Source organism: Lepisma saccharinum, chromosome 5, assembly GCF_977018435.1.
Source record: "Lepisma saccharinum chromosome 5, izLepSacc3.1, whole genome shotgun sequence".
Classification (NCBI taxonomy): Eukaryota; Metazoa; Arthropoda; class Insecta; order Zygentoma; family Lepismatidae; genus Lepisma; species Lepisma saccharinum.
The window spans coordinates 12238959-12311047 of NC_139233.1; the positions used below are offsets into that span (position 1 = coordinate 12238959).

At 39.6% G+C, this 72089-nt stretch overlaps 2 protein-coding genes across 3 annotated transcripts in view; both read left to right on the plus strand.

Annotated features, from left to right (window-relative positions):
* The first annotated feature begins 13219 nt into the window (after positions 1-13219).
* Cdk9 (Cyclin-dependent kinase 9) lies at positions 13220-33341 on the plus strand. The gene is made up of 7 exons (XM_083123068.1): positions 13220-13492; positions 19518-19599; positions 20181-20271; positions 21136-21302; positions 23583-23701; positions 29466-29604; positions 32754-33341. The coding sequence occupies exons 1-7, from the start codon at positions 13386-13388 to the stop codon at positions 33186-33188; spliced, it is 1140 nt and encodes a 379-aa protein (XP_082979194.1). The 5' UTR covers positions 13220-13385; the 3' UTR covers positions 33189-33341.
* Positions 33342-65888: 32547 nt separating this feature from the next.
* The window catches only part of LOC145987661 (uncharacterized), a 457555-nt gene continuing 451354 nt past the window's right edge, over positions 65889-72089 (plus strand). For both annotated transcript variants that reach the window (XM_083122178.1, XM_083122179.1), the window contains exon 1: positions 65889-66140. In XM_083122178.1, coding sequence (XP_082978304.1) covers positions 65972-66140 — 169 coding nt within the window. In that variant the 5' untranslated portion in view covers positions 65889-65971. The remainder of the gene's footprint in view (positions 66141-72089) is intronic.

Below are 72089 nucleotides of genomic sequence, written 5' to 3' on the forward strand. Positions count from 1 at the left end.
AAGAAGAGTTGGTGACGCTAACTGGCAATAGTGGTGGTGGTGCTCTTGTAACCCCCCTCTTTCTCCCCCCGCACTATTTTTTTCTAGCATACTGATCTATTGCATGCTAACCAAACCTCTTAAGCAATATTGGGAGGCAGGGCTTTTGTAACGCCACGGGTTCTCCACATGTATGTATGTATGTAATGCGAATTGGGGGAAGGGGGTCAATTTTAAACTTACAGCTTAATTAATCTGCATGCATGCTTAATGTTTGACTTCTTTATTTCTAGTTCGACATGAGATACACACAATTTTACTTTTTGAAGTACAGTTAATATTTCTGATTAATTTTACTGACCAAATGTGAGCGTGATCTTTCATGAACTAAACTAACCTCACTCACCCACCCACATATAGCCTTACAGGTGACTCAAAAGCAGAAAGTGGTGCATAGCTTTGATTGGTCGAGACAGGTCGATCTATCGTGAACTAAACTAACCTTACCCGCTCACACACACACACACATACTATGCCTTACAGAGTAAGGTAGCTATATCACTTGTAAGGGCTGACGGTTGCCAACACACAAGATCTATTGCAAACTAAATTAACCTACGACATAAGGCATGGACACACACACACCAAGCTTTCCAGATAGGGTATAAGCAACCCACTTCTTGCAATTGTTTTTATATTTTATGACGGGGAAAATTAACCTACAGTTAGCAACACTGTTTGAGGTGCTTTCGACGAGCAGTGGTACCAAACTTACCTTTTTGCAAATATGCTCTACAGCTGGAGGCTTGAAACATATACACACAAAACACCAGTGGCGTAGCGTTATAGTACGCCCGTACGCCCGGCGTTCCCAGATTTAAAATTTCAAAAATGCTTAAATGCTGTGATTATAAAGTAAAACGTGACTAATTTCATATATGTTTGACCTTCATGGCATTATAATGGCTATTTTTCTCATTCCGCTTGCAACGCTCCACTCTCAACACTCGTTCTAGCATCTCTTTTCAATGCCTTTCCCGGCTGGACGCCGAGCAGGTTCGGCGTACAGGACTCCTATATTCCTTGCTGCCTTTATGATGGGAAAGCTTCCATTTCTACAGCACGCGCGTAAATAGGCTCTCTTACGCCGGCGTACGAGAGGTCTACCGTGATTGGTTCATGTGACCCTTCCTGCCTTCTGAAGCAGACCACAGCGGCAGAATTCCTACCCGGTTCTTCGCTCTTCGCGCTCATGCAACTCGTGCTGTGTGATGCTACAATACGCAATATTGACTGACGTAACTTTACCAATCTCAAATATACTGCTTCTTAATGGCCACTGCATTGTATAATTTATCGCACGAACAGCGATGTGTATTAGAAACTAAAAGATCAACACAGTTTTTGTCAAATAAGTTGGTGAAGTCCTCGTGATAGAAATTCAGCCTGTGGCTGCTCTACCACTTAACCCGCAAAACTATTATTTTCTTATTGTATTTTTTCGTTATTATCTAACTACTTAATATTGTGTGAATGGAAATGTTTAGCATTCATTTGAAAACTCTTAACATCGAATGGTCTCTGGAGAAAATTATTTTAAAATGTTTATCAGCATTCTCAAGATGTAATAAACAGTGGTCTGAATTACTAATCGGCACTGTTACGTCAGTAGAGTGTACGATATTTGGATCATCCACTCTGCTTTTCACAGTGCGCCAAGACGACAGAGGTCCCTGGTTCGAATCCCGGCGTGAGCACGGGTGTTCTTTGTCAGTGTCCCTTCATCAATATCATCACTCATATTCATATTCGCAATTAACCAAAAGTGGTAGAAAAGCGAAGTAAAATAAACCAAATCAATGACGTCTACAGTTGTGCAGAGGCGCTTGTGATTCAGGTAGGTATTTAATGACTTGCGTCATGCAGAGAGATATAAAAAAAGGTATAGAACACCAGAGTTCAAATGTTTAAAAAATCAAAAGGTTGTGAAGCAACTAGTCAGTGTTGCCAATTCCTATTTGTAGGTTAGCGTCACCTGTAAAATATCATATGGTGAAATTTAATTGGGTGGGTTGGCAACACTGCGGCTCACTCGAAGTTGGTCAAGCGGCTGATTATATCTACTTTCTTTATTCCATATTAAAGAAATTAGTTTATGAATTTGACATAGTAACGAATACCCACCATATGTGATTAACTCAGCTGGTATTAAATCAATGCCAGGTGCTTTGTTATTCTTTAGCCTTTTAATAGCATCTTTAACTTCAGTCAAGTTCGGTTCTGGAACCAAAGGTTCTGTTGTGTGTACTTCATTTACTTCTGATTTATCTCCTACGTGAACATTTAAAAGGTCATTAAAGTAGTTATTCCATCTATTTAAAATATTGCTTGATTCAGCCAAATAATTGCCGTTTTTATCTTTTATCAAGTTTACTTTAGTTTGCCACCCCTTTCTAAATTCATTTACACCTTTATATAAATCCCTGATATTTTTATTTTTGCTGTTTGATTCAATTTCGTTAATTTTACTTTTCAAGTAATCTCTTTTTTTTTTACTTCTAAACGTGCGGTTAACTTCTCGCTTTAGTCTATTATAAATGCTTGAATTTGTATCATCAGAGTTATTTAACCAACAGATGTAAAGGGACTACAAACAAATGACCCTTCGGCCGGCAACTTTCGCCAAATAGTATAAAACTCTGTGCTTTCGCGTTTGCGTAACTTCCCTCTGCCACGGTGAAGTCCGCTCCACCCAGGGTTGGCAATTTTTTTATTTTTTTTAATGTTTTTAAAAAACTGGTCTTTTTGTTTAAAACATGTTTTTTTTGGTTTAAACATAGTTTTTTTGAGTTGCTGTTTTAAGTCCACTTTATGCACAGTAAGGCTAATCGGGACTGGACCTACAGTTTAAAGTGGGATCCGAACCACTTGTGCCTCCACCGGGTATCGAACCCGGTACCCCTGGATTACAAGGCAATGACGCTACCACTGCGCCATGGTGGAGGCCCATATAGTTTTAAACATGAGTTAAAAAACATGTTTAACATGTTTTAAACAAAAGAAAGTCAACCTTTTGCCAGTAAATTATAGTTAAAGTCGTTACAGAAAAAGTACTCATTTTTATGAGTACACTGGCGGCAAGGACAGTTTATTTCCCTTTGGAGATAAGGTTTACCATACTGCAGGGTAGGGATATGCGGGACAGAATTTCTTGGGTCGGGACGGGAAATTCTTTAAATCCCAACATTCGAGACGGGGAAAATTCTGAATTTCACGACGAAGTCGGGAAATTTTCGGCACGGGATATGTTCGAAATTTCCCAAAGCTCTTGAAATATCGAATTGTAGCCTACATGTAATTTCCATCTTAAGTGCTTGTTTTTGCACTTCTGGTACAAATACTAACAATTTCCGATAAGTTCCAGACATTTACAATGAAGAAAACATCGAGAATTGACGACTTATTAAAATGACCAATCGGCATTTCCCGACTGCTTGGGATCCCGAAAAGTCGGGAAGTCATTTCCCGAAGTCGGGATCGGGACGGGAATTTTTTTCCCCGATCCCAGTCCGGACTTTTCGAGATCCCGCACACCTCTACTGCAGGGACAAAAGTTGGGGGTAATAGCCCCACCCTTTCCGCCACTGCTGAAGTAGGTTAGGATTCATATTCATCTAAATTTCAAGAAACTAAATATTACTATCCTCGTCCTGGAAAAATCAGGGTGAAATATTTCCTGCTGCCTGAACAGTTTATATAGCAGAAAACAACCTGAAGTGTCATAATAGAATCTCCAGATCAATTTATATTTCCAAGTACAAAATTATGTTACCAAAAATAAGCATCTGCGCTTCATTCAGTTATAGAAACCAATGAATCGTATCGCAAGAGAAAAAAAAATCACGCATTGTGTATTCAGATATTAGTTTCCAACTTCCACCAGTCTCATATTTATAGGACGGATACGAAACAAAGAACTGAGAAGTTTCAAAATCTACAGCAAAGCACGGGTCTTTCTTGTCGCACAACAGTTTTGCTAGCTATCTTGTGTATACATAGATAGCCTACCTAACTTAACAACGTAGGCATTTATCCTAAATTTAAAAAGCCTTCTCCTGTGATGTCAAAACATAAGGTTGCTCAAGTATTGTGCGATAAGTGAAACACGTAAAGCACTGATTAATTGACACAGATTCAATGAAAAGACAGGGTTGCCAAACAAAAATATTATCACAGACTATAAAATATCAAGTACCAAAATGTGTTTTAAACACTTCTAAAAAAACATGTTTAAAACACATTGTTTTAAACGTTTAATGGCCGTGTGCACGAACGAAGATCAAATTTTAAACTCGGATCGGGAAAGGATCACTGGAAAATTCCATTGCACGAAGACGGTTCAACACTTGATCGCGATCTAGGAACATCAAAACGAGTTTATCTTCTGATCGGCCATTCGTGACCGTTTTGGTGTCTGATTCTGGTTCACGATACTGACGCTTCGACTGCAGGTAGTTGTTTTTTAATATAAAAAGAGCGGAAAGTGATATCAAGGGCGTTCAAACGCTAGTAATGTTGGATGTACAATGCTGATAATTCGAGAAATGTGTAAACTAAAAACTGCCAAAATAATAATAATAATTTGTGGTTCTGTGGTGCAAAGTCGAAATGTTTCTAAATACTGTACTTTCTATCACAGACACAAAACATGTGCAAGTGCAAGGTAAATTAGAACAGAGCATTGTAAATATGATTGTACAAATTTACGAAAATACATGTTACTGGCTATTTACACGATACGACAATATAAATATATAAGAATTAAGAAATGAAAAATTCAAATACTTACCATAATACAGTAATAATAATAATAAAATATCTTTATTGAGCGGGCGAGGTTCAGCGTACGCTGTTCTCTCGCGAATGCATTTTGTAAGGCATTGAAGTCCCGTAGAAGAAGGTTCCATGCTTTCTCCTTATTCGTTTGTCTTGTGCCGTCAGTTCTTTTTTAAGATTATTATTTTTTTATCATATCGTCTTCGCGATTATCCAAATATGGCGGAAAGCGAAGTAAAATAAACCAAATCAAACAATCAATCAATGAATGATTTTATTTGATTCGCTTTTTTATACATTAGGTTAATCGCGAAGATGATACGACAAAATAAATGAAGGGACAAACACAAAGAACACCCATGTCCAGGTAGGGGTTCGAACCAGGAACTCCTGGTGTTGTAGCGCGCTGTGGTAACCACTCCCCCACGGTTGGTTGATTTGATGGTTGATTTGACGTTTTAAGTCCACTTTATACACAGAAAGGCTAATTGGGACTAGACCTATAGTTTAATGTGGGATCCGAACCACTATATGCCTCTATCGGGTACAGATCCGGGACCACTTGCACTCCCCCACGGAGGTCGGCCGACAACAAACATGAGAGGAAGGCGCTAACCATTCGGATACGTGGGTATCGGTAAAGCAAACTGCATTTTTCCTGAGTAGTAATTTTCAATTGAATTTTTTAAATACCATCTTTATATATGATTAAGGTTTTTTCAAAAATTTTGCATTGCTTGATTTCCATAATTTCCCCATCTCACGATCTCGTTACTGAAGGATCTGGGCTCGAGCCTTGGCCTTTGCTTGAGTGTTTATTTGCAACCACTCTTCACACGTTTAATTTAATCAACGTTCATCGTCATGGCAGAAATTAGGTAAAGCGATGGAAGAGAGAAGAAAATACAAATAATTTCCTCCCAGTGCATCTGCAGGGCATTGTGAAATCAGGAGCCTAGAATTCTCTGTTTATGATTGTCCCTCACGACTTTCCAAGCTCTTAGATACTTATTCCGATTAAATCTATACAGCTAGAAAAAGCGATGGGTAACAAAACACAACTTTAAACAAACCATTTTTCTACTTTCTTCAATGATATTCATTTGGCTTTTTGAGTTCTGGGATACATTTTTCATTTCCAATTTTCTCATTATTCACTGCAGGCAGAGTACAACACATAAGAACAAGAATGCACGCTCGTCACGAATCCCGGCCTGAATTGTTCTTTGCGAGGTCCCTTCATCAATTTCATCACATCATCACTCATCCTCATTTTCGCGATAACCAAATGTGGCAGAAAAGCGAAGTAAAATAAACCAAACCAACAACAAGAATTAGAACGCGCGTTTTCTTGCCCAAATTAATACATCCGTACTTATGAGTGTTTAGCTTACCCATTTTTTATTGGAGGCCAAGAGATTAGTATATTTAAATAAAACACTACTAAAACGAGAGCAAGAGAGAGAGCGTGAGCAAATATTTGTTATTAATCATTATATATTCCATATTTTTTAAAAAATCATAAAATTTTTGTCTGCACATAAGACGTTCCAATTGCATAAATAATAAAAGTACATCCCATATTATACATACATATTGTACAACGTGTAAAAACTAGTGTAAATACAGAGGACAGAAGTACTGCAGAAAAATTTCCCCTTAGTTCTTTAGAGGATTTACAAAGGAAGCGAAGGGAATCCAATCCCCTATCTGTCCTATAGGAGATAGACTGGAGGACCTGAAAGCATGGGCTTTCAACTATTGGAGCGGGGTAAGAGGGGGCAAGGGAGGTAGAGGCAGAAATCTTCCTTTTCCCTTCGAAAACCCGTTTCTACCTGGAACTGTGAGGCAGAGAAAGAGCGAGCTAGGCCGCTGAACGCACCGAGGGTCGAGAAGCGTGTGATAAAAAGTGTTGCATATGAACTGTGGCTTCAACAAAACAATAAATATTGTGATTTGAAAATAATTAGAGATTTGAGATTGATTGATCTAACTCTGCTAGACTAGCTACTCCTCAGTGCACGTCACTGGGAAAACCTATGATATGGCATGCCACTTTCACTTGCACGAATATACTTCAAACAAGAAGGGAGTTTTCAGACTGAAGCGACAAGCGATATCGGGATTTCGCACAGAAGCATTGGATCTAAAGCAAACCATTCACCAGCCACGCTTGCGCAAATAACAGGCCGGGGCAACACAATGCACGGTATTGATAAAAAGGCCCAGTCCGAGCGACAAGCGACACCTCCAATTTGTCGTGTCGCTTTAATTCGGAAGGTGTTTTTTTTTTTTCCTTCCCCAAGAAACACGTATCGCTGCAGTCTGAAAGCTTCCTTTCGAACCAATTCATCACGAGAAAATGCACGTGTCTCTTGGACTGGACTGTTGTTTTGTCAGCACCATGCATCGTGTCGCCTCGGTCTGTTGTACTCGTATGCAAGGTGAATTGTTTCCTTTATGGGCTTCGGGGTGTAATCTCCGTACCACTTAAAAGTGAATCCTCAGTGATCAATGAAATTTCTCGAACCGAAGCGACACAACAAGCTGCACGTGTCGCTCAGATTCCCAATGGCGTGTATTGTGCCGCCTGAGACTTGATTTCCCATGAGCGGTAAATGCTTATTTATAGACTAAATGGGCCTGTGTCGCTTGTCACTTCGGTACGAACCACTGCTGTCGCGTGTCTGTTTGAAACCTCACTAAGAGGCGTGCTTTTCACCACAACACAATACGCAGATAAACGATCAACATGCTTAACAAAATGCAAGTCGTACAAATACTGTCCGGGTACCAATCCTTTCTTCGTTCTGCTTGTATCAACAGGTTTCGTCTCTCTACGTCCTTCGGAAACCTACGAAGTGATACTTGACTCAATAAATTTGTTCCCCATCGAACTGCTGCCTGGTTGTTGAGAAGGCGACCGCGGCTTCACTCAAAATAAAATTCCCTCGCTACCTGCGGTCAACAGTCTGCAAGTCTGTGGTCGTCTGCTAGTTGCATTGCAACATGGCGCGGCGGAGATGCGTGGAGTAAAAAATATATACTTGCAAGTTTGATTACGTAGGCAAAGCGCACTATTAGGTCGCGCATCCGATAGACTTAAATAGTAATAACTTTTTCGCCACTATATTATCGGAGAATGAGTCATCTGTCAACGGATAATTATGACTGGCTTCAACTGAGGTATATTTAAAAATACCAACCAAATAACGTGTCCAGCTTATTTTTGCAAGAAATATTGGCATCAAGTATCGAGGCTATTTCCTGTGCGAAATACATACTTTTCAAGGGAGCGTAATATCAAGAAATGCACCGTTTAAGAACTGTGATATTTGAAAATCCATTGCAAGGAGGGTGGTATTACAATAACTTAACGATGTTCATGCAAAGTTAATCATAAAGACAACTAACAATATTGTGGCATATTCATGTATAAACACCAGTTCGTACGTATTTATTTATATTGCTTTAATTTACATTTTTTCCGCAGCTACGCAACGCAAGCATAATCAGTAATTCAGAATTTAAACTATATCAAACAATTGCGTGAAAACAACGCGATTTGTTATGGACACAACACCGTTATTCAATTTTGCACACACCTTGCAGCTTATAATCACTGTTTAACATTTCTGTTCGTAAACCGACCTCCGTGACTAAGACGCCAGGGTCACGGGTTTGAATCCCAGCCTGGGCGTTCTTTGTGAGTTTCCTTTCATCAATTTCATCATATCATCACTCATCCTCACCCTCGTGATTAGCCTCCCCGATGGCGTAGTGTATGTTCGTCGCCTTGTAAACAAGGGGTCCCGGGTTCGATACCCGGTGAAGGAACATAGTAGCTCGGATCCCACTTTAAGCTGTAGGTTCAGTCCCGATTAGCCTTACTGTGCATAAAGTGGACTTAAAACAACAACTCAAACAAACAAACTCTTCGCCATTAGCCAAAAGTGGCAGAAAAGCGACGATAAAAAAATTCATATCAAATTACTGTTCTCAAATCGTATTTATTATTGTCCTATTAACAATGGTTGATTGATTGATTTGTTTAATTTTACTTCGCTTTCGTGCCACTTTTGGCTAATTTGCGAAGATGGGAATGAGTGATGATATGATGAAATCGATGAATGAACACTCGCAAACATTCATGCCCAGGCCGGGATTCGAACCCGGGACCCCTGGTGTCGTAGCGCGGGATGCCACCACGGGGCTCCCGGCCTATTAACAATGGCATGAAACTATTGAGGAATAATGATCACATCCCAAAGCATATTCTAGAGATTAGTCTTTCTTTCACTTACAGTGTAACATATGTTATAAGTGTTTTAACAAAGATTTACAACCAATAACAATAAGGTCACACACACACAAAAGCAGAGTGTTGCGTCGAACTTGCGCTCCTATACGAAAATATTTTATTTAAACATATATATCCTTAAATAAAACTGGCCACAACCTTTCTACACTCAACGTCACTCCTCCATGGTTATTACGTATTATTTTGGAGAAAGAAATTTGAAACCACAGAGAAATTGTTGTAACCAAAGCTATCAAATTAGAAATATAACATTTCCCCCCAATTGTATCTCTAGACACCAGTGGCGAAGCTCCTATGAGGCTTAGCCTACCCAAACAATGTTGAAATTAAAATGTTCTTGTACCCTGTAACAATCAAAGTTCGTTCAAACGAATTAAACTATGTAATCCGAACATTTGGTTCCGCCGATCCTTCCAGATATCTCTTCAGTCAGGCCAGAAAGAGAGAGCGCGTTCGGCCCGAACTGTGAGGCTTTTGGCAAAATTTGTGTTTTTTTTAAAAAGAACAAAACAAACTGTTTTTTATGTTTAAAACATGTTTTTTTTGTTTTAAACATGAGTTAAAAAAACATGTTTTAAACATGTTTTAAACAAAACAAATTCAACCTTTTCCCAGTAAATTATAGTTAAAGTCGTTAAACAGAAAAAATACTCATTTTTATGAGTACATTGGCGACAAGGACAGTTTATTTCCCTTTGGAGATAAGGTTTACCATACTGCTGGGTAGGGGTGTGCGGGACAGAATTTTTTGGGTCGGGACGGGAAATTCTTTAAATCCCGACATTCGGGACGGGGAAAATTCTCAATTTCCCGAAAAAGTCGGAAAATTTTCGGGACGGGATGTGTTTGAAATTTCCCAAAGCTCTTGAAATCTCGAATTCTACCCGTAATTTCCATCTTAAGTGCTTGTTTTTGCACTTCTGGTACAAAACAACAATGCAGAGAACGTCTAGAATTGACGACGTTTTAAAATGACCATTCGGAATTTCCAGACTGCTTGGGATTCCAAAAAGTAGGGAAGTCATTTCCGGAAGTCGGGATCGGGACGGAAATTTTCTTTCCCGATCCCGGTCCCGACTTTTCGGGATCCCGCACACCTCTAATGCAGGCATAGGCGCCGACTCCATGGGGCTTGGGGGGCTCGAGCCCCCCAATATTAACAATGTGGGCGCAGAGCCCCACCAATAATTTTGCTTAAGAGGATCTAATGTATTATTTTGCTTCTCTTGTAAAGTTTACTCTGAATTGTACCACATGAAGTTAACTTTTAATAAACATGTAAAATTTTCTAGACCATCAACTTTCGGGGACTGAAACCGCTAAACCATCAACTTTAGGGAGGCTATGACCAGAGACAGCAAAACGCATGATTTATTACTAGTATATACTAAGTATGTAATTATGAGTATTGTTAAAATTTTTACTAAAAAAAAGTTTCAAAAGACGATGTGCATGAACTAGGGTAGTGGATGGGACGTTCGGGCTACAAATGGCTCTCGCATGACATTCAGAACGAGATCATTGATATATTAGGGAGATCTGTTTCGCGCTCCGTTGTAGCAGAGAATAAAAGTCGGGAATATTTTGCTATTATGGTTGACGAAACTTGTGACACATCCATCCGTGGACAATTAATATTCTGCATTCGAACTGTGAATAAAAAAATGATATTTTTGAAGAATTCATGGGCTTTTATTAGGGGTGTGCGGGACGGGATCTGGACGGGAAAAATTTTCAATTTCCCTACTGAGTCAGGAAATGTTCAAAATTTCCCGAAGCTCTGAAAATCTCGAATTATACACGTCATTTTCACTTTAAGTGATTTCTGGATTAAAAACTAACAATTTACGGTAAGTTCCAGAAATTGACAATGCAGAAAACGTCGAGAAATAACGACATTTTCAAATGAGCATTCGGTATTTCCCGACTGCACGGGATCCCGAAAATTCGGGAAATCATTTCCCGAAGTCCGGATCGGAACGGGAATTTTTTTTTCCCGATCCCGGTCCTGACTTTTCGGGGTCCCGCACACCCCTAGCTTTTATGAGATTCCGAACACTGCGGCCAAAACTTAAAAAAAGGAGAGAGTGAGTCATTAATTTATTCAGTGATCAGAGCCCCCTCCCAATAATTTTGACAAGTCGGCGCCCGTGACTGCAGGGACAAAAGTTGTTGGTAATAGATCCCCTTTTTCCGCCACTACTGAAGTAGGTTAGGATTTATATTAATCTAAATTTCAAGAAACTAAATATTATAGAATTCCTATCCTTATCTTGAAAAAATCACGGTTAAATTTTTCCTGCTGCCTGAACAGTTTATATAGCAGAAAAAAAACCGCAGTGTCATAATAGATTCTCCAGATGAATTTTTTCAAAGTACAAAATTATGTTACCAAAAGTAAGCATCTGCGCTTCATTCAGTTATACAGACCAATGAATCGTATCGCAAAAGAAAAAGAAATCAGGTCATGATCAAAATCACGCATTGTGTATTAAGATATTAGTTTCCATTTCAAGCTTCCACCAGTCTCAAACTTACAGGACGATACGAAACAAGGAACTGAGAGGTTTCGATTTCTACAGTAAAGCACGGGTCTTTCTTGTCGCACAACAATTTTGCTACCTTGTGCATACATAGCTAGTCTGCCTAACCTAACAACATAGGCATTTAGCCTAAAATTAAAATGCTTTCTCCCGTGACGTCAGAACATTAGGTTGCTCAAGTGTTGTGCGATGAGTGAGACCTGTAAAGCACGGATTAATTGACACAGATTCAATGAAAAACAGGGTTGCCAAACAAAAAAATTATCACAGACTATAAAATATCTACCACCAAAATGTGTTTTAAACACTTGTAAAAAAAACATGTTTAAAACACATTGTTTTAAACGTTTAAAACATTTATAAAAAAAACAAAGCCGTGTGTTTTAAACGTTTAAAACAAAGTGTTTTAAACACTTTTGTTTTAAACATGCCAACCCTGCTTAACCTACGAAATCTTGGACACACTGACTGTACAAATGGAAATACGTTATGGAGATCTTGAAAAGGTAAAATTTGTTGAATTGGTAGACCAAAATAGCTTTGGGGGATATAAACTACATTTTCCTGTGATGAAATTAAATACTTTCTGTCCACATATCCATTTTTCAACAAAGAACGATTAGAAAATGATTTAAAGAATATCTATGCTGATGAAGAAAACCATTTACCTCCTGCAGACCTTCTAAAATTCAATTAGCAATGATCTTCAAACAATCTACAAAGAAGTAACACAACTTATCAAGTTGGTCTTGACATTCCCTGTTACAACAGCTTCCTCCGAAAGAAGTATGAGCACCCTTAAAAAAAAAAAAAATATCTCTGTAATTCAATGAAAAATGAAAAATTAAGTTCTCTCAGTACAATAGCCATTGAAAAAAAAAACTGATTAAAGAACTTTCTATTGATCAAGGCTTCAAGGAAAGAGTAATTGATACTTTTGCGACCAACAAGAAACAACGCATGGACCTGCTGTATAAAAAAAATATAAGCAGATTTTTCAGCCTAACCAGTATTTACGCCTTAGCTTCGCCACTGCTAGACACAGATCTAGATCTACTCATGTTTTACTTTGAGATTTAGCACACACTTTCTTTTTGAAAATAACATCCATATACGTATATGTCATCACATCGATTCATAATCCATGAATAGTACCACCGTATTCAACAGCCCAACACGCCCTGTCATTTTCGCTGCAGACGCCACAAGGCAACGCAAAGCGATTTTCAATTGTTATCGGGTGGAAGGTCGCTACTTCTCAACTCTTGCATCCAGGAAAGGCAATAAAACTGTGTGACGTAGCAGGTCAACGTTTGCTACTATGTTGAGCGATCCTGGAGGCCCCCATTATGTTCGAGCGTATTTGGCTTTGGAGTCGATGTGCAATTCGCAAGATTTCCGCTTCCAGTTCCAATCCAAGACCCTGCGAGGCCATTCTTGAAGTTGCACCTTTCGGACACGGTCTCTTGACGAAAACGACAAGAGGAGAAATTCTTATTACTGTTACTTTTGCTACAGTAGAGTAATCTGTGCTGTGGTGTTTACATCATATTGTGCAATGTCTTTTTAATGGAGAGTGTATTTGTTATTTATGGCAAGAAAACAAAATAATTAAATACTTTTTAAATAATTTTATGTATCATGCTTTAAGAACTTATAAGTCGTTGTTGCGCTCCATCCTTGACGCAGGTCTACTTTCATAAAACATGAATAGCAAAGAGAAGGAAAAGTACATAGAAGAATATGAATTTCCTTATTGTGACGAAGTTTCTAAATACGAAAAATTAGCAAAAATAGGACAAGGCACTTTCGGGTAAGTAGGAGCACAAAACTAAAATATCATTTCTGTATGGGAAATAACCCTGTAAAAGTATGTACTATAAAACCTTAAAAACTCTTGACAGTTAAATTCGAATGGTGAGTTTTGTTGGAACAAATTTTATTCTTCCATATGAAATGTCTATTCGTTTACATACGCACCACTGCCTCAGTTACTTTTCTTGTGCCCTTTGTTATATTCCCTTCAGGGTACTACTTGCGTATAGTGGAAACACCTGGAAATAATTTCTTTCCCACTTTTTAACATTGCGGAACATTTCTTTAGGTGTAATAATAAATTTCTAACGAAAATAATTTTTATTTTTTTAAATTTACAGGTACTGAATGTTTTTCGTTTTTCCGGTTCTGTAACACACAATGTGGCGATAGCGTACTGGTTCATCGCGCGTTGTGACAGTGTTTTGTCGATTTGGAGTGTGTATGCAGTGTTTCCAACCTTCTTCACCGAAAAATACCTAATTTCGTGGCCGGATTTGAAATTATGCTAATACCTTGTTAGCCTCACAAACCATTGCCGTTAGCCCCACAAAGCATCGACGTTAGCCCCATGAACCATTGACGTTAGCCCCACAAACCATTCACGATATAGTTTTTCTTGTATGTACGCATTGCTTGCATCATTGTAGAATTATTTGGTAAATGTTACTATCCTTCGGACACCTATAACTTCTGAGGTTCGTCAATTATTGACATTTCTACTTATCTATCTGCTTCGCGGATCATTTTTTAACGTGTATTCACGTTTTTTTGATAATTTTTTTTTAAAAAAAGTGTTTTTGTAACTGAAGAACGTACGTTTCTGCAAATGGTTTGTGGGGCTATGTGTCAATGGTTTGTGGGGCTATGCGAGAATGGTGTGTGGGGCTATGCAAGAATGGTGTGTGGGGCTACGCATATTTTTTTCGAAACCAATTTTTAACTATTGTAACCTATTGTGACCCTACCTAACCTTACCGGAAATGGTTCGTGGGGCTATGCGTGAATGGTTGAATTTCCGCTATGAAACATTCCCACATCACACAAAACACCTTCCAGATGTTAGACAATACTACAGGAACTTATTACGGTAAGTAGTTTCTTCTGTAGAAATGAAGAAATCTGTCCGAAGGATAGTAAACTAGTACCCTTGTGTTTTGTCGATTTTCAGTGCGCAATCAGTGTTTCAAACCTTCATGATGGAAAAGTACGTACTATTTCGATTTTTTTTTCATGTTTACCTCCACAAACCATGCACGATAAGGTTGGGTTAGGTTTTGACCACGCTAGCAGACAGCCGGCGCTCCGGCATCCGTAGGGTAAGTAAGTTTTTCTTTTTACACTTTCTGTCACTAACCATTCACGGGAACGAGGTATGCCTACGATGTTAGGTTAGGCCTGTCAGGTTAGGTTCCATTAGCACTCATTTCACCCCTAAATATGTGCTTCATCATCGAGAAATGTCCTCAGTACGTTCAATCACACATATCCAGACAACATCGGTTTTTCTCGATTTTCTCCTCCAGGTGATTTTTCCTCGCCTTGGGATTTAGTTTGTTGAATTCCTTATACAATAACCTTTCCAACGATATATGACACGTATTCCTTATAAAAAGGACGTAAACTAGACTCTTACCAAATATCCTGTGAAGTGATATTTTCTTCTTCCAAACACTGGAATTGAATGCCGGACATTACGCCAAACCCTCTCGATGTTTTCTGAATGGATTGGAATTTCTTCACCCATGAGTCGTTACACGTTCTGCTGATGATCATCTTCTTGAAACACAACAACGTGTTTACGACAAAGAAAGCGCAGCGAACATAGTTAAAAATAGAAATTTCCGTAAAAAGAAGGCACGTTTGGAAACACTGCAGAGATCTCGTGACTCTCAACGCTCTCGCCATCTGCACGCACACAATGGAAACAACGGCATAATGTGGCAGGCAATGCCAATTTCTTACGTAAAAAGTGATTAATTATTGTTCGGCAGCATTCAAATACGAAGTTTTTACTTTCCGTGAAAGAAAATACCTCCAAGAACGTCCAGAATGATAAAGAAACTCATTTCAATAAGTACTTTCTCCTGTAAATTTGAAGAAATCCGTCTGGGCGATATTGCATATTTACCCCGTAAACTAAAGTAAGAATCACGAACCTTCCGACCCTCTGTAAACAACCGTCTCACTTCGATTGATTGGATTGATTTGTTGTTTTAAGTCCACTTTATGCACAGTAAGGCTAATCGGGACTGGACCTACAGTTTAAAGTGGGATCCGAACCACTATGTGCCTCCACCGGGAATCGAACCCGGGACCCCTCGTCTCACTTCGAGTAATGTGAATGGTGCGGCCATCATATGCTGCTCACTCGCAACCTTTAATTTTACGTAACATGAAAAAAACGTATTCGTATTTTAACTGATAATCTTCACATTGAAGTATAATACATTTTCTACAAGTGATTAAAAACGTGTTCTTGTTCAAGAATGAACATATTTTTCTATGCCAAAAGTCCCATTTATCTGACATTGGGTTAACGGACCCCCCTTCCCCCCTCCTCTCTCAGTATTACAGCCCCAAAGTTATACAAGAGAGAGAGAGATTTGTTTCAGTAAATTCAAGCCTTTTGGTTTTATTTCCACCAAATTATTGCCCAACATTGTTGACATGTAGTATTGTTTTCTCCTTTGTGCACAAATATACTGCCAGTTTTAGCAGAAGCTAAACAAAGATAAGCCGGGGAATAAAAAGAGATTGTTTATCTTTCTCTCGGTTTCTCGTGCACTAGAGAACAAGAAAACTATAATAATCACATTATTTACCCACGTCTCATGCAAGTAATGTATTTTCTTACCTTGATTCAGCAGTTCCTTTTTGAACTTGAGGCATTTTCGGCGCTAGACATCATCCTGTCAAGAGTACTGTCTGTCAAATTTGCTTCCCAAAAAGGAACTCAATGTGGCGCAAGAGGCGATTTAACGTCGACTGCTATAATTGGGGAGATTGTCGTCAATCCTCACTATCAACATCTTCCCCACAGTGGACAGGACGGCTCTTTGATTGAAAGAATACGAAAGCACCTCGCGTTGTATTGCGCTTATCTCAAAATCAGTGTACTTGTTTATACGAGCAACGAAGTGGTTTTTTTCGCAGGACTCACAACTTGACCGGTCGTTTTCCTTTCTTTCACCACACCGAAAACACAAAAGCCGCAGACACGCAATTACACTTGGACACGAACTTCACTGCTTGCTCAGGATAGCACCGACACAACGTCACATAAACATTAAGAACAACCTGCTTCTTGCTACTTTTCAAACGGCTGTATTTCTGAAAGACTACTCTGAAAACACGGGAGACCTTCCTGCATGCATGGAAGTCGCCATGTTCGAAACTGGCGCTATTTTCTTGCTGTTCACGTGATCGATTGTATTTTATACAATAATCACATATTATTATTATAAACAGAAACCTTTAATGAAAATATATTTTAAAATGTATAATCCAATGTAATTTACACATTTTTCTTCCATTAGCGTACTTTCATAAAACGGACTACATGATGCGGAAGAAATCCGTTATTAGGCTGTTGCCAACCTCAATACTTCTCACTAAGTCAAGTACAGAAACAGAAGTGGTATGTCGAATGTCGGCATATGATAGTGTGATTTCACATTGTCAGTGACGATCCTCCTGGGATGGGCGAGGGGGTGGAACGCAGGAGTCGATCTATAATCCAGAGGTGTTCACCATCCGGATGGTGACATCCTCACACTCTGGAATAGGGCAGGTAGGCCGTAGGGTGAGGGAGGTTGATTTAAATTGAACACATCTCAACAAGAGAAAAGAAAAATGTGACAATATTTAAAAATTCATCCCCAAATATGCATTTTATTTTATATGTAACTTTCAATAAAATGTGACTGCCTCAAAATATTTCTGCATTCTACAGTCTTCCTTCCCCACTTTTATGCTTCTCTAAGTTGCCGTTTTAGTTTCCCTTGGTGTGTTTGCTGCATAATCCAGCATTTTTGAACGGGATGAAAAGGACATACGAGTGTGTTTTTGGATGAAGTAACTTTCGAGATGTTGAAGTACACTCTGGAGGATACTGGAATGTGTGACATTGAGGTGTAGATCGACCACATTGTGACACGTACATTTGTCATTAGTTACGAGACGAAGAATGATATGTGATATTTGAATTCCAAATTAGTTAGCCGCCCCCGTGATGGAGTGGTTAGCATATCGTGCTACGATGCCAGGGGTCCCGGGTTCGAATCGTGGCCTGGGAATGGATGTTTGTGAATGTCCATTCATCGATTTCATCATATCAACATCATTCATCCCCATCTTCGTAAATTAGCCATAAGTGGCACAAGAGGGGAATTAAAATAAAGCAAATCAATCAAACCAAATGAGTTATTCCCATTATTTTCATCTAAATAATAATTATTAATTTAGTCAATCAAATTATATGTATTAGCTTACTTTCATTATCTACGAGGCGCATCCAGAAAGTAAGATTCCCTATTTTTTTTAAAAAAAAACCAACACAGTTTCAGGAAACCATTTATTGGCAACAGGTACAGCAAAGGTTCAGCTATTTTTCAACATAGCAACCACCAGAATTGATACACTTGTCGTATCGTGGTATCAACTTTTGGATCCCACTGTTGTAGAACTCGGCCGCCTGTGAATGGAACCAGCGTGTGACAGATGTCTTCAGCTCTTCGTCGTTGCCAAAACGCTCACCGGAGGACAGGAATTTCTTGAGGTGCAAGAAAACGTGAAAATCGGTGGGAGCCAGATCAGGACTGTAAGGTGGATGATCAAACAACTCCCAGCCAAATTCCGTCAAAACAGCTGCTGTGCGCCGAGCCGTATGTGGACGAGCATTGTCATGGAGGAGCACAACACCTGCAGTAAGCATGCCATGCCTCTTGTTTTGAATGGCACGTCACAATTTCCTTAGTGTTTCACAGTAATGGTCAGCGTTCACCGTTTCACCTCTGGGGAGGAAGTCAATGAGCAAAATGCCCTTCCTGTCCCAAAACACGGTGCACATCACTTTCTGTACCGACAGCGTCTGTTTGAATTTCTTCTTGACCGGAGATCCACTATGCCGCCAATGCATTGACTGCTGCTTGGTTTCCGGGGTGAAGTGCGAAATCCACGTCTCATCACCCGTGATGATCCTGTCGAGGAAATCATCGCCGTCATCATGGTACCATTGCAGGAATGTCAGTGCTGCTCCTGAACGTTTCATTTTGTGTTCGGATGTTAGAAAAAATCTCGATGGCGCAACCTGTACCGTAAACCCCCCTGTGGGCACCCCTGCCAGGATTTATCAACAAAAAAGTCACACTAAAGCAACAGGTTAAACTTGGCAAATTTATCAACAAAAAATATCACCCGAGGAAAGGATTTCTGTTTGTTGCTTTAATTTTGGTCTAGTGTGCATATACATATAGAACATAAAAATTGTTTTACAAGTACACATTGAGTATTCATCATGCCTCTTTGCAGCCAATTCATATGATGCCGAATAGGCACATAATAAAAAGATTAGCATAGCAATTGGAGGTTCCTGTAGAAAATGTGTGTGTATAATGGTGGTGTTAAAACTTGACCTGGATGTTTTTTATTGCAATTTTTAATAACTATTTTTTTTGCTCATTTGTACTCTATTTGTAGAAACAAGCAATCCAATATTATTATTCATACGAAGCCATTTCTTTTGTTTCTCCTTTGGTTATTTTACATTATGTTTCTACTCTTTGTGTTGTGATAATGAAGGTACATGGACTAATTAAATAGATAATGTGTCAAACAATGATACAGTGTTCACACTTGTGAGGCCTGGCTTTGTAGCACATTGCACTGATCACTCCACCACGGGGGTTGGCTATTTTAAGATATAAGTAAGCATACTTCTAAACCATGAAGAATATAATTTTTAATGATTTCTTTGTTACTATAAGAACAAATCAACAATCTATGTATATTTTTCATTTTAGGGAAGTATTTAAGGCACGTGAGAAGAAGACGAAGAAGGTAGTAGCATTGAAGAAAGTGTTGATGGAAAATGAAAAGGAAGGAGTAAGTATAGTATTTCAGAATAATTTTCTAGATTTTATATTATTGGAAAGCAATCGATAAATTGTAGGATTCGTGCAAACTATGCTTCATCATGAAGGCAAATAAAGTAAGTTTAGTGTGGCATTTAGAGATTCTTATGTTTATAGATGTGTAAACAGTAATGTACCCTACCATTTTCTAGGGCAAACCTCCAGTGTCATTTGCAGGATTTTTAGAGAGATGTGGATATGTCCGAGAGGGAAGATATGTGTGAAATAGACCAGGAATATTGTGAAAATCTATTGATTTCACTCTTTCTTCTCCAAATTAGTCACCTTATTGTACATTCACAGCCACTTTTAGGTTGTTACAAACCCAATCACTTTCAATGAAATCATTCCAATCCAGAAGTGTCCTTGACGGCTTCTACACATCTCTACACTAAAGAATTTCAAAATATTTCAGACCACCTATTTTTTTCAAAAATATTGAATAGGTAGAAAAACAAAGATTGACATGTGCCATGGATCTGAAGAATTTTTATTATCTTATTATTGTTAAGAAACTGTTTCTATTCATGTGAATTTATATCTCTATTACAGTTTCCTATAACAGCATTACGAGAGATTAGAATACTGCAACTACTCAAACATGAGAATGTTGTCAACCTTATTGAAATATGCAGGACCAAAGGTATGACCAATACACTTAGTAACACTATCTTGTATTAATTTCTCTTGCCTGCTGTCGTATCATAAGTTATGTATCCTGGAAGCTTATGTAAAATATGATTGATTGATTGATTGATTTGTTGTTTTAAGTCCACTTTATGCACAGCAAGGCTAATCGGGGCTGGACCTACAGTTTAAAGTGGGATCCGAACCACTTGTGCCTCCACCGGGTATCGAACCCGGGACCCCTTGATTACAAGGCAACAACGCTACCACTGCGCCATCGGGGAAGCCATATGTAAAATATGATGTTTCCATACATGATAAACAAGTAACAAAATCTTAAGTTTTAAAGTAAATGGTGTTAACTATTATCTTTTTTCTGGTAGACATTATTTCATAATTTTATTCATTGTTTTTAACGTATGTAATTGCAAGGCATTACAGTTGTTAGGGTGGTTCTATACTTACGGCATATCAGTAACAAAACAAAAATTTGCATAATCATTCTCTGCACTACTATCAGCAGCTAGTTGATAATAGTCTACTGTCAACAGAAAAGATATTGTTCTTAGATATATGATATTTCTCACAATCAGTGTTAGCAATATATCTGTAGATGTTAATAAATGTGCTGGTAAAATTATTTTGCACTTTGCTTGCAAGAAAACACTATTTTTTTAAATCAGATATTCTAGCTGGACAGCTGTTATTAGTAAACATCATTTGCAATTTGAATTTTTTAGAATTTCATATCCATGAAAAATGAAATTATATTTGTATGTGTGTGTGTCTGCATGCCTGCTTGTGCATATTTGCATTTAGGCTTATTTTGTAAGTTAACAGTCCCTCTTCAGTTAATAATTTTCACTACTTTTTATTTCAGCCACACAGTACAATAGATTCAGATCTACTTTTTACTTGGTATTTGACTTCTGTGAGCATGACCTGGCTGGTCTCCTGTCTAACGTGAATGTAAAATTCAACCTTGGCGAGATTAAAAAAGTCATGCAGCAGTTACTGAATGGCTTGTATTATATTCACAGCAACAAGGTAAAATATTGTGTGGTAAAAGTGAATTTTATGATTAAATTATGGTTACCTCACATGTGAATCTGAATATTTTGAAACAAATTTTTGATGTATTGTATAGAGGAATGTATTTTAAAGTGTATTATTATTAACATTTGTACAATTCTTTAGGTTTTAGGTGTGTTCCATTTACAATCAGCTGTTTGTGTATGGTTTATATCTGTACCCCTTCCAACCTTACACATGTTGAAATTCTTTCACTTGCCTGGTACAGAATCTTTATTTGTAGTAATCTCTTGGCCACCATTTCTAATACAATTGCATGTGCTTGGTGCTTGCATGTTAAATTTTTAAAAATTCTTGGAGGCAGCCCCCAGTACAATATATTTATAAGCTAATCCTTGTAGACTTAACATACCAATTCCTTTGATCTTACCAAGAACTGCTATTACTTCCAGAGGGAGTTTAAGGAGTCGTACAGAGACCTGCAACAGAGTAGCCTCGTCCAGTGTGCTGCATTTTTTAACACACTGTGTAGTGCAGGTGTACCCCGGTGTCAGGTGTTCATTTGATTATTTATCACGCACCATGTGACTGTACACCAGTGCTCGAAAAATTTTCTTCAAAGCTAGGTGCCAGCTCTGAAAATCAGGCACCAGAAAACCACCTATTAACAATTGTGCATACTACAGTATGTTTCAAAAGTCGCGCAGTCTAAACTTTGAAAATGTTTATCATGAAAATCGTAAGAGATATTTACACCGCATTTTCTGCACTAAGCTAATTCTGTTGGCTATCACTGGGTTCATAAATTTATGTTAGCCTTTAACTAAATAAAAACAATTACATTATTTTAAAGGGGGCTACGATGGCTCAGTCGGTAACGCATCTGACTACCATGCTAAAGGTCCCGGGTTCGATCCCCGGCCGGTTCAAATCCGGGAACTTTTCTAACGATGGAAGCGGCCCCGGCGCCCACCCAGCGTCGAATAACATGGGTACCTGGGAGGTAAAGGCGGTCAGGGGCGTGATGCTGATCACATCACCCCCACTCACGACCGGATCAAGAAAGTGTGTGGCGTTACCCCCACACCCCCTATGTGCCTTCATGGCATGGTACTATGCACAGGGGAGCACTTTACTTTTTTACTTTACCTTTTACATTATTTTAAAAAACATTCTTAATTTGCTGAAAACATCTGAGAACTGATTTTCAAAAAAAAAAAAAAAATACCAACTCTTATACAATTTGTGTGATCATGTGTTGGTGTTTCACTGGTTTTAAAACAGTTGCTTTCTGAGGTACAGAAGAAGCAGGGCATTTTTATTGGACAACCTCGTGCACATGAGTATAAGAATGACTAGTAAAATACTTTTCAGCAACGCACACGCACTGCTCCAATGAATACGCCATGCTGAATCAATTAAAAAACAGGCACAGTAGGGGTGAAAGAGAGCAAAGAGAATATCTCTTTGTAAATATCTCTTACGGTTTTCATGATATACTTTCCGAAGTTTGGGTTGTGCGACTTTTGAAACACACTGTATAAGATGCTGAGCATCACGGTATTCAAAACATTGCTAAATTATTTGAGAAAGCAGGAAATAGGGTGTTGGGGGACAAAGCGTAAGAAATTGTTACTGACTCTATGGAATGTTCACAACGTTGATAAAAGAAAAATAATTTGCTAACTTACGATGTACTGCAATTAGAATCAACAAAATTTCGTACATATTACAGCAAAACATCACAGTTGCCAGGCTGAAATTTTTTGTCACCATGACGACCGGGATTTTTTGAGCCCTGCTGTACACCACACATTATGCCGCTCCAGAACATAGTGTAAATGGTGGAGACACCAAATACACTATTAGACACTAAATCAACGAAGTAGATGAGTCGGTGTTGCACTGTGTAACCAAATAGACAGTTCAGTGCGAAGAGAGTTAAAAAAGTGCAGCAAACACAAGGGTAAAAATATCCTGTTCATCCCACAAGAAATCACTAAAAATTTGTTTTTCATAAATACAGGAATGTTGTTAATTAATCATTTTGCTTCATAACCTATAGGAGTATAGTCTTAATATGGAACACTGAAATTTCTTCAAATCTCATAAATGCTTGCATTTTTGTGACTCTCAGTCGTTTAATTTATTTTTGCATTGTTATTGTGAGAAAGAATTTATTTTCTTGTGTATGATCTGATAGATCAATTATACAGAAGACTACACCTATTTAAGCATATCTGAATGCCCTGTGTATCACACAGAGAATTGTCCTAATGTGTTTCTGCATTACAGATCCTGCACAGGGACATGAAGGCTGCCAATGTTTTGATCACAAAGAATGGAATTCTGAAGCTGGCAGATTTTGGTTTAGCAAGGGCATTTAGTGCAAACAAGAATGGTCAAGCAAACAGGTAACATGTGTGTTTTTTACCATTTGCATGATGCAAATGTTGCTCTAGCAATTTCATACTTTGCTGATTTAATAGAATATATAAACTGTAAACATATTTTATGAAAAATGTACATATTAAAATTACAATTAGGAAAGGGTGAAATTTTTGCAGACAAATTATACCTTTATTGATAATTGGGAAAAGAGACGCGGTAGTATAAATATGGAGAAACTAGTACTCACTTTATCCGCGAAACTGTTTTTTATTCTTTGTTCTATTAATTTCAGTGGTCACTGCCACCATCCTCGTTGGAACTCGCTGTACTGTTGCTTGGTATGCATCTTTTGTTTGTAGTTCTCCGGCTGCCGCCGGAACAAACTAAATAGAATCCATCCCAGGCTCAACTTCACCGTAGAACAAGAGGAACATGGTAAGATCAACTTCCTGGACATCACAATGAGCCTTGCACTTAATAAATTCATAACCACTGTCTACAGAAAACCAAACGCAGGCAACCAGTACATCCACACTCTCTCTAGCCATCCCCCTAAACAAAAAGCTAACCCGTGGCTGAACTTTTATCGAAGAGCCTTCTCCTATTGCTGCAGAGAAGATGATCTACGAGAAGAGATAGCCACCATCACTGGAATAGCCATGAAACATGGCTACACAGAAGCACAACTTTCCACTTGGTGCAGTAAAGCGGAAATACAGCTCAGGCACCCTAACCAGCCACAATCAACCTCCAGCAAACAATATAAATGTTTGCCTTCCCCTACCATCCCACCACATCCAACCACATATCCAAAGCATATGGCAACAAAGTAGTCCACAAACCCAATGCCAAAATAGCTGATAAACTAAACAAACCCAAACTGTACTTCCTCTCCCCCCCCCCCTCCCTTGATAACTCAGGTGTATAGGATGCAGAGTGCAAGTGGAAGGCACATTATATTGGCAGATCAATCAGATCGGTCAATTAAAGAATCCAACAGCACCTAACAGATGCAAAAAAAAGCCCAATCCACTACTGGTCTTGCCAAACACATCAAATGCCATAGCCATAAAATTCAAACACACTGCCCACACACCTCGTAGACACCAAATTAAAGGAAACGCATGCCATAATTCACTTCCCGCACAAGCTGAACATCAATAGCAGACAGGCACACCACACCTGGATTCCCCTACTACAACAGTTAACACCAGGAAATAGCAGCAAACGACACGGGCGCAGACGTACAGTTAAGAACAGTGCACCTATCGGCGGCCGGAGAACTACAAACAAAAGACTCACGTCAAGCAACAGTACAGTGAGTTCCAACGAGGATGATGGCAGTGGCCAGTGAAATTAATAGAACAAAGAAGAAAAAACAGTTTCGCAGATAAAGTGAGTACTAGTTTCTCCATATTTATATACCTTTACATTCATAAAAGTAATAAGAAAGTGGCAAAATTTTGCACAAGAAAATAGTAACAATTTTGTATGTGTTGTGTGTCATAAGCAAGGATATTTTGTAACAATAAAATAAGCCTACTCATTTACCCAGTGGACAAATAAGATAATACTTTGGCAAGTTCCCATATCTGTTTGGCCTAGAACTGAAACTGGGAGAGTGTCCCCATACCAATTTTCCTGCCGGACAGAGCCCACAGATATATTATTCTGTGACTTGGTCTACCACTGCCACTCAAGGGCTCTTGGGTTCGATGCCTGATGGAGGCACGTGCACAATGGTTCGGTTACTTAAAGCAACAATTCAAACAATCCATACTACACTCAAATATAAACGAAGCAAAACAAACAGCATGAAGGAGTATGCACCATTATATAGGTAGCACATGCTAACATTCATAATTTGGTTTCCAAGGGAAGCAATTCCTCTGAGGTACTATAAATCTAATATTTATTAGAACTATTTACAAAATAATCCATCTTGGTACTGTAGGGTACCAGGCACGTGTGTCCAACATTTCTCTTCACCCCTTCCTTACAGACATTCAATGTGGTGTACATGACCACTCATGGTCTTTCCCTCACCAGCCCTCTATAATTCTCTGAGATTACCCTGAATACTTTTCCAAGAGCACCATAGTTTAATTAAATATTAATTAATAATATAATTGTACCAGTTAAAAGCAACACACAACATGATAAAAATCACGTCCAAACTTTCAATTCCATCTCGGAATCATCATCAGGGTTGGTCGAAAAACTGCGAAGGGAACGCGGTTGAGTTTCCACTGGAAACATTATGTGAGCACCAGCAGAACTGAACCACGTTCACTCGCCGTCTCAGAATTAAAAGCTTGGACAAACTCTTTAATGTTTTTTAGGTTATGAAAATTAATGTTCAAAACCAGGAAGAGGGTTATTACTAGAGCTAGAATTTTATTGACCTAAAAATCACCAAAATATGCTCTTATGTCCTAAAATTGTACAAAATATGCACTATAATTTGAAAAATATGCTCTTATAACTGGACTGTTTCAAACATCAATATCTAAATGCTGAGATATTTTCACATTCGTACTATTTTTAGTTCACTTTATGGGCCCTGAGTTGCAATGCACAGTGAATGCTTTCTGTAAATTTTCAAATAAAAATGAAACTGATTTTGCTGCAGTCCCCCCCCCTCAAAAAAAAACCTTCGAGTGAACACAGGAATAAGAACAAATCCACTTCGAAAGTGACTATATTTCTTGAAAAAGTGAAAATATGCTGAATATGATCGAAAATCTATCAAAATATGCTCTATCATGCAGAAATGGCCAAATAAGCCAAAATATGCCCTTAAAAAGCACCCTAATTTAATTACTTTCTTTATAATATGAATTTCTGTATGTTTATGGAACACACCACCCTTACCAAAATGCCCGACCCTGTGGCCGAGCGGTTAGCACATCGCGCTGCGACGCCAAGGGTCCCGGGTTCGAATCCCGGTCGGGTTTGGTTGTTTGTGAATGTCCATTCATCAATTTCATCATTTCATCACTCATCCCCATCTTCGCAAATTAGCCAAGAGGCACAAAACGCGAAGTAAAATAAACTAAATCAATCAATCAACCTTACCAAAATAAAATATGCTAAGTCATGAAAATCCTAGCCGTAGTTATTACCATGGGGTAAAAGTTCAATATACAGGCACAGAATATTTTGGTCTCTTAAGGTATTTGCGATTAAAATTACCACCTGAGCGTTAGTGTCGCTTCCAATATGTAGGATAAATCTTAGTTTACATTCAGTACTAGTACGTAATAGCAGCATGTTGTCATGGCTGGTATGGAAGAAATGTTTAAATTACGCGATATTTTTAAATATTACGAATGCGATGTGAATTCCAGGGATTTTTAATGAAGGTGAAGCTGTGCTGAGAACGAAGAATTTAATTAGGATAGGCAAAAATAACATGAAAACGCAGAAGAAAGTAATGCTGAGCTGTTGCTGTGCTGTTTCATCTGCATCTCAGGTTGCAACTGGGGCTCTCGGAAATAATTTGAAAATAATGTAATTCACCTGTACCTAGTCTGGCCATAAATACTGTTACAAACTTTCAGCGTGGACTGTACATCTGCTAGTCAGGCCCATGAACCATGCTTGTGCTGAAGTTCACTCCTGACCATTGTGTGTTCAGCTGTGCAAGAGCAAGCATGTATCTTCTTGTGCTTAGCATGGAGTAGGGTAAAGGTAAAGGTAAAAAGGTAAAGTACTCCCCTGTGCATAGCACCACGCCATGAAGGCGTATAGGGGGTGTGGGGGTAACGCCCCACACTTTCTTGAGTGGGGTGAATATGAAAACAAGAGTAGCTGTAATTGCTCTGCATATGGTTGGGAAGTCACTCACTGAGAGTTTCCAGCCCCTAAAAATCCCGAAGATCAGCAAAAGGTTTGTGCATCACACAATCCAGAGATTCATGGAGACTGGTAGCATGAAAGATCGCCCAAGAGTTGGTCGACTTCACACCGTATGAACAGCTGCGGCTGTTAAAGCAGTGATGGCTTGCATCCGCCGAAATCCCATCCGGAAGCAAGTGATAATTGCACAGGAGCTGAACATTTCACAACAATCAATTTTCAGGGTACTTAATGAAGACCTTGGAATTGGAGCTTACCGGTGGAGTACTGGAAATTTCCTGATGACACAAGTGAAGGAGCAGAGGGAACTGAAATAGATGGCTTCTGCAGCGGTACGTTGCCAATGGGCATTGCAGGATTCTCTTCACTGATAAGAAATTGTTCACCACTGAATACATTTTTAACCGCCAAAATGAAAAGATGTATGATTCAAACTCTCGAGAAGTGTGTGAGAGAGTTCCCAATAATCAGAGATGCCACCACCCCTCCTCAGTCATGGTTTGGTGGGGGATGAGCTATGAGAGTTCCACCAGGCCTCATTTTTTAGAAAAGGGCTTAAAAGTGGTGCGAAAGTGTATGTGGAAAGTGTCCTGGACCCTTTCGTGACACTGTTGAACGAAACAATTTTCACAATGAATCCTGGATGTTCAAGAAATATTCTGCCCCAGCTCATAAGGAAAAGATGACGCGACAGTGACCAGTGTACTCGATTTCATCTCCACTTTTGATTGGCCATCTGATAACCATGATCTCAGTACCTTGGACTACAAACTGTGCCCAGAGCTAGAGGGGACTGTCTGCAAGAAGAGGTACCCTATAACTGAAAGTTAAAAGTGCTGCTTGATAGCAGCAGGGGCGGACTTTCCCATCAAGACCATAGTGCTGCAATAGATGTCTGGGCAGGGAGACTTGGAGCCTGTTTGAAGGCGAAAAGTGTACATTTTGAAAACTGATTGGTGCTATTTGTGTAATATATGTAAGTGTAACATACTAAAAGAACATTTAAAAATCTGAAACCATATTCAATTTATTCACAAAATAGTGTGTAACAGCATTTATGGCCAGACTAGGTATTTGCAAAACTTGGGCAGGAGAAAAATTTAAACAGACCGTTGCAGTTCTTCCCCCAAAGAGGCAAGCTGGTGTAATAATAACAATAATGATATTAGAATTCACAATTTCATCAAGGCTATCTTCACTGAAAAGGGACTTAACTGAATGAAACAGCAACATTAGAATGTAGATTTTCTTTTTCTGGTTGCCTTTATGATTACAGACATTAATTAATTCTCAAACTATTTTCATCTTTGCACTTAATTGACTTACACCTATTCCAAATTTTATACATAATACCACCGACAAGGTCTGGGATAAAACATTGTTTTCGAAAAAAAATGTTTTATTCATAAAGAACAATTTAAAACTTTACTTTCATGAAAATAGAATTGTCTTTCGGAAAATAAAGTGAATGGACTCTTGCATTCTTCGTAATTTCCTTACAGCATTTCATTGTTATCAGTACATGCCAATCTGCCAAACAATTCTGTTTTCCATGATTTATTTACAAGTTTCATTTTGTTGATTCCACAGGGTGGAAACACATGTACATTTTCACTTGTCCTGACCCACAAAACTATTTGGAGCAAAAAATTGAACAGTAGACGTTACTCTTTCGAACACATTTCCCATGCTTTGAGACATCAACACAACACTGTATCCTACATAGAGCAGTTCCAGAAAATCCCACCAGATGGCATATCAGATAATTTTAATTGCGAATTGCATAGAAATCACATTTTGTCTTTTATACACATGTTTATTGTGTCCATTTATGTCCGCTCATGGTCTTTGCAATTCAGCATTGATTACTAGCGATAAAAATTACAGTTTTTATTGTTAAATAACATTATTGCTTTTGTCTTTCAGGTATACTAACAGAGTGGTCACCTTGTGGTACCGTCCACCGGAGCTGCTTTTAGGAGACAGGAACTACGGTCCCCCAGTTGATTTATGGGGTGCTGGGTGCATCATGGCTGAAATGTGGACAAGGAGTCCCATAATGCAGGTAAGTTTAAAACACAAAATCAACAAGAAAATATTATGATCACATAAATAGCTATAATATTGTGTCTTACAGTCTTGAATAACTACTGCAATTAATCTCAAGAGTGATTTTTTTTATTGCTTGTGTAATTTGTAATGCATTGGCAGTATTAGTTATGGGACGACCTCTGTGGCAGAGTGGTTAGCACAGCAATGCCAGGAGTCCGGGGTTCAAATCCCAGCCTTGCATGGGTATTTTTTGTGAGTGTCCCTTCGTCAATTTCATATCATCACTCATCCTCATCTTCGCTATTACCCAAAAGTGGCTTAAAAGTGATGTGAAATAAACCAAAGCAACCAATCATGTATTAGTCTTGAATAACATTCAGAATATCATGCAAGTTAAAAATACTAGTTTTTGAAAGTTTTTTCAATTAACTAAATTTTAAACATTTATTGGCTTCAATTTATGTTGTGTGCAAGAAAATTGCTTGTAAGTGTATAAATGTATTGCATGTGTAGCACCAGAAAAATGTGCAACTTTGTGGCATTAAAAAATTAAGGAGAGAAAAGAATCGTATACAGTACCAGTTTTACAGATAAGGCTTATCATGGCATCAATGGTGATTGCTGATTAGATAAATTGATGAAGCACACTCACAAAGAAACACCCATGAGAGAACTGGAACCTGGTGTCATGTGTGGTGGGACTGTGGTGAGACTGAGTGTCCAGCCAGCACTCAGTGAGCTCTTCCACCAAAACAACTGAAATGAAACAAAACAGAATATAATGCGGTATTTCAAGCAAAGCTCACACCAACATTTTAGTACAGTGCAACGTAAAAACTCACCTTTGTGCATTGATGGAATACAATCTGTTATTTCACCAAGTTCACTTGTCTTCCTCAGGACACTTCCAAAGAGAGAAGGCATGTTACTGTTTTATTATAAGTATGTGAGTACCTTCTGTGTCGTTGCGAGTGCTCTGGGGGAAGCCAAGTGAAGTGGGTGAAATATCAGACCGTATTCCATCATCATCGAGTTGAGGTTAATTTTTACTTTCACCTTTAGCTGACTATAGCCTCTCCCACCTGTAAACCTCTGCAGATGGGAGATTTGCAGGTGCGCATTTTTCAAATGTGCATTAATGTACAAAAAATTGTAGCAGAATTGCTATTTGCCATAGAAAGGGAGATTGGTTTCATTTTTGTTCCCAGTGACATGCCTTTAAATGAAGTGGAATTACCGTATTTATGCGTGTATAATGCGCACCCTGGTTTTTGATGGAGAAAAGTGACTAAAATTTTATCTCATGTATAATGTGCAGTATAATCCAGGTTCAAGAAATGGCTTTCTTAGTTGTAGGTGGTAAAGCTGTTGCTATGCCAATCAAGATCTAGTGACATCATACCTATTAAGTGATTCACCTGTTTCTATGTGGACCAAAATGAGCATATTCTCTTGTGTAAACAGTAAGTCACCAACCCAAGCCACCTCTCCCCTCTCCCTCCACTGCATTTAGCATCCCAAAGATTTCGCTCTTTAACCATTACATTTATTCTGTAATAGTATACATTTATTCTGTAATAGTAGAAATACCACTGATACACATCCTGTGAAGGGAGGTGCATGCTCGAATTCTGCCAGAACAGCATTGCTTTTCTTGTGTTGCGTTGCAGAACAGCGTTGCAGAACATTACATTACAAAGTGAAAAATCATGGAAAATGACCTTTAAACTTTTATGCATGGTTTTGCTCATTTTCTCTTTACTTTTTCTAAGAAAAGACCACTTCAAAATATATACGTTTTCCATGACTGACGTAACATTTATAAGAGGCCCCATTCAGGACCCTCAAACTAGCAGATAGCGGAAACAAGATTTTTTCATTAAGGCATTTACGCACTCCATATATGTCATATTATTTGGCCAGTAATACATTTTAATTATTTTCTTTGTCCTTATCTTTTCTTTCATCCAAAGTACCACGTTCCTTCATTTTGTGATGAGTTTATTTGAACCACATTGCATATTAATTTCACCATCTTGAATGGAATGCTGTTGCCATATTCATGGAAAAAAGTATATATTTTGAAGTTTTTTTTTAGAAAGAGTACAGAAGAAATGAGCAAAAGCACATATAAAAGCTTAGAGGCCATTTCCCACGATTTTTGATTCTGGCAGAATTCGAGCATGCACCTCCCATCACATGAGATGCGTATCAGCGGTATATGTTGGGTGAGAAATAATAGAAAATAAGTTCCTCAGGACTGCAAATCCACAAGGTAATTTTGATCCTGCTTTATGCTATTAGAGAATAAATAAGGTGATTAAAGAGTGAAAGCTTTGGGATGCTAGACACAGTGGAGGAGGGGGGGGGGGAAGATGGCATGGGTTGGTGGCTTATTGTTTACATCAGAGGATATTCTCCTCTCCACATAGCAACAGCTTTATGACTTACAAATAAGAGAGCCATTTCTTGAACCTGGATTGTATTGCGCATTATATACGAGACATAATTGCTTTTCCCCATCAAAATCCAGGATACGCATTATACACACGTAAATACAGTAATAACTGTTATGAATAGATTGTCTTTGGCTATTGACCCAGTGAGTTCTGGAAGGATTTCCAATTTTATTGGGAACTAATGCTACTCTCATTTTCATGTTCTCTGAGAGTGATGTTAGCTCTCGAAAACTTGGAAATCCTTCCGAAACTCACGTGGTCGATAGCCTGAGAGAGTGTTCACCATTCATCGTCAGGAAAGCTTCAAAACTTACAATAACTGTTATGTTTTGAGATTTGAGTATGCCATATCCTTATATGTGTACAAATGAACAAAAAAGGACAGAACTGAAATATCATGTGTAGCTTTGGAGAAATAATGTGGTAATGTGGTGGTGGTTGATATATTGTTGGCCTGTTCATAGCGCAATACACATGGTGGTCGATACATCAACCACCAGCCTGTAGAAGTTAATCAAGGCATCCTGGGTTTGATATATGGTGGAGGCAATTGCACAGTGATTCTATTCCCACTTTAAACTGTAGGTCCAGTTCCAGTCTAGTAGCCTATTTGTGTATAAAGTGGATTTAAAACCAATTCAATTCCGCCCATAGAAGTTTAACTACAATGTAATCTATTTGACATATGTTACTATTTTCACAGGGCAATACTGAACAGCAGCAGTTGACTCTCATCTCTCAATTGTGTGGCTCTATAAATGAAGAGATGTGGCCAGGAGTAGAAAATCTTGAGTTATACAACAAGATGGACCTCCCCAAAGGACAAAAGCGCAAAGTCAAAGAACGATTACGGCCGTACGTTAAAGATCCCCTTGCTCTAGAACTCTTGGATAAACTGCTGACCCTTGACCCTAGCAAACGGAATGATAGTGATACGGCTTTGAACCATGATTTCTTCTGGACCGATCCTATGCCCTGTGATCTCTCAAAGATGTTGGCTCAGCATACGCAGAGCATGTTTGAATACTTGGCCCCTCCTCGGAGACCGGGGCACATGCGACCGCATCCCCAGCAGCTTGGACAAGCCAAGCCAACCTCGTCCCTTATGGATGGTGGATATCAGGATAGAGTGTTCTGATTGGAGATTCACAATCTGATGAAATCCTCTGTGTGTGGAAAAGTGAAGTTACTACACCAAATAATGTTTGTATTTTTTATATTATGTACAGAAAAATAATTAATATTATGTGCAACAGCGTACAAATAAAGACTGATGGCTGTTAAGAAAGTCTCTCTGGTGTCATAATTATTATTATGATCATGATTAGTACTTTGCCTTGGGGTTTTAGCTGTGTTAAGGCTGAATCGATACTACTTTGGACTCATATTGATTCCCGATAATACTTATACCATTGCTAGAACGTTCTGGTGTCATTTTAAAATTGTATGTCAGGGCGAATCAGATCAACCTCCAATACAGTGTGGTTAGTGTACTATGCTATGAAGTCGGTGACCTGAGTTCTAATTTTTGGTATGGCATTGGCCATTCACTTTCTCATTGTGATAAACACAGACATGTAGAAAAGCAACATGAAAAGAATCACAAATTTATAATTCACAACAATCGCATTTATTCATTAGGAGTACACCTTTTCTTGGCAAGGGTGTGGGTGGGGGAGGTGGTTAGTACAGGTGGGAAGATTATACCATAATCGGATCATGGTGATAACTGTGTGGATGATAACAACAGATGGTATATATTTTGAAGGTATATATAATGATTAAATTGGAATGAATTGTAAAAGTTACCCACCCCTGCCTTCTTAGCATGCAACTTTCCAGGTGGCAAATAAAAACCTTTAACTTAATGGCCCATGAGGACCAGTGACTACCTACCGACTGCCGGCTTCACTCCTACCAGAGGTGGGAGATATCACAACAGTTATGGGATGATGCATGCTCAGCACGATGAACTTTCAGTGGTTGCAGGTTTTCTATGAGTTGAGTTATGCTACTCATTTGTTGCTCCCATTTTCTCACGATGGTGGATGACCACCAGTCCCATGCACAGGCCGAAATATCAATAAAAGTTGTTACACTTCCCCCAGGAGACTCAAACCTGAATGCGTCCCGTAGCCGAAGCCCAAAGCTTTCACCTTTAGACCGCATGGCCGCAGTGTGGGACGTGATTCTTACTTAGCAAGGTTTATAATTAAATGAAATGCCAAAAATTCCCTGGAGGGAGGAATTTGTGTTGGTCCACATGCTAGTTCCTTGTAGGACACAAAGAGAATGTAATTACTATCCGTGGGGGCACTTCCCTACCCTGTAGCATCTGTTTTGTTCCAAAGCCTCTCTGCGAGTAATATTAAAGCTTAATGGTATTCAATGATAACTTTTGTTATTGACAAAATTAACTCTCCAAATATTTTTAATTTTTCAAAAATTATGATATTGTGCTGCCACATCGCTCATAACTGGCAAATAATTTCTTCACCTAGAGTATGTACTTGAAGCATTTACTTTCAAAATTATTCAAACTATGGGAATGAGAGACGCGGTAAGAGATAATTAAGGTACTCACGTTTATTAATTATGTGAAAATTTGTTTTGGAAAAAAAAAGAAAAAATATAAAATTGGAATTTCATCCCCTTTATATTGAGAATTTAACATTTGCCCACATTATGTCTTTACGTTGAGTACTCAGGTGCTGACGGGGTCTTACCAATACCACCAATTAATGTGCCATTTCTTCAGTTGTCTTTTTTGATATCTAGTATACGTATGAAGGTATGACGTGCTTGAATCTCAAAACTATATATCCATTGTTACAATTATGAACAAGAGCAACTTGAAAATGTATTTGTTTTTCCTCAACGTGTTTTAAGGTAAATTTGATAAATGGACTGTTTACAATCACTGCTTTTTGCTGATATATTTTACTTTTACATGTAACAATGAAAACAAATGAACATATTCACAATTTGCGACAATTAGCAGTCCAGTGGGAAATGTCCAGTTTTCAAAATTTTCCAAAAATTATGATGTTCTAAAATGTTGCCTACTCTTCCCCCCCTCCCCCAAATTGGGTGAGGGACTTTACATGTCCTCGAAGATTGGTCTTTTGTTGTGCTTCCTTGCAAATTTGGTCCAGCATCAATAGAGATTTTTTTCTGTAAGATGGCAACACTTCTGACCTCATTCTGACCTCATACATTATTTTTTCGTAAAAAGTGTCAGTTTATTTTCAATGCAAGTTTGAATGATTAATGTAGTGCACCACTGTGGTTGGCACAGGGACATGCCGAATACCAATTCTTTTGATTTTCTTTAATTCCTTCAACTTTCATTATTGGGAAATACAGTGTATAAATATCACCTCCACTAAAAGCTCTGTCAATCCTCATCCCCACCAATAAATCAATGTGTACAAGAATTAGTTCTTGATCTACGAATTTCTTTGAACTTCACACCAAGTTTGAAAACTATGCACTTGGGAAGAAAGTACTCTCAGAAGAAGCTATACAGGTCCGAGAGGCTCCGTCCACTTAAGGTTAAAGATGCTGTCTGTGGGGTGGGGTCAACTGTCCACCTCTCACACTCATCTGTTAGTTCTGGTGTTGTAATTGTTTTCAAAAACATCTTTGTGAGTAGTTTTGAAACTACTAATATATAACATGATTTGCAATATCCAAATAAACAATGAAATAGGTGAAACTGAAGCAATTTATTTCACAGTAAATGCTAGAAGTGGTTGCCGTTCTGTGTTTCACATAAGTGGATATACCAAATCATGGTCTCAAACACCCTTTGAAATGTTTGCCACGAGATTCTATTAACACATTTTTTTAATATTTGCTTATAAAAATAAAAATAACCCATGGCTCGACAGTACTTGAAGAGCCTAGGCTGATCTCCCGACTGCCAGTCTCCCTCCCACAATCCTACCTAGAGGTGTGAAGATCTTCGACTGGTAATGGAGTGACATGGAGTCAGCATTTTGAACCCCTAACCGTTATAGGAGATTTTCAAGACTGGGTTATGCTACTCACTCGTAGCTCCGCATTTTCCTTACAATGGTGGGTGGCCACCCATCTTATATACAGGCTGAAAACCCAGGTGGACTCGAACCCATGCCATCCCACAGTCGGAGCCCAAAGCACAGCACCTTAGACGGCACGGCTGCGGAGGAGGACTTAATATTTGCGTACATTTCCCGAATTCTGTGTGGATGAGTTGTGTAGGGTGCCATAGTTTGTTTACCCCCACAATAAAAAAGTTGGGGAAGGGTATTAAATCCACAAATTGCACTGCTACAACCTCCTTGAGATCAATTATGCTGAAATGCATTCTTCCAATTAATCCATAGTGTGTCTAGCTGTATGGGCCCTGACATTGCTCTGTTGAAACTACGTGATACGCAACATGTCTGCTGGTAACATGTTGACAAATTCATGCACCATAATTAAGTTACCAGTTACTATTCAGTGTGTCATGGGAACAGTACCAGTCATCCAGTTTCTCTTTATCTGCCGTTAGATTCCATGAACCAATATCAACAAACTTGACGAATTTGCAGGTCTGGGATGGTACAGATTTTTTAGGGATAGAGTTTCAAAGACGTGCACAACGCTGTGTTGTCACCACACTGCCGGCAGAAAGCCCAGACTCTCGCAAGGGCTTCTGATCTCAAAGGATATGAAGCTCTCAACTTAACTGCTTCTTGAAACATTCACATTTCTTGTCTCTTAAACTTGTCATACATTCCCACAATGCATGACAATGAATATATCTTTCTGCAATGTGAACCCCATGGCTAATCAGAGTTCTTTAACACCTGGAATCAACAAAACTATTACATACATTTCTCTATAGTAGTACACCAGTCAAGAAGCAAAAAGGATTCAAAAAAATATTTTACCCGCATGGGATGTTAATGATAGGCACTCGTGCTAAATCAATCAGTCATAGGTCTGACTAAAATACTAGGGTGAATGCCACTAAAAATTTTGTCCTTGAAGGTCATTTTAAGGTCATTTGTAAAAGGGTCAAATCACAAAGTCATCCAAATATAGTCCTGTAATATATCAAAAGAAAGGTATGGACGAGACAAACAGTTCGGTATGATTTTTATGTCAGAATATCGATCTCAGAAGTAGCTCACGAAGGTCAAAGTCCATTCCAATATTTTTATCAATTGGTTTAGCATTGGTGCTTGCTATTAACATTACACGAATTAAAAGTCCTTTTAAGCCTACTCAAAGAAAAGTACCTCATGTTCCATGCTGCGTACACCATATACTATGTACGGTCCCGGAGATAATTTTAGATATATCAAAAATATTAAATATCGACATGCTAAAACTGAACTGTGATATTAAATATTTTATGCTATTGTAAGTGAACAGCAACATTTCTGAAACTTAAAAAGAAAGATGTCAATTAAAAAACAACAACTTTTTTCTGCCACACTTTTACTTAAAAAAGTTTTGAAAATGATAGAAAAATAACTGTGAATAAGCAACAACTGTTGGTCTGCACACAGACACACACTACAAAATTCAACAAAGAAACCAAAGTGTTCACAATACCGAATCTTACTTGACAATTTGAAACTTCTTTTTGACATCGAAAGTTTGAGTTCCTGTTTTGTAGTCAATTTTATACACAGATAGTCTAATCGGGGAATATACCTTCTGTTTAAAGTGGGGTCAGAACCACTATCTGCCTCAACCAGTTAACAAAATTTGGATCCCTTGATTGCAAGGGTGCATCAAAAATATCCTATTCTTTATCTAGCTGTTTTCATCCAATTCTATTTTGTTTATTTTACATCGTTTATCTACTTCATGGTCTAATAGAGACGAGAGGATGAACAATAAACGGCAAACACAATAACACATGTTTTGACTGGGGTTCGAAACTGGAACCCCTAACTTGATGCCGTCCACTCTGCCATGTAGCCTTCTGTTATTTAGTAACCTTATTGTTAAATGAAAGTGAATGGTTCACAAGACAATACTCTCCCTTAACCCGGGAGAACACGTGTGTGAGGAGGCATGCACAGTCTATTGGGTTTGGTTCATCATATTTCAAAATTAGTTTGTATTTTATTGTTTCCTTCTTTCATTTGTATATTTTAAAAGATTTTTAATACAATAAATAAAACTATTGAGAGTTTTCAATAGTTGAACAAACTTTTTTCCTGTACATTTTTATTATTGTAAGAATATAATGTAATTATGAAACAAACATAATTTTACATAGGTTTGATGCAAAGGCTGTAGAGAGAACACACAATTATGATACTATAAGGTATTTACAATTGTAGTATATTTTCTACAATATACTGCTTAGTACTCCAGTTTTTTTAAAAAATTATCTATTTCATCTCTTTGCTCCACATCCACTTCAACACCATCAAGATTTCCATTTGCACATTTCACACATTAAAAAAAAATATGTGTTCACGGCAGTAGAGTGAACAGTGGATGCATATTCCATCTTCTGATTCACCAAAAAGGTGTTGTCTTACTCTTTCAAATTGCCTTCAAAGCTCTTTATCACATTGTTCCTCCTTCTCAACGATTTCAAGAAGCCTATGAATTCGATCTTCTTCTTCTGGGCTCATAAAATACAGGAAAAGCCGATAATGATCTACTGTTAAATCTATAACACGAGGAAGCGTGCACGGTCAAAAGCACCGCAAATGAAACTGAACTGTGCATTTTAAATGGTAGAAGGCCACTGTTAAAACTGTTGGCTGCCTAGCGGGTTCCCCACATGTCCAACATAGATAAGGTGGGTGGAAAGAGCCAAACCAACAGGTATGTGCAAAAAGGCAAGCAAAGAAAATAAATTGGGGTCAAATCACCTCCACGTGCATTCTCCCAGGTTAAACATGCGTGAAAGGTTTCAACATGCTGTGAGGTTGGCCATGCTGGAGGTGATAGCTATTGGCCTGCAACCACCCGCTGACCATACACTGGGATTGGGGAAAAGGCAGGTACGAGTATAGCACCTAAAATTATATAGAGGCCTCCAATGAACATCTTGAAGTGGTAGGAGCCGAGTACGCCACTGTGGTGCACCGCACGGAAAGGCTTTCGTCTCGTGCATTGTTACACAACAGAAAATGCCCACCAAGTAATTTCATTTGTGATTATGTTATACAACTATTATTAAGTACACACCTACACTTACGATGTAAATTAAGAAATATGTGGTGTTTGCTCAGCTTGCCACCTAGGGAGAAGCTTCTTATCCAGTTGCATTCTAGTAGATGAGAACATCAGAAAGCTGGAAAACTTCATTGTGGAGTGCGTTTAATCAGTTGCACTTTTGTTTCTTGAAATATCAGCCACCCTATCTCCTGAAACTGTGCACATCACCTGCGAATGGAATGTATCATTGGACAACGACAACTGACTGATTATGATGAAACTCCAGCACACACAAAAAAACATCTTATCAGAGCCGTAAAAGAGCTTGTAAAATCTTCCTTCTAGTGGCGAAATGCAAAACTACAGGACACTGCATATTTTGAAAGAAAACTTTGAGTGTCTCCATCAATTGATGCGGTTATAAATGCCAAATATTTCATGACCTGCTCAGAAAAAGAAATTAAATCCCGACAATAATTTTGAATAACCCTGTACAACATTCTCAAAATGGGACTATGACCTATTTCAGAGATCGATATTCTGATCTAAAAATAGTACCAAACTGTTTGCCTTGTCCATACCTTTCTTTTGATATGTGACTACGTATATTTGGAAAACTTTGTGATTTTTCCTTTTCAGCCATAATATGACCTTAAAATGACCTTCAAGGTCAAAATTTCTAGTGGCATGCACCCTAGTATTTCTGTCTGATATATGACTAATTGATTTAGCATGGATACCAATCATTAACATTCCATGAGGGTAAACGTCACAATTTTGATCTTTGGCTGGTCTACTATAGAGTTGCATATTTTTTCTGAACATTTTGTAGGAGCAGGAATAAAACGAGAGAATCGAAGGAGGAAGATAAACAGTGGCGACACCAGGATTAATCATCTAGGGGTGATGAGGGGGTGTGGAAATAAATTTAGGGGGTGCGATGCTGAAAACATGAAACACACATGCAACCTTTCAAAACACGAAAAGGGGGGGGGGGAGGCAAGGACAGTTTAATTTACCTTGGCAAAAATAGCAAAAAGCGGGGGCAACTGCACCCCACCCCTAGTCGCCGCCACTGATTATCATAAATTTCTGACAAATTAAATTGTATGTGTGAAATATATAACTTTAGATTGAAGTTTATTTTCCAGGGAGGCTGCCGAAGTAACCAAAAGTGGTTGGTCCAACGTTGGGCCAACCGTACTGAAAATGGTTGGCCAACGTTTGGCCCAATGCACAAACACCATTAGGACAACGATAATTTTGACCGTCGTTCCAACGTTGGGCCAACGTGTGGTTTTACTACGTTGGCCCAACGTACTGAAAACTAAGGAGTGGATAGGTTCGTTTTCTGATATATACATAATTTATTGTGAGGCCAAATGTAAACAATAGTTCAACTTATTTATGAAAATAAAAAGAAATACACAGCACTTTCTCAGTCACATGGTATCATTGTTTTCAAGGCACCATACCTTCAAGTGGTAGCACAAAAACTTTCTAGAGTTTACTTAGTTTTCCACCTTTCATGGAATTTAATCTGTATCAGAGGCATGGCGTGCATGTAACCGATGTTACCGCAGGTAACAGCAAAATGTAAAGAAATTAAAAAGTGTTTTCTCAATAAAATAACAACATTGTTAAATAAGTTAACCAACAGCGTTCCAGTTGAGTGTAGATTGCAGAGCCGACAAAAGCGAAGAGACAGGTTGTTCCGCTACCCTCAAGAGGCAACAAGAGGAAAGGGCGCCCGGCAATGCAAGGGAACAGCGGGGAAAGACTTTGAGGCAAGTGTGCTAGGGGGTTATTCATATACCTGTTTAGGGGCCCTGTTGCCGCTGCGGCCTACCGGATCAGCAAGTGTTGTCCAGGAAAGAGCTAAATCCCACCTAAAACGGGATACTATTTCTCTGAAGCAACAAGAGCTAGACTGCAAAGCCAAAGCTGGATCTAACTACACTGGTCAAAAAAATTAGGTGAGCAAGCAAGAAATCCCAAAACCAAAGTTGGTAAGTCAAAAGTAGCAATGTATTTTGATTAGGTGAGTGTGTCCTCAACCAGTACAATACATGTCTATTGAGTCATTAGCACAACAGAGTTCTAGGGGTGATTTCTGCAAGGTACTGCACAAAATCAGGAGAATAGCACGGTGATAAGACAACAGAAATGGACAGATACGCAACAGATCCATACCTCTAATAAGGCGTGTGGTCGCCATGAACTGCTATGACAGCTGCACATCTGTTTTGCATGGTACCAATAAGGTTATCAACGACAGCCTGTGGGATATTCATCCATTCCTCCAGAAGGGCCATTTCCAACTGTTGCAGAGTTGTAGGCGGCGCTGGCCGAGCAGCAATGCGTCTTCCGAGTGTGTCCCACACATGTTCAATGGGATTCAAGTCTGGGGAGGACGTTGGCCATACCATTCGTTCGATACCCTCATCCCGTAGCATGGCGTCAACCAGACGTGCTCGGTGAGGTCGGTCATTATCGTCCACAAAAATGAAACGATCACCGATATCTGCAGCCATTGGGACAACACGAGGCCTGAGGATCTCATCCCGGTATCGTAAGGCTGTCAAAGTGACGTTCCGGATAATGTGCAGGGGGGTACGTCGACCAACACTGATCCCTGCCCATACCATTAAGCCACCGCCACCATACTGAGACACTTCGCGCACATGTGCGGGATAATTGCGAGTCCCACGTTCCCTCCAGATGAGAATGCGTCGATTCTGACTGGAGACTGAAACGCGACTCATCCGAGAAGAGAACTGAACTCCACTCTCCATGTCCCCACTCACGATGTTCCACAGCCCACTGTCTGCGGGCCCTACGGTGTTGGGCATTTAGAGGGACACACACCATTGGTCTTCTTGCATAAAGACCCCTTTCCCGCAAGCGATTTCGTACAGTTTGGCCCGAGACTCTTCGTCCTGTTGCCAAAACAAGGCCGCGTTGCAAGTCAGTTGCAGTTTGCTGCCTATTCCTGCGAGCCGACAATGCTAAGTACCCGTCTTCCCTAACTGTTGTTGACCGTGGGCGACCTTGCCCAGGCCTCCTTCGTACTGTACCTGTCTGTTGAAATCGTGTCCACAACCTGGAAATGACACTGCGTGACACACCAAGGGCTGCAGCCACCTCACGTTGTGTTTGTCCTGCTTCCATCCTCCCAATGGCTCTCCATGCGCTAGATTCCCCTAAATCGTGTTGTTCTGCCATCGTTCCTATTCAACACTATTTAACTGAATCCCACCTGCACTTACGGTCTGCCAGCACCAAACAACCGGTGTTCCCAAGTGACCTCGTGATTGCTCCTCATATCACAAATTCTGCCACGTGCCTTATGGTGTCACTAGAGAGCTCTTCATGCTGATGATTCATCACAGATGAATTGTACTGGTTGAGGACACACTCACTTCATCAACATACATTGCTACTTTTGACTTTCCACCTTTGGTTTTGGGATTTCTTGCTTGCTCCCCTAATTGTTTTGACCAGTGTATAACTGAGACCGTTTAGTAATAGACGAAAAGATAAGTACTTGATGCGATTCGTAATTTGGACAAACCTTGCTCCAAAAAACTAAGTTGGCAACAGTAGTACGTACATCTGGACTTCCTCCCACCGCTGGAGGAGGGGAATTCTGTCGTCTGCTCAACGCAGAAACGTCAAACTGACCCGAATGTGTGGTTCTTCTTCCCCTTTCCGCCTCTTTGCAAAGAAACAGAGATGGTTGACAAGGCTCGACTACTATTCACTGGATTTTCGCGGTAACTCTCTCATGAGTGGTAGTTCTTTCTAGGAGTGATTGTGGCTAAATAAATCATTGAGCGGATTGGAAAAAAAAAGAACAAAAATTCAGATCAAAGGCATGTTTTTTTTGGGGGGGCGGTAGGCTGGAGATGATAAAGTCTGATGGCCGGTAACACTTTTGAAAAACTCACGCCACGCCACTGATCTGTATATAACATTGTTTAACCACCTTCACAATAATACCTGTAAGAATGTTCTTGTTCTACTTGTCACGTGCCACTTCCGACGACACAACGAAAATCACAAGGAAGAAATGTTCCTGAAAGCGACGATAGATGGCAGCACGCTATATAAAGAAGAGCAGAGCTCATTGTACAAACTAGGAGCGGAGAAGAGCGATTATATATATTATAGTAAATGAAAAATATATAAAAGAAGAGTTCAAATACTATAAAAGAAATAAATAGAATGTTGTATAGTGTAAATTAAAATAATTAAGAATATGGCCGCATATGAAACGTTTAGGAAAGTCATTAAGCGAGCAAATGAATTCAGAAATGTATCTCATCTCAATTTCTTTTTGATTCTCTGACGAGGAGAACATCGTCAGCTTTTGCATTTGTCGTTCCCCGGCGGCGCTGTGGTCAATTAGACGCCCCGAAGCACTTTACGGTTGCGCTCCTTTTTAGTCGCACTGGGCCATTGGCAGCGCTTTTTATTAGCGATCCTGGTTATTCCCTTTTGGTCGTTACATAGGAGGTGGCGCTAGTGTCAGTTTAGCCGACCCTACTCCTTTATACAAGTATAGCTTGGTTGCTGGGGAATTGCCAGGGAAGTAATGAGAAAGATCCACGGGGAAAGGAAAGAAAACATATATAAGGCATAAAGAAAAGGAAGCAACACGACGCTACTAGATTTTCTTGTATATAGAAGAAATAATAAAAGAAGAAGAAGCCTATTCTATAATCAAAAGAGAAAAGAAGAAGCCTTTTCCATAATCAAAGAAGAAGAAGTTTTTTCCATAATCAAAGAAGAAGATGCCTATTCCATAAGCAAAAGAAGAAGAAGCCTTTTCCATAATCAAAGAAGAAGAAGCTTTTTCCATAATCAAAGAAGAAGATGCCTATTCTATAATCAAATGAAGAAAAAGTCTTTTCCATAATCAAAGAAGAAGAAGCCTTTTCCATAATCAAAGAAGAAGAAGCCTTTTCCATAATCAAAGAAGAAGAAGCCTTTTCCATAATTACGAAAAGAAAGAAGAAGAAGGTTTCCTTTCAAGAAGAATGTAAACGACGTAAATTTTCGATTATATACATATACATGTATATTTCAATGTCGCCATATATTTTCAGTAGATAGTATTTGTACTTCTGAGGCCAACTTTGATTTTTTGACCAAACGACCACAAAAAGTTGAAAAACTCACTTTCTCTCCCCGTTCCGCGCCTCATTTAGTGCGCTGACGATGTTTCACGGGCGCAAAAAGGCAGTGATGAGTGAAAGATGAGCTCTCATTCTCTCATCCTTCTCATCTTTCTCATCTTTCTCATTGTTCTCTCATTCTCTTTTTATTCTCCTCTCATCCTCTCATCTTTTTTTTATTCTCTCATTTTTTTTATTCTCTTATTTTCTTATTTTTTGAAAGATGAGTGCACCTTATCGTAATTTTCCAAGTCTGGGACCAAAAATGTTTATATATCGTGACCTACGTAAACCTCTCCTCTCATTCTCTCATTCTCTCATTCTCTTATTTTTTGAAAGATGAGTGCACTTTATCGTAATTTTCCAAGTTTGGGACCAAATGTTTATATATTGTGACCTACGTAAACCTCTTCTCTTATCCTCTTATTCTCTCAATCTCTCAATCTCTCAATCTCTCAATCTCTCATTCTCTCATTCTCTCTACTTTTAGAATATTGTCGTCAACATTAGAGATGAAGTTGGAGTGCTGGAATCAACGGGGCCAAATGTTTATATATATCGTGATCTTCGTAAACCTCTTCTCTCGGGGGAAGGATGTGGCATATACACACACACACACACACACACACACACACACACACACACACACACACGCGCGCGCGCGCGCGCGCGCGTATGCCTCTTATTATTTCCGTATTGTAACACAAACAAACAAACAAAATAATAATTGTTGTTTTTTAGGATACCTGGCCCCTATAACCTCACCAGGGATACATGGTAACGGTGAAATCATCACGAGTTTAGATTTGTACTGCGAATGTTGTCAAAAAATTTAATCAATGTTGTTTATTCTCGATGCTAGAATCTTACATAGATTATTCTCTAAAAACGAAAATCGATAATCCTATGCCAAGCCCCCCAAGGCATTCAGGCAATTTCTAATGTTTGCGTGGATAGCGACGCCCGGTAGAATTTTTCCTGTCCCTGTGGAGAAATTGTGTTTCGTCGCTCAATGTAACATTTTCATCACGAACCAAACTATCCACAGCAACCCCTCCCCGAACCCATTCACCTTGCATCCTCTTTCGCCCGAAGAGATTCTATTTTTTTCAGCTTTCCCACGGTTCTGAATGAAGAATCCATCACATCCCCGATAACAATAGAATCAGAGGGGGATGTGGCGGAAGCAAACACAGCAGCATCTTCCGCTTTTTGAGTTTTATACTGGGAATCGTTTGTTTCACACACCACACCCTGACGGGGCGTGGAATAGAGGCCGAGGGGAAATGATCGACAATACATACATGGGTGGAACTATCAACGTCCCGTTTATTGTTATTTGTCCCCCACAGGATATTGTGCATATCACAAAAGTTTTTGTTGAAAAAATATAGCATGAATAAATCAGTCAACAAGGGTTTTATTTGCTTATTGTGTTTTCACCAAAAAGAGTCGCGTGGAGTAGGAAGGAGAGAAGGAGAAAAAAGGAGAGAAGTTCCTATATAACCTACCAGTTTTTTTGTACGTCATTATCATAGTGAACGTCAATCGTGGCAGTTCAGTATTTTTTAATTTGTTTGTCTGGCAGTATACATATATATCATCGTGGAAGTTTTAGTGAGCTACAAGTTTTATTTTGAAGTCTCTCTATCTCTCTTGAAAGGTGAACGTCAATCGTGGCAGTTCAGTATTCTTAATTGTTTATCTGGCAGTATACATATATATCATCGTGGAAGTTTTAGTGAGCTACAAGTTTTTATTTTGAAGTCTCTCTCCATCTCTGTTGAAAGGTAAGTTTTTATTTTCATGATATATTAATATTTTTTGTTTTTGCGTCTGACACACACATATTCAGAGGAGCCATAAAAAATTGACACACACTTACACGTCCCATATTTTTAACCTCCTACAACAGTGCACACACACATACATACATACATACTGTTCGCGTCTAATATATATATATGTGGAAGGAAAAAATGTCGAGCATTTTTCAACTTTTTTTTCTTCTGTTTCAGTGCGCTTTCCACTACCACCACAACCCCCCCAAAAAAAATTTCTCTGTATATATATAAATAACAGAGAGAGAAAAAAAATGGAACCGCAACCAGGTCCCTCCGGTTTTTGCGGGAAACTGGCATGTCGCAACTGTGGAAAGTTGTATTCTAAACCTAATATTGCTAGGCATTTGAAAAAATGTCGTCTACCGGAACATGATGACGCCCCCCCGGCAAAGAAATCTCGCATTGATGCGCATGAAAGCAGTACTTTGAATAAATGTGCACGCATCATAACGTATAAATCTGGAAGCGATGAAAAGTGTGACTCGAGCATCTTCCTCAACAATGTGAAATCTCAGGTAGTCGATAAATTACGTGATTGCCTCGTCAATGTTGCAATTAAAATTCATCTCGTCTTGACCCTGCTGTATGAGAAAGTTGTCTCGTCCGAGTCAAGCACTTTTAGCTTTTACGTAGGGTGTGAAGCCTTACACGATGACAATAACGAGGATCTTGACGTGATAGTGACACGGCTATTTGAGCACTTGACACAAAAACAAGAAGAGTTTGAAGGTAGAGGAAGTGGATGGAGTCTTTGCGGTCACAACCACATGTTAGAACTTCGAGTCTGCAATTTCAAACCATTACGCAGCACTAAAAAAAAAACAAAAAAACAAAAAAAGCAAAATGCAGTGTTGAACATACAAAGTAATGATCAGAAGAGTTTCCTATGGTCTGTCATCGCCGCATTACACCCAGCTAATAATCACCCCCAACGCCTGTCCAATTACAGAGGATATGAGGGGATATACGAGAATATGATGAGAGGAATTTCCTATCCTGTGCCCCTGAATAAGATCAATCAATTTGAAAAAAACTATAGAGAGGAAAAAGAAAAAGATATCAATATTTCTGTGTTTGGGGTTGACGATTGCGACAACATTCGTGTGTTAAGACCTGCGAGAAGCCAGAATAATGTAATTCGACTCTTGCTTGTAGATGGCCGTTACAGTTTGATACGGAATTTCTCAGGATTAGTAGGAAGACAGATCAGCAAGCATCACGATAAGATCGAAATTTGCGATCGGTGTTTGAGAATTTTTCGCGGAGGTAAGAAGATGAGAGAACAGCACAAGTGTTTTGGCTCCGTGAATGCAGAACCCGAAGATGTCATGCCGGAACCCGGAACCAAGATGAAATTTCAGAAACACCAGGCTCTTCTCCACCATCCCGTCGTCCTTTATGCCGACTTTGAAAGCTTCCAAGTTCCCATGACGTCTTGCGACCCTGATCCCTCTACCTCAAGCACGACCCAAATTTTTCACCACGAGCCTTGCAGTTTCTCCATCTACGGAGAAAAATTGAATGATGTCATCTTGTATTGCGGACCCGATGCGGCAAAACATTTTGTTGAGAAGATAGCGGAATGCGCGAGAGAACTTGCACCCAGCCTGAAAGGCTCTTACGTTTCTCCACCTGCTCTCACAACAGAACAACAACAGAGACATGACGCGGCGACAAGATGCGAGGAGTGTAACCAGGCTTTCACCGCCGAAAATTACAAGGTCGTCCACCATAACCACCAGAATGGATTATTTCTAAGCACCATCTGTAATTCGTGCAATCTTAAAATTAAGGAGTCGCATTTTGTTGCCGTGTTTCTGCACTACACGGAGAAGTACGACACACATCTCTTCGTCAAAGAGCTCCACAACATAACTTCTCGAATCAGCATCATCCCGAGAACGAGCGAGAAATATATTGTGGTGAGAGTGTGGATCCCTCTCCAAGAAGGAGGAAGCGTGGAAGTGCGAATCCTGAACTCTTACAATTTCCTGTCCTCCAGCCTCGCAAGCCTTGCATCTCAACTTGGCGACGAAGATCTTGTGGCCACCAAGCAAAAATGTTTTTCGGGGAGAGATGAGAATTTGAATCTGTTGCGTCGCAAGGGTGTCTACCCCTACGAGTACGTCAACAATTTCGACAAATTTGACGAGACGGAACTTCCACCCCGGGAGGTATTTTATTCTTCTCTCACGGAGGACGTCTGTTCCGAAGAGGACTACGAACACGCTCGTAGTGTGTGGACGGCATTCAATTGCCAAACTTTTCGCGATTATCACGATCTTTATCTGAAATTGGACGTGACACTTCTGATGGATATTTTCGAATCGTTTCGTAAGAGATGCATCGCGATATACAAGTTGGATCCTGCGTATTTCTTCACCACGCCGGGATTAACTTGGGAATCGATGATGAAATACACCAACGTGGAACTGGGACTTATTGCAGAGAAGGAACAGTATGCCTTCATGGAGAGTGCGATACGCGGTGGCATCGTCCAATGTCCTCGACGCCATGCTCAGGCAAACAATCCTCATACGCCTGGTTACGATGCATCGAAGCCCAACACCTACATTGTCTACTGGGATGTCAACAACCTGTACGGCCACTCCATGTCCCAGTGTCTTCCCATCAGCGACTACGCGTGGATGACCGAAGAGGAACTCTCCTGCGAAGATTTTCTCAACTGGAGGGAAGATAATGAATGGGGCTGTTTCTTGGAAGTGGATCTCGATTATCCCGAAACGCTTCACGAGAAACATCACGGATTGGCCCTGGCCCCCACCAAGGAGAAGCCACCTGGAGGATCGGAGCCAAAACTCATACTAAGCATGGAGAACAAGCGGAATTACGTTCTGCACTACCGACTCCTCCAATTTTACATAAGTCACGGCTTGCAGTTGAAGAAAGTTCATAGAGGATTGAAGTTCCGACAGAGCAGGTGGCTGGAACCCTACATAACCGAGAACACGCGACGCAGAGCGCAATCGACATCGCCTGCAGACAAGGATCTGTACAAACTGTTCAATAACGCCATCTACGGCAAGACGATGGAGAACGTGCGTAATTACATCGACGCAACGTTGGTCACGGACGAAAAGAAATTTGAGAAAATTGTCGCGTCCCCCTACTTCAAAAACTTCACCATTTTCGACGAGAATCTAGTATTTGTTGAGAGGAACAAGAAGCAAGTGATGCTCAACAAGCCGATTGCCATAGGTGCCACTGTCCTTGAACTATCAAAATTGCACATGTACCAATCGTACTACGATCAGTTTCAACCCTTTTATGGAGATAACATCCAAATATGTTACATTGATACGGATAGCTTCATTTTTCTAATCCAAACACCAAGCCTCGAACATGATCTGACTAAGATGAAGCATCTGTTTGATTTTAGCAACTTACCATCAGGCCATCACTTGCATTCGACAGAAAACAAAATGACGATTGGAAAATACAAAGATGAAGTTGGCGGGGAGTACAGCAGGGAATTTGCGGGGCTTCGTGCCAAAATGTACTGTGTAAAGATTGCAGAAGAAAAAGAGATCAAGAAGGCGAAGGGGGTGGGAAAAATAAGTACCAGCAAATTTAGCATGCAAGACTACAAAGAATGCCTTTTTCATGGTAAAAGGCAACTTAGCACCGATCATCGCATTGCAAGTAAATTGCATGATTTGTACACGACGCGCGTAACCAAGGTCGCATTGGATGGCAGAGACAACAAGTTACGTGTTCTCGATTGTCAAATCCACACGCGAGAGTGGGGGCACTACAATAAAAGCGATAAATGTGACGTGTGTTAACCGTAACCCCATAGCCATGAAGTCCGCTGTGTCTTTGCCATTCTTCTTCAAAAACAGACGGAGGAAAAGAATGAAAGAGGGAGCCCTCGGGCAATGAAAAATAAGAGTTGAATTTAATGAGCCTCGGTTTGAGCGAGCTTAACAACATAATAACAGGTTGCAACTTTTCATCGCCTGAGGGCTCCCTCTTTTATTCTTTTCCTCCGTATGTTTTGAAGAATAGCAAAAAAGCACAATGTTTTAAATAACTAACAAGGACAATGAATCTCTTTGGTTTTCGCAAACAAGGCAACATGGACACTGCATCACCAAATTCCAATAACCTCTTACCTTCCGTGTTATCTAAACTCAATGGTCTACTAATTGTACATCTTAATAGTATATGGACGGAAATAAATAACGATGTGGGCAAGATGTTTTATGTTTTTAATAACAATTTACATTTCTATGAAATTCCGATCGACGGGAAACTTCAAATCACCGTGAATCCGGAGAACACAGGCGAAATCAAAATTTCTACCGGCAAGAACATTTTTCGAATGAAGCACGACAAGGTACTTTCTAACATGTCGTACGATGTGTCTGCAGGAGATTATCTTTACGTGGAACTCCTAGGAGATTACGACAAACTTATTCCTCTCTTCGTAGAATTACGAATCGTCTATCCTATTATAAATAACCGTTAACCAAAATGCCTAACGACATTTTCGGCAACACTAAGCGTGTAGACCATGCAGAAGAGATTCTCATGCTGGACGTTCGAGTTAAGAAGTTGAGTACCGATTTGATCGCTTTGCAGGAGACCTTAAACAAAAGTTTAGAGTCTGAGATCGCTACGCTCCAAACGCAATGTCTCGATCCCATTCTGAAAATTGATTCCGAACTGAAAACACTGATAAAAAATTATGTTGACGTACCTTCTTACGACAACATTCAAAATATACAGTTGAGCATGGATTCGCTTCAAAATGATTTGGCCAAATTACAGCAATTTCAATCGAAAAATGAAGATTTGGAAAAATTGAAACTCGAAATCGAAGAGCGAACTTCCGCAATAGAAAAGAATTTCTCTGAACTTCAAACCGTCGTGAATGATATTGATATAGAACGCTTGCAGGTCGTTGTTTCTAAATTACAAGAAGAATTCACTGGCACGTTGGAAGAAATCAAATCCAAGTTGCAGACTTTGGAAGATACAATGACGAACCTACCATCGTCGGACGAACTGCAGGTCATCGGTAAAAGCGTCGCGAACATAAAAATTCAACTGGAGGCTTATCAAGATTTCGAACACATTCAAACCACCATCGCTACGCTTCAGGCGTCCTTGGAATTGATCAACGAAGAAATTAAAAATATTCACGCTGAAGCAAGTGTGTTGACGAGTATTCAGGACACGTTAAGCACGGTTCAGCAGAAGATCCAATATTTGGAAAATTTGAACGTCGAATCCAATCTTACTCATTTTCATCACGTACTGGACAACATACAGGGTGACTTGGAATCGTTACGAACGAGCGTGCCTTCAAGCGAAGATTTGGAAAAATTGAAAACGGCGGTGACGGCACTATCCGATTCGAGTGACATCAAAAGTTCGTTGAGCGATCTCGAGAGTAAAGTGGCCAATCTCCCCACCTCCAAAGAATTACACGCTTTGAAAAGGAACATATCACGTATGCTGAAACGACTGGAAACGGAAACAGCGAACGTGGAACAGATTCGAGACGAACTTGCTTCGCTGGTGTCGACGCTGCCCACTTCGCAGAGCGTCGCCGACCTTCACACGCAGTTTACAGAGATGCGAATCATCGTGAACGATCTTACCGAGAAGAGCTCGAAATTGAATCAAATCGAGAACCTTCAGAACATTGTCGTCAACATCAGAGATCAAGTTGGAGTGCTGGAATCAACGCAGGAATCGACGCTGGCCTCTTTCGGTGCCAAGTTGCAAGAACTCAACGAAAGCTACAAGCAGTTGAACGTGGAAGTGAAAATCAAACCGTCATTTTCTACCGTAGCGGATACCATAGTCGAGCATTTGGTGCCCGTACAAAACACACTGGGTCAGCTTCACAGCAACCTCGTTAGCATCGATACTAAATTCGCTAAACTGCATTCTCTGCAAGCCATCGAAATCAACAGCGTACCCAATCAACAGAGAATCTCCACCTTCGTCGAAGGTAACAAACTGTACATGCTACATCCTTATCATCCGTACTACAAGTTTCTCCTCGATGGCACGATTCAGATAAACGAATTTTCGTACTGGTCTCACGGCAGAAAAGCTAGCGTTCCCACCATGACTTTGATATCGAATCGTGGTGTCCAGAAAGCAGGAAACATTCCTCTGGCGCGTTGGAACGAAACGCGCAACATATATGAAATACACGAAGACGAAGATCTTACTGTTTTCGACGTGAGTGCCGGCGATAAGCTGATCATTCAAAACACGAGCGAAGTGCCACCCTCTTTGAATCCCATCACGCTGGTGCTTCTTTTGAAACGTAATCTCTAAAAATAATAAAAAATGTCTAGGCAAGCCATCGTCCAAGAATTACATAAACCTGCACGCCGCAACTACAAACGTTTGGCTGTGGTAACCAAGGGCATCGACGACCTCTGGGAAAGCGACCTCGTCGAAATGAGTAGCGGCAAGTTAAAAAACGTACATAAATTGAACAAGGGCAACAAGTACCTCCTCACCGTCATAGACACGTTTTCAAAATTCGCATGGGCTCTGCCTTTGAAGGCGAAAACAGGAACGTGCGTCACGGAAGCATTCAAATTAATTTTTCGCGAAAGCGGCGGCAGACGACCACGGTTTCTGCACACGGACAAAGGGAAGGAATTTTACAACGCCGTATTCCAAAAGTTTATTCAAAAACATGGCATTCGACATTACTCGACCTTCAGTGACGTCAAGGCCAGCATCGTGGAAAGATTCAATCGCACTCTGAAATCGCGCATGTGGTCACGCTTCACGCTTCAGGGAAGCTACAAGTGGGTCACTATTCTTCCGGAACTTGTTAACGACTATAATCACACACGGCATGCAACGATAGGCATGAAGCCAGCTGACGTTACCAAGTCTGACGAGCAACGTTTAATTTCTAGCGTTTACTGTCCAAAGTACACGCCCACGACAAAAAAAGCTAAATACAAAATTGGAGAACAGGTGAGGGTTAGTAAATTGAAGCGAACGTTTGACAGGGGTTTCACACGAAACTGGAGCACTGAACTTTTTACCGTGGTTCGAGTTCTACCCGGGAACCGTCACACGTATATAATAAAAGACAGTGGCGGTGAAATTTTATTGGGGCGCTTCTACGAGGAGGAACTCTCTAAAACTAAATACCCCGACACGTACCTTATCGAAAAAGTTTTGCGCAAGAGAGGCAACAAACTTTTGGTGAAATGGCTGGGACTTCCGGAAACAAGTTGGATCGATTCAAACGAAGTGATTCTATGAGTACGTGGAACGTGGTAAAGCGTCTACCTGATTCGGAAAGTGGAACGAAGAAAAAAAACGGTGAATTGCTTCCCGACAGCATCCGCTGTCTGATCGTAGGACCTTCGGGGTGTGGGAAAACGACACTGCTCGTGGACAATTTTCTCCTCGCACCGAATTGGTTAGATTGGAAGAACAGGCACCTGTACGTGTTCTCGAAAAGTTTGGAGCAATCCAAATACCAGCAACTGATGAAACTGTACGATGGTCTGGACATTGCAACGTTCGCTTCGGAAATAAAACCACTCGACGATTGTCGTGAAAATTCAGTCGTTGTGTTCGACGACGCCATCCTGGAAAATCAAAATGAAATTCGCAACTTTTTCACGCAAGGTCGTCACAAAGGAATGGATTGCTTCTACCTAGCTCAAACGTTTTCCAAAATTCCAAAACAGTTAGTACGCGACAACGCTAATTTCATATGTTTGTTTCGTCAAGATCACACCAACCTCAAGCATGCGTACGATGACTACGTAGGCGGAGACATGAACTACAATCAATTTTCGGAAGGCTGCTGCTCTACTTGCTGGAACGGTGACGATTTCGGATTCGCTACGATCGACATGACGAGGAAACCCAACAACGGAAAATACAGAAACAAAATCAACGACTTTCTAAACGTTGCAACGTTGTGAGAAACGACGTATATAAATAACGTCATGACGAAACGAAAAATCGAAGACGAAAATCTCAAGCTTCGCGATTACCTCGCGAAACGCTTCAAAGGTTGGAAATCCGAAAATCGCGGATTCTACGAAGAGAAGAAACGTCAGGATCAACCTGTGATCGATGCCATCAGCGGTCTAGGTAAAGAAATTTAAAGTGTCACGGAACAAAATAAAAATTTGATCAACGAACTCGTACCGCTCGCAGCTAAAAGTTACGCTGTACCCACGCCTATTTCAAGCATTCCTTCGACGCCGTTCGAACTGAAGGATGCACCGGCACGACGTCGAGCCATAGGCAGCACGTCTTCGGATAAGATCGAGTTGGGACCTTTGGCACGAGACTACCTGAGCACGGGGAAATTCGACAAGGATGAAGTGTTCGGATTGTATCCCAGCATGGAAACCAGCGAAGGCGGCGGTGTGGTGTGGAAGATTGGGAAATCGAAGGTGACCTTCGAAGGCAACGACATTAAAGTCAATTTAGGCGACAAGGATAGTTGGAACAGGTATCCGGGTACGGTGGGACTGTGGGAACTCGTTGCCAAAAAGCAGCCGAAAGATTACACCGACGAAGATTACCAGAGTTACAAGGAAATTCTAATCATGACGGATGCCTTGTACCAAAACAACGACGCCTCGCAGAATAGGGTGAAATCGAGCAGCGGCGAGAAGTACAGGAATCTCATCAAACCGATTTGGAACCAGGTCAAAACAGGCAGCGGGGTCAAACGCTACAACACGTTACCCAAAGAATTCGTTTGGGTGGACGACGTGAGGAAACTCGTGGACCGATTGTTGGTGATAGCCGGCGAAGAGAATGCAGGCAACCGTAATTTCTACAACGAGAAGGTTGGCATCGTGGACATGATCAGCACGAAACTTTCCAACTTCATCGTGAACGACGACAAGGGCATAGGTTACCTAATCAAAATCATCAACACGCTGCCTCCGAAATTCTGGAACGTGGCCGAAGGAAAGGGACTCGTAAACGACATCATCAACAAGTTACCTTTCGAGATGCATCTACCTGGCTACCAGTACTGCGGACCGGGTACCAAACTCGAGAAAAGATTGGAGAGAGGAGACAAGGGTGTGAATCCGTTGGACGCCGCATGCAAAGATCACGACATCGCTTACAACACCACGCAGACGGATCTGGATGCACGTCACGAAGCAGACAGAAAGTTAGAGCACGCAGCTTTCGAAAGGTTCGTGAGCAGAGACGCATCGCTGGGTGAACGGGTCGCCGCACTGGGTACCACCATCGCCATGAACACAAAACAAAAATTGGGGTGGGGTATATAAATAACATCCAGTAAAAAAAACAACATGGCTTGCATAACTGATTTGCCGCACGAACTACTATCTAAAATATTCAAAAAGGTAGTTAACGGAGATGTTAATAAACTTGTAATCATGGCAAGAACGACGCCGGAATTTCGCATCCCTTGTGAAATGGTTCTCAAGGACCATCTTCGGGAGATCAGCGACCTGAGGTGTGATGATCTCAACATTCTGCTTTCGGCTGCAGGGCGGAAATTAAACCAAAGGTTGGACGAATTGCACGAGGCAAGGCAGGGAAGAAGATGGTACACAGTAGATTGGTACAAGTCTATGCAGGAGACGGAAGATATCATTACGCAAATCATCGCGTTCTCCGAAGCACGAACTTTCTTCCTCTGTTAAAAAAATAATAATATATATACGCATCAAAAAAACTTGATATATAAATAACGCACATCGTGAAAAATATAATCTTCGGTATATATAAATAACACACATGGTGAAAAAAAACAATTAAATTTCCCTAACACACACACTGAAAATTTCTCTTCTTCGATATGACAACTGAAAAAATAAGTGATCTCCAAGCATTAAAACAAATGCTAAATTTGTCAGTCGAGTATGTAAAAATTCGGGAATTGGAAGTCGACAAATCTTACACGATAACTTCCGGTTCAATCGTTTCTACCCAGTATGGTCCCAAGGTACGCCTGTTGCTCAACGCACAATACAGTTTATTTTTACCAGATCGATACGCTAACATGTTATCGGACGAGAAGCTATCTATTTTAATCGAGAACAAAACTCGAATCGTGTACAAGGGGACAAAGGAACTTTTTGGCAAGAAAACGAAGCACGTAATAGAATTTGTGTAGCGACTGCGAGGCCTTGAAAATATATAAATAACATACCGTAAAAAAACTACACAAGAAAAAAAATCTCAGAATATATATAAATAACATACTGCGAAAATAACACATAGAGCATCAACATGAAGCCCAAGGGTGTCGTGTACCAGATACCATACTCCAATCTGAAAAATCTAGGTGCCCTCGATGGGTTACTCACCAAGAAACAACGCGAGAAGAAACGTTCTTGCTTGTCGAAAGGACATGGAATGAAATTGCTGCTCAGCACACCTCAATTGAGACGGTTGCAGCGTTCGCGGAAACAGCAAAAGATCGGAGGTTTCATATTCAGCATCCCGGCCATCCTAGCAGCATTGGGGGCCGTTGGAAGTTTGGCTGGCGGAAGTGCCGCCATCGCGAAAACCGTCATCGACTCAAAGAAGAACAAAGCAGAATTGGAAGAACAGAAACGTCACAACCTGGCCATGGAGAAGAAAGGGGGGAAGGGGGTGATGAAGAAGTTTAAAAAAAAGAAACAGAAGCACTCACCAACCGAGACATTGAATCTCTGATCGGGCCGTTACAAATCAAACACTTCAGAGGAGTTTTTATGTCCGACTCGTTACCTTCAAGCGTGAAAAGAAGAGAATGCGGAGTAGTCAACTTGGACGGTCAAGAAAATCCAGGCACGCATTGGATATGTTACCACAAAAATGATGATAAAGCATTCGTTTTCGATTCTTTCGGAGGTGTTCCACCTACAAATTTAATTCATTATCTGAAAACGACCAAAACCTCTATATACTACAACGACGAACGCATTCAAGATTTCGGAGACGTGAACTGCGGTCATCTCTGCCTCTCCGTGCTCGCGTTTCTCTCTAAAATAAATAACCCTACGGTCGAAGATTTCCAGAAAGTACTGTGGAACCTCAAACAGCATCACTAGGATGGGCGTGTTCCATCTCACGAGCGAATCTTCAATCTTGAAACTCACGCTGCACGACGACATCGTCTATCCTAAATCCGTGGCTCTGCGTGCATTCTACAGCATGTACCTCATACCTAATGTTACGCAGCACAACAACAAAATTAGCGTCGGAAGCGAACACATCGTCGTCACGCCAGGACAATACAATCTTTCCACTTTGCAAGCTCAGTTACCCAAAGGCACATACTTTTCTCAAAATTCGGTCACTCACAGAGTGGAAATCCTATCCGCGACGGAGACCGTGGACCTGGGCACCATAGGAGAACTTTTAGGTTTCGAGAACGACACAAAACTCGAAGCTGGCATTAAGCACGTAGCAACCAACATTCCTAAATTCTTGGCCATAGAGACTCTGAACGTACACTGTAACGTGGCGGAAGGCATGATCACGAAATCCTCGGACGGATTACTGGGAAGTCACAAGCAGACGGGAATCATCGCCACGTTCAAACCAAGTTCCGAGTTCATGGAACCGATCATCTACACGCCCTCTTCGCCGATCTATTTTCCAGTATGTCGCAACCGCATAGACGACATAGAGTTGGTGGTGACGAACGAGAAAGGAGACGTGGTGGATTTCGCAGGTGCAACAACTACTGCCATCGTGGAGATCAACGTATAATAAATAACCATACATGTAAAATGGAGCAAATCGAAAGTTACGAATTGCAATCTTTCCCTCCCAACCGTCGCACGTTCGCCAATCTTAACGAGGCAAACAGGGAGATCGAATACGACGTTGACGTAGGCGATGGGTTCATTCATCCTCACAGAGCGGACCTCTACCTTCAATTCGACGTGGTGAAGAAAGAAAGCGGAGACACGTTTCCCGCAGCAGCAAACTTGATACTCGTAGACAACTTCGTGCCTCACCTGTTCTCGCAGGTGGAGGTGAGGAAACACAACACCGTCATCGACAGAATAGATTATCCAGGCATCACGTCGACGGCAGTGGGAACGTTGAAATTATCCAAAACGGATGCAGCATACTATCAGGCCGGGGGATTCGAAGCGGGGACCAAAATATCGACAACAAGTCACACAGTGCTCTTTCCCATGCGTCTGCTTCCGGGATTCTTCTCCGATTACAAGGAGATCATGTGGAAGGGAGGACTGAGAGTAACGTTTCGAAGAGCGGCCAACGATAACAACGCAATAATGCGATACACCAACTTGAATGCCGACGGCACGCCGATAGCCAACACTTTACCCGAAGCAGCCAAGTGCATCATCCGGAGCATGGAATTGAGAATGCCGGTGGTGGAATACGAGACAAACTATGCCCTCAAGTACAAAGCGGAGATCTTGAAAAGTCCGCAGGTACCGATTCACTTTCACGGTTACCAGTGCGTGCAGAAGATGGCGACGGGAAGTCACATGGAATTCGACGTGACGACGCAGTTCAACAACATACAGTTCGACATGCCAGATTTCGTCGTAGTGCTTTTTCAGACCGGGAGGGACAAGAATCAGGAAAAAGATTCCAGCAAATTCGACGACTGCAAGATCAAGAACGTATATCTCAAGAACGGAAGGAACGAAGTGTTCCCGCGCGAGAATTACAACCTCGACATGACCAAAAACGATTATCTCAAACTTTACGAAGCGTTTTCGGCTTACAAACGCGTGACCGAGGGAAGTGTGGACATGTACTACACGCCCAGCGAGTTCAAAACACGGAGACCCATGACCGTCATCAACACATCTAAGAGAAAGAAGGTTGTGGTCAACGATCGAACCAACATCAAGGTCGTCTGCGAGTTCCACGATGCCTTGCCCGAGGATACCCTATGCAGTGTCATCCTGATTGCAGAGAAGTCCTTCGCCTACGACGTGAAGAATGAGAGGGTCACAGAGCAGTTTTAACAAGTTTTTATCATCTATTTTCTTGCACAATAAGAAATTTTTAGTGCTAGCACAATCAGTTACAATGGCACAATACGAATTTCACTAGTTCAGATCAGTTACAAATGTCAATTTCATTAGTTATAAGTTACAATATCTTTTTTGCACTATAGCACGAGAGACAATCAGAAAATTTGCACAAAAAAATTTGTTGTTGTTTTTACACGTGAAAATTAACAATAAAATTTCTTTCTTATCGTTTCAGATGCTGTCGAAACATCAAAACACATATACACATACACACACTAGAAAAAAAGCATGCAACTTTATTTGTAACACACACACATACATTCTCCATCTTCATCAAGAAAATATTATAATAAACATAATTATTTTTATCTATATCTCACAATAAAACTCTATATCCAAAAATATCACAACATCAAATAACACTAGAGTCGTTAGTACACGTTGCATGCATTACGGAGGTCCTCTGTAGGGTTTCATGGAAGTTTGGGAAAAAAAAAAAAAACACGTGAAACCCTACAGAGGTGCGGTTATCTAGAGCCGTAGCCGTTAGAACCTTTTTGGGTTGGGCACCACGCACCCTGGCGAGGTTAGGGGCCAGGTATCCTAAAAAACAACAATTATTATTTTGTTTGTTTGTTTGTGTTACAATACGGAAATAATAAGAGGCATACGCGCGCGCGCGCGTGTGTGTGTGTGTGTGTGTGTGTGTGTGTGTGTATATGCCACATCCTTCCCCCGAGAGAAGAGGTTTACGAAGATCACGATATATATAAACATTTGGCCCCGTTGATTCCAGCACTCCAACTTCATCTCTAATGTTGACGACAATATTCTAAAAGTAGAGAGAATGAGAGAATGAGAGATTGAGAGATTGAGAGATTGAGAGATTGAGAGAATAAGAGAATAAGAGAAGAGGTTTACGTAGGTCACAATATATAAACATTTGGTCCCAAACTTGGAAAATTACGATAAAGTGCACTCATCTTTCAAAAAATAAGAGAATGAGAGAATGAGAGAATGAGAGGAGAGGTTTACGTAGGTCACGATATATAAACATTTTTGGTCCCAGACTTGGAAAATTACGATAAGGTGCACTCATCTTTCAAAAAATAAGAAAATAAGAGAATAAAAAAAATGAGAGAATAAAAAAAAGATGAGAGGATGAGAGGAGAATAAAAAGAGAATGAGAGAACAATGAGAAAGATGAGAAAGATGAGAAGGATGAGAGAATGAGAGCTCATCTTTCACTCATCACTGCCTTTTTGCGCCCGTGAAACATCGTCAGCGCACTAAATGAGGCGCGGAACGGGGAGAGAAAGTGAGTTTTTCAACTTTTTGTGGTCGTTTGGTCAAAAAATCAAAGTTGGCCTCAGAAGTACAAATACTATCTACTATTTTCTCTGTATTTTGTATAGTTCTCAGAATATAGATCCGCATTTAACTATATCCTCTTGGCTATAAAACGCTTTCTTATTTGGAATTCTCAAACAAAGAACCTATCCCCCTGAGATTAAGATATCTGGAGCCGTGGTAAATAACATTTAAGTACGTACCCCCAAAGGGCGTAGCATTAGTGGCGCCCATAACGTGAGCCTTACCTTACCCACGAATGAGACGTAGCATACTACAGCAAAAGAGACAAACAGTAAGCAATTCCCAACACATCTTTCATCCACGACGGCTGACAAATGACTGGTGAGTGACTGCAAGTTAAAAATAGCTTCTACTTTCACTAAAAATATATTTCCAGTATCTATGTGCTGTGACTGAAATATTCGAAAAGAAACACTGTCACATGTCACTTATTTTACACTAGAATTTTCAGCATTCTCCTCAAAGTTGTCTTCCATTAAAAATTTGTTTATAAAACTGATTTTGATTCACGTTTCCATGGTTGGGCAAACATTTGGCCCAACGTAAGACCAACGTCAATTTGCCAACCAACTTAAAGCGAACCTTTCCTACGTAAAAACTTATATTGGCCCAACGGTGGTGGTTACTGTCCGCCCTTGCCCCCACCCTGGACGACCATGATGACATGTATTACGTCTTATACTAAAAAATGGCCATAGAGTGTAAACATTCATACACCCCTTGCAGTCTTATTGGACAATGCAGTGAAATGCAAAATAAAATTCTTGGCTTTAAAAACTCAATTTTTGAACCTTTTCAATACAACTAATAGATGTACAAAATTAAGTTATTAATCAAATGTTAATACGTTTTACAAGTGACAACAACTGCATAATTTGAATGTTCAATTTGTGTGGTTGGGTAAAATAGAAAATCGCTATGCAACCTGAAGTTCTGCAAAAATAAAATAACACAATAAATACATCAATCATCATTTAGTCACTTCATGTATATCAAGTCATTCTTTTGGACTGCTTCACTTTTGTGAAAATGTTCCGTTGCTTTGTTACCACTCGATCATATGCGTTTATTTTACATAATACATACGTTCTGTCTGCCACCAAGATGCTGAGGTGTCAGGACAAAACATGATGTGCACAGCAACTTCGTCTTCGTTAAAATCCCTTCTTCCCCAATAACTCAGGGGTGCCCATCCCACCCAAGGCCAATGGCGCAATCCCCCCAAAACCATGTCATGCGTCCCCCCCAAATCATATCATGTATCTCCCCCACCCCAGAAATCATATTCGTGCCCTCAAATCACATTGTAATCCCCACAGGGTAAATTACGACAGCGTGTCTACCGAAAGTAACTTTTCTCTCAGTTTTACTGTACACACTTGATATGCCCCTCCTCCATAAACAGGGGTAACTATCACTAAAGACCACCCCTAAAATAGTTAATCATAATCCCCACAAACTATTTTTGTTGAATACATAATAAATTGTGTTTATATGAATGAAATACCATGTTAAACTGTCCTTAATTTTTTATTGTTCGATTTTCGAAAAAAAACTTAATGATTAAATTTACAAATTGGTTAAACACATTGATTGGTTAAATGTAGTAAATTAAATTATGTAAATATGAATATAAATAGTGTTTGTGAGTGGGTTTCGAAAACTCATAATTTGAGTATTTAACACAAAATATTCCACAACTTAAGATAAAGATAGAAAATTCAACCTTGGCAAACCAAATAACATGCTCCAGCCGCATGACCGATTCTCTATCGCGAGACATTACAGAAACCTAGCTAGAAATTCTTAAGCTCAGGGCAATAACATACTATGGTTTTTCTTTCGAAGAACTCACCCCCCCCCCCCACGTTTTTTTAGGGTAAATATATTTTAGTAACTCATAACAATAATAAAGTGGATTTTATCTTCAGTGCAAATGTAACTTGTTTAAGTAAAATTTCCCTGTGACATGAAGTTAGGATTGCGGATTCGATATATTTTTGTTCCAAATGATGCACCTCCTTTAAATTAAGCAGTATGTTAAGAAGTGATGTTATTAATTAATATTGAGAATATCGCTTATGTCTTGTAATGCAGCTATAGTATCAAACTTCACATTCACTTCAGTAATGCGCCAAACACGCATTCACACAACACATAATTGCAAGCGAAGCGAGTAAGAAAATTTTTACATCCATTTCTTTGCAGGCTTTTAAGAATATTACTTAGGATCCCGAGATATTTAGTCTTTTGCTTCTCTTTTAGCACGTTCTCGGTCGAAAACATGTGGATATCATATCGCTAAATACAGTCTCCAAAATTTAATGTTCGAACTCTCTCTTCACTACAGAAATTTCTTGACAATCTAAGATTTAACACTTTATCAAGAGCTTCCTATCTCCCCCTTTAAATTTAATACTCAATCCTCCCACAAACATTTCCATGCCAATTTTTGACTTACTGTTGATAGCTATTGAAGAGTGGATATTGTCTCCTCCAAAAAAATAATTCTCAGATAAATTAATAATAATAATTCAAAACACCAGAATTTTCGCAACAGTATAAGACAATAGCAATACACAAGAATTGGATACCCCACCTCAATTTAATTCTCAATTCTCTCTAACTAAAATACCCGCCATAATCTAAGACCTATAATTGGATGCTACCTCCCTCCCCCAACATTTAATTCAGAACCCCCCAGAACCCACATGTCAATTAAGGCCTAATATGTAAGAGTTAGATATTTCTCTCCCCCCCACCTATTCGATAATAGCCTTGAACACTTTCTTTTCTTCAACTAATGGATTAAATATGGTGCATTTAAGGTGTACAATTGCAGTAAAAAATCTCGATGGCGCAACCTGCACCATAATTACCCCCTGTGGGCACCCCTGCCAACAACGAACTGTAAAATTTCTTCGCGAACGTTGGGCCACTTCCTAACAGTTTTTGAAAAAAGTCTAAAATGTTAACGTTTACTAGACATGTTACGTGGAACAAATAGAACGTGTTAACAAGAAAACTACCTTTCACGTTACAACTCCCATTAAATAATTTTCAGAGCACGACTTGGTGATACCTTGAAAGCAGCTGAAATTTTTGCTCCTGTGTGAGGAACAAGTAGGCGAAAAATAAACCGTTTATCAACAATGCAAAAAAGAAAAAGAAAACACATAACTCACATTAAGCTATAGGCAATTATCGAAAACCACAGACAGACCACTTGAAAAAACAAAAGCAGAAGAAAATCATAACAACAATGCTGACGATAGAAAAAAAAAGGTCGCTGATCTTTATAGAGGTTGCCGCCAGTACAGAAATGTATGTTTATTGGCATCTCTTTCAGTCCTTGCCTGTTGCATACAATAATAAAGGTCTAACTTCAGTATAGTCGACGCTCTAGCTACGTTAACGACCGGCTGGCTTTCAAGTCGACGGAGCGCGCCCACCAGCTCCAACAATGTGACTGAAACTCCACGTGGAGTAGACGAGCACAATGACAGCTGCGCTCATTTGCTCAAGGACTCCACGTGGAGTAGACGAGCACAATGACAGCTGCGCCCATTGGCTGAAGGTTGAGTGTCATTGGACAAAAACAATTCGCCCGCTATTTATCCCCATCCACGTTTGTGGAGGCCGTTTCCTTTGTTCTTCGACGTTAACGAAGTAAACGCGTGGACTATACCTAACATTCGCCGCTCAATGTGACGACATGACATAATATAACACTCTAAGTCAGTGTTTTCATTGATCATAGGGGGTGCTGAAGAAAAAGCAAGCACCCCCTCGCGCCCCCTAGCGCCGCCCCTGAAGATATAAAGGAATGGAGAAAACAAGAGTAGACAAAAGAAGTGGAAAGGTAAGATGATGGGAGAGGAGAAGAGGCAAGGGAAGAAGAAGAGAAATGAAAAATAGGAGAAAAATATTAGAAAGAAAAAGAGAAGCAGATTGAAAGGGCAGAGAAAAAAAGAATCGTAGAAGAAACTGAAGTAACCAGGATTTTTTCAGAAGGGTGTTTAGAATTGTAAAGTTGACTACATACCTGCATTCTAGGGGGCTGGAGAGAGAATGAAATATTTCTTAAATTTGGAGCTTTTCATTCTATTAGAATTGTACTCCTTGAAAGGGTTTGTATTACCACTCTTGGCCATCCAACATAACCCCTTTTAATTTTTTTCTCTGGGGATATGTAAAAACCACTCTTTACATGACGCGAGTGGGAGACATTAGTAAACTGAAAGCCAGAGTAAGAAACTCTATAACCAATGTGTCAAAAAATCGACTTTTGTCTTGATATTCTCCGTCTGACAAACTGAGCACGTGCACAATTGTACTAACGATGGACTTAAACGTTTTGAGTTTATCTGCTCATTCATGCTATTTTTTTTTTTTACATCTACATCCTTTTTCGATTTATTCACGATTTTTATGTGTCAGACCTTTTGTAGACACCCTGTATTTGTTTACGAATTATGATGCTTACAAGCGAGTGTTTTCGTAGAACTCAAATTTTATTTTGATAACAAATACGATATTTTATGTTTATTTCTCGGTGAAAATGTTCCATTAAAATGACATTTAGAAAAATTCATTGATGAAATTGAATATTATTTATGTAAAGTGTACTAACCTGTTGAATACACAGGATAAAATTTTAATCGCGAGTTTTGAGTTTTTTATGTTCGATTTTAGTGCTGTTATTCGCGAAGTTTACATTGTGTATTGAGGTACAGAAAGAAAGCATTAAAAACAAGAAGTGTAGAAATAAGCGAAAAAGATCAAATAAAATAAACCAATTAGTCTTTTATAGCACCGCAGAAATTGTAATTCTTTTAGTACTCATTTTGATGGACAGTTGACTATAAATACTGACAAAAATGAGAATAGAGCACGGCAATATTTTAAACATATATGCTATCTTTGCAGCAATGACGTCGCCATTTGAATGTAATTAGCGCATCAATCATACGGTTACGAGCCTTTTATCGGCTGGAATTGGATATGAAACTCTTTTTTTTGTCACCAGTGAAAAACCTTAGTTGCTTTTATTTTAGACTATTCCTGCCGTCGAAGTTGTGAATTAACGGAAAGCAGTAACGATCCATGCTATCAAACTCCCTTTTGCAAGTAGTGCACATTTTATTTCTCTTTTTCCCTTCATAAGCCGCTCGATCAGAGCCAATTTGTAACCAGTAATTGAATTTACCGGTTAGCAACACTTCCTATGCTATCAACTGTCACACATGCGCACTTGCTACTCTCGATACTAAGACAGGAAAACGGTGCTACGTTTTGCTCGCTCCCTGCTAAAGCCTCAGTGTCGCCATCTAACTCGTGAGTGCGCGGTACGTCCATGAACTGTTACGGTTCTATGGAATGCAGGGAAATTTATTGATTTCCCAACATGGCCGAATCGGAGGATTGATAGCATATGGTAGCTGCTATTCCGCGTTCGGGGTTCTTCCTATGATGACACGAATTGTGCCGTGGATAATCTTGATAGCTTCTGGATTCTGTGTGTCGGCTAACATTGACCGGTATGAAGGTGAGTATTGACTCTACTGACGTGTCGTTCGAATAGAGAACCGAACCCCGTCCTCATGTCTGTGTGGTTTCCATCCCTTTTTGTTTTCGTTTCCCCAGCGACAAGTGCAAGGGAACAGGTGTTCGGTTGCAAGGTCACATGATTTATGTATTTCATATCGCTTCAAATTCGCCTCACCCAGCAAACAGAGGCGCTTTAGTGTTGTGTGCTTTGAACCCCTTTTTATTGTACATTGAAAACAGCTGACGGGTTTTTACGATGCAGTGTGCAATATTCATGTGCAAATGTTGATTTGTGGTGTTTCTTTTTTTTCTTTTACACTCAGAACTTTGTTTGCAGTGTCCATTTAAACACAGTTGACACAGTGTCAAATAATATAAAATGAATCACGCCTTCATTTTGGCGCTTAAACGTTGAAATTGAAACGAGCGATAACCCGTAATTCTTCAAACAGTACAGCGAAATTAGTCTCTCATGTAGCATCGTATTTGTTACATCAGGTTTTAAACGAGCCAACGAAAGTTTTGAGCTAAAATTATGACATTTCTAACAATATTATTCGCAAGTGGGAGAGATAGGGGTTAAAAAAAGCACTGTGGGTCGTCAACAAATTGTGATTTTCTTAGTTATAAAGATAAGTTTCAATCCGCTAGCCATTAATAGTAAAATTAAGATATTTACCATTTTATGAGGATACGTAAATACTATCGAGCAATTTGTCCATCGCTATTTTCATTCATTTTCTTCATATATCTTACATGTATTTAAGGAATGAAATTGTTGTGACGCTGGTGTAAAAGTTGTTAGTTAACTGCACAAAACTAAAGTGAATGGATTGGATAATGTACCTGGTAATTTTTATACAACCTAGCCAACAAACAAAGTATCTAATAGTGTAAAAATTACCATTTAGGCATTTACACTGTTCATTCACTTTAATTTATGAAATGAGAGGTTTGAAAACTGCTTGTAAATATTAAAGAGGCGTCAACGAAATATAGGTCATTTTCTTCTGCATCAGTACAATTATTTCCATCAGAAACGAAAGAAAATTAAAATAGCACCGTACAATGTTTTTACTATTTTCTTTACCGCCAGTTATATGTACAATTGCGTGTATCAAGCAAATTTTCATTGTTTTTATCTTACATCCTACGTGTTTGGGATACATAAATATTAAGGAAATTTTAGTATCAGTTCCATTCACTTTGTTTTGCTCGGTACAAGAATTAGTAACAGTGCCGGAGAAAAATAAGTAGTGAGACGAGAAGAATACCTTTAAACACCATTGAAAAATTCGCATTTTCCCAGAGAGCTTATTCGGAGTAGTCACTGTCAATAATTTTTTTAAAAAACCCAACAAAAACAGCTTCTGCACCAACAGCAGTAAAGTGCGATGCGTAAATATGACCATGCAAGTTATCCATCCTTTGTTTCAATTTTTGAACGTCATATTGCGTATAAAGTATGGTAATGGGCAATTTGCCAGGTAATATTTATACATTCCACGTTATACATTCCACAAAAATTCTGGGTTTGTGATATTCAATGATAGGGTCAGGAAAAATAAGAAGAGAAGTATTCAGTGACATAATCTTTGCAATCTTTGCTTTTCGTGGGGTTGCAAGACGTTGACTACTTACAAAAGGCTACATGCTGTTCTTCCATTTTTTAAATGGGAGGAACAACTAAAAGCGTGATAAAATAATAAACAATCGGGGTAAGAAAAGTTGTCTAGTTGCGTAAAATACATGTAAAGTAGCGTGAAGACAACGTAACGACCGGTGACCTCCAAATATGTAAACAATCTATTTCACATTAAAAGTCTAGCAGGTCAATTGTATTAACTTCCATATAGTCGACAGCAAAATGTGCAGACCGCGTTTAGAATTCTCCCCCCTGTCAATTGACCCACGTGTCCCCTTGCCGCCAAGCTCTCCCTTGTGGAGAACACATTTAATGTTACTAACTCGTACTTTGCCAGTACAGGTGTCAGAAACGGAGATAGGGGACGTTAGCCTTCAATAAATCTAGAATATGTATTATGTATGTTACTGATACATAGCGCCACCAATAATTCAAAGGTTTTTATGCCTGGCGAACTTAGATAATGTTATTTTTCTCATTTCTGTAACCCTTCAGTTGTGATGTGATGTTGCTGGACAAAATTGAAGCGTGATAAATCTGGAGCTGAGCAAATTTTGGTAAAATTACAAGAGTGTAAGTCTTGTTATGCGTGCTAAAAAAATAATAATATTTTGACAGCGCTGTGCGGTTTCAGAGGAAACGCTTTAAAACGTTAAAATTCTTAGTGTCTGCCCAGTTTACACGGTTCAACTTGGTGAAAACGCGGCAAGTGCAGTTGCTTTACGTCCACTTCACATAATGGAGAACAGCTGTGCTGGATATAATAATAATAGGGCTAGGATTTTCATGAATTAGCATATTTTTTTGGTAAGGGTGATGTGTTCCCTTTCATATTGAACTAATTGAATTAAGGTGCTTTATAAGAGCTTATTTTGACATACTTGGCCATTTCTGCGTGATAGAGCATATTTTGATGAATTTTCGGTCATATTCAGCATATTTTCGCTTTTTCAAGAAATAAACAGTCATTTTGGAAGTGGATTCGTTCTTACTCCCATGTTCACTCCAAGGTTTTTTTTTGGGGGGGGGGGCTGCAGCAAAATCTGTTTCATTTTTATTTGAAAATTTACAGAAAGCATTCATTGTGCATTTCAACTCAGGGCCCATAAAGTGAACTAAAAATAGTACGAATGTAAAAATATCTCAGCATATAGATATTGATGTTTGAAACAGTCCAGTTATAAGAGCATATTTTTCAAATTATAGTGCATATTTTGTACAATTTTAGGACATAAGAGCATATTTTATTTTGCATATTTTGGTGATTTTTAGGTCATAAAAATCCTAGTCCTAAAATAATAATAATAATAATGTTTTAGTTTATAATGGATTTATTGTATAATAACAATTATAACTGTGGCAATAATTATTATTGTTCTTACTATTTCTACTGTTCAAGTTTTATGAACGGGCTGATCCCCCTTGCAAAAATTTCTGGCGACGTCTATGCTTATCCCGTATTTTTGTTGTTTATTTAACGTATTTTGATTGTACTTGGATTAAAAGTCACATGCGAAAATCAGATGAGGAAGGATAGAAACAAGAACATAGCCAGGATATTTTTTCGCCTGGCTCCCAACTTTGAATAAAAACCCGTGCCTTGAAAATTTGTTAAGGTGAGAAATAGTGCATATTGTAACGTACCTATCAGTATGTATGTCAGTTGTGTTGTGTATGTCCTTTACAGGTCTCTTTACAGCCTTGCACTTTTAACCTTTCTCAAGGGGCTCTTCAACCCCTTTTTTAACTTCAGGGAAAAGGTTTTAGGTACAAGGATTTTTCCTCGTATACTTTGAAAGGTGCAGAATGGCTATATGTGCCCACGCACCGCAAAATATTTAATTCGTTCATTTATTCGTATCATAAAAAAATACATTTGGCAGAATTTTTTGCAACCCATTTGCAAAATTTATGATTTTCGCAGTGTTTTTCACGGAATATGTGCAAAATTGGACGAAATTCGCGAGAAGCAATAACAATTAGGTAAAAAAAACTAAGCCTGCATTATTTCACCATCCAGTATCCATACAAATTGAGTTTAGCGGCCAATTTTATCCACGTATATCTAATTTCTGAATATGACTAACGTCTTTCGGATACATATGGCAAATGACACAACATTTGCGCACGTGCTTCAGTTTTATTTCATTCTATAACATGAAAACAAAGGCCAGTCAAGAGAAGTTGATGTAATTTTTGAATTTCGTAACCCAAAATCTACAAGAAACTGCTACCCCTAATTCTGTACATATATTCGAAAGGTGCTCGGACCCAGATGTCTGGCTATGCCATTGGATAGAAAGGAAGTCAAGGAGCCTCATAAAGGTGTCATCTCAGCACTTACTATACTGCAGGAGGCCTTAGAAAGAGCGCTTCGCGGGCTAACAGCAGACGTCGCTCGCACACTGTTGCCGATACTCTCGTGTCGTCTGCTCCTCAGCCGAACAAACAGGCAGAGGTCACTCACCCTTCCAGAAGGGTGCAGCGAACTAGCTGTGGCAACCGAGCTCGCTCATTCGCGGACCTGATTCGTTCTCACAGACACACCCCATATTGTCTTCTGCTGCAAGCCCGCGCAGCGATCTTTTTAAGGCCTCGTAGAGTATAGGAGTAACTGGAGGAAAACTCTCCCATAGAAGAAAATACTTTTAGACACGAAATCGCGCCGTCGACCTCTGTAGCGGTATAGTTAGGACATCGTGGGTCCCGGATTCGAATTCCGACCTGGGCATGGGTGTTCTTTGCGAGTGTCCTTTGCTATACCCTCGACGATAATTTATATTGTTAACATTATGAAATACACTAACCCTAGCTTACCCGTGTAGTACAAGAAACTTACTTACCCGAGGGGAGGGGCGCAGGTCACAGGCCCACTTTTTTTCCATTACTAAAATTCAAGAAACCATTTCGTTATCGAATCACTGCTTTCTTTGTTGTTTATATGAGTTCAGTTATTAATTATAACAATTACAACATTTACCATAATTAATAAAAATTAATAACCTATTATTAAATGAGTGTCAGACATATTTTATAATTCGCTAAAACTTTCAAAAACCATATTAATTCTTCATCAATGCTTTTTTGTTTATATAGGTTTAATTATATATTAATTATAATAATTACAAAGGAATTGTGCACTGTCACTGGCATGAGTGTCTCTAATAACATGCATCCTAAGGGGGTGCCTGATTGGCCCATCAAGAGAGTTTTGCCTCCATTGTACTATACATGTATGTTTTTATGAACAAAGTAATACAGAAATGTTGGAAACACTCTACGGAACAATGTAATTTATTTTCAGATTTTTATAAAAAAGTTCACAGTTGAAAAATCGAAATGCTACAGGACTAGAAGTGCCCCCCCCCTCCCCTCGGCCAAGCTAGGGTTAAGAGAAACACATTATTCCTCAGTCATGAGGGGCAAATTACCCCCTTCAACCTACTCTCTTGCGAACGACATATGCATGTTATAAAACCGTGCCTGTTCTCCTGCAGTTACTGATAAAATGTCCATGTTTTACGTGCAGAAGCTGTATTCCCTACCGTATCCTGCATGCAAGCATTCAAAACACACTCATAAAGTGTGAAAGGTCACTCTGTGTGCGTGTACTCTTACACAATCCCTAGATTTGATCCCAACAACTTTTCTCTGAACTAATGAAATCTCACGTTCTGTTCTTCAGAAAGATAAGTAGTTACCTTTAAAATGTCCTTCACTTGGGGACATTGCGGAAATTATATTCTACAATTTTTGGGCTACATTCGACTTGCTGTTTGTGGTAATCACAGGTGGGTACGGAGCCTGGGGCACATAACATGCGCGAGGCTTATAACGAAAATTGTTCAGATTAATTTAAAAAATCCGAGATTTCAGTGATTTATTTACCCCTAAACTTTTTCACAAGAAATAATCTATTAACATTTTGGTCCAAATTTTGTCATTTTACCCCCTTAAAATCGTACATTCACCTGTCAAAATTGAAAATTATAGATAAACTCTTGCTCATTCTGAAAGTCGATTCCATAAACAATAAACAGTTATCCATTACATATTTTGTGTAATGTGAAAGTAGTGTCATTTATAACTTCGATTTTCACTTTCAACTGCCTTTATTGGCATTATCTACATGTATTAATTTTTCTACCAAAATTCAACTTTTCTTGTCTCGTTTGATGCAAAGTTTTCAATGGGCTTCCAGTAATCTAGAGGCGAGGAAATTATCTTCTCAATGGGACGTAGTTGATCTAAAGTAATTTTTTATAAGTTTAAGCTTCAGAAAACTTCTCTCAATACTAGCTA

Bases quoted from the DNA above. Each gene is read 5' to 3' on its own strand.
- Cdk9 (XM_083123068.1), top strand. From the start codon at position 13,386: ATGAATAGCAAAGAGAAGGAAAAGTACATAGAAGAATATGAATTTCCT. The intron at 13,493-19,517 runs GTAAGTAGGAGC...TTTTCATTTTAG, and splicing joins ATAGGACAAGGCACTTTCGG to GGAAGTATTTAAGGCACGTG. The intron at 20,272-21,135 runs GTATGACCAATA...TTTTTATTTCAG, and splicing joins TGAAATATGCAGGACCAAAG to CCACACAGTACAATAGATTC.